The sequence below is a fragment of the Esox lucius genome, chromosome 17 (genome assembly GCF_011004845.1).
Source record: "Esox lucius isolate fEsoLuc1 chromosome 17, fEsoLuc1.pri, whole genome shotgun sequence".
Classification (NCBI taxonomy): domain Eukaryota; kingdom Metazoa; phylum Chordata; class Actinopteri; order Esociformes; family Esocidae; genus Esox; species Esox lucius.
In genome coordinates, this window is record NC_047585.1 from 32337501 (window position 1) to 32398958 (window position 61458).

Genomic DNA, 61458 nt, shown 5'->3' on the forward strand with positions numbered 1-61458 from the left:
CATACAATAAAATGTGAAAAGACCCAAGCGGGATGAATTTCAGATTTGCAGTCATATGAGTTGACTACAAATCTGAACTGAACTCCCTTTGCAAGGACTCAGTAGCCTATTGATTCTTGCACACCATGCACCTGCCAAACAAATATTTAAGGATGATTTTCACAGCTTTCAAAGCCTGCGGTCTGGAATTGAAAGGCAATCTAAGGTTGGTACAAACATGAAATAATGTTGATCTAATGGATGGTCAATCATTGTTTCCACAGATCTGTCTATGAATATGAGAAATGTTAGATTTCTCCAGTCACAGCTCATAGTGGTTTAACAGAAAAAGTACTGCTTTGTTGTTTTTGGAAAACCAGATTCTGCCTTTACACCTTCTGTCTAAGCCTTTCAGACTGAATAACAGTGGTAATAATGACATTTGTGAAGTCCTATAGATATAAATATATTTAAAAAATTGATATATTGTGCTTCGCACTGCATAAAAAAACAGAATTACAAATTGACATTTTGTTCTGTTTGATATTTTATTTTAAATCTCTGACATTCAAAATCAATTATTCAGTGACATTGGTTTTATCTTGGCATTTATTTGCAAGAAAATCTATTTTCTACATAAGTATTTATCCCTCTCACATGAATATATCAATATTTCATTAAATTTCAAGCAGAACAAAATTTAAATGTATCATTTGAAGTTCAGTATGAGAGAGGAGTAATGGAATCGATCAAGAATCACATGACAACTTAAAAAATATGACTCCTAGCTGGATAGCTGGCTTTGAAATATTATTGAAAAGAGACAGTAGGGTAAAGATATTAAAAAACAATTGCTGAAAGAGCTGTGATTTAAACACATGCGGCACCAGTAAACGTGAGAGGCAGCTGTTTAAACTGATGCAGAGATTCCTCAGTATATTCATTGATATGTTAGATATACCCAGAGAGAAAAATAGGCAGCAGCAAACAGTTATCAAAATCCTCCATCGTCTTTTATTAACCAAGTACAGCTAGGTACTTTTATTAACTACCATGACTGATTTGGTCCAGCCTTGCCCAATATAAACCTGAATGTTGCTTACCAAAATATATTGCTGCAGACCTTTAGAAAGATGTTGATGCCTATCTTTCTAGAAAAAAAGCCATTCCCATGATCCCTCAGGCTCCACTGAACCATAGTCTGAGCTATATTCCCGAAATAAAGAACATTTGGAACAATTACAACTTTTATTTTGAAGGGGCATTGGAGAGATCATGAACATATCTTTGCTAAGCCTTGCCAATTCTTGCTGGCAATATATTTGTCACCTGTTATGCCAGCAAATTTAAGGTACATCTAGATTTCACTTCAAAATAATGGTGTGCTTGTAAAAATAGTATATTAAACACAATATTTTTACATAATTAAACCTATTATAGAACATTTACTGAGATGCCTTATGATAGAAAATGTACTGAGATGGAGATGCAGTCAGAGTGTTGGCATACAAAGACCTCTTTAGAGTCGGTCTTCAAAAGTAAATTTTATTTGTGCCGTCAACTTCATTATTTAAAATGTCTGTGTGTTTGTGTTTGAAAGTGTGTGTGCGTGTTTTTGTGATAGTTAGTTCATAAAAACCATAGTCAAAATCCATGTCCTTCTTACTTCAGGTCTCCTAATCTAATAAATCCATCACTAACTACCTTAATTCAGCATTAAATGATTTCAGATGTACTCAAGTGTGTCTGCAATAGTGTCTCATAATACTTTGATGATGCATAACTGTGATGTTTATGTTGTCTTTAACCCTTTCCGAAGTTTTTGGTTAAATACCAAAACTATAGAGAGCATATACTGGTGATGTCAGATGGTTATGATGCAATTATTTCTGCCAGCTGACAAATAAGGCCATCTAACTTCATGTGCGGTTGTCTCTTAGTCTTGGCTGGTTACTTGTTACAGTCTTACAGTCAACAATATTCTCTACAAGTCAAGGCTGTTTCAGAGGAATTTGAATTTGCATGTTCTGGTGTCAACCCATTTGCATTATATAATTAGTTGTCAAAGAAGTAAACAGAGCTTTAATGAGAGTATCTCTGTGATTAACAGTACATCCGAGCCAACTGCGAGGCTAATCAGCTCATCTGTCCACAGTTCTATCAATCACGATCAGCCAGGACGGAGTCAGGTAGAACAAAACATGCACATATATTATGGGGTCTCGATGGGTATCACAACACGGCTTTGTTTAAAATTCAACCTCATTTTCAGGACTTTGAGGAGTGTTTCAAAGCATGGGTGCATAAAATAAACCGTGGCACGCTCTGTATTTTTTTAAATAAACATCCAGTCTGAGTTTACTGTACATAACACGTCCATCTCTTTTACATGTTTCACTAGCAGGAGGTTACCAAATACAAAATCCCATTATATCCCATATATCAGTGCTTCACCTGCAATGGAACGTCTGTGTACTCAGTATCTGTGCTATGTGGTTGTATCAAATAGCTTTTGTACAAGAAGGGCACATCCGCGACTTCCCACATTGCCCGCGTGCCGTTGTTGAGGAGCGCTCCAACGTCAACTGGCGACTCCGCGCTGGATTATGCCCCGTCCCTCCCCCCCTACGAAGCCTCAGGGAGCCTTGGGCCTTTCCACACTGCAGCATGGACCGGATGTTTCCTCTCTTTAAAGTGGCACATTGCAACTGTTTGATAGCAGAGGTAGTCTAGTTAGATGGACGTGGCATCGCGGGAAATACTTACCACGCTCCATCCGAGTGCCAGCGACTGCGCCTCGGTGCTGCGCTGTCAGTCCTTGACGAGCACATCAGTGCAGCCAATTAGGCTGATTGTTCGGTCCGGGGGAGACGGGAGGCTGGAGACCTCTCAGCCCGCCTTTGTTTTCTCGTGTTAATTGTCCCCTGTGAGAAAATCGGGGATCCGTGTCGGTATGTGTGTACGTGCATGTGTGTCCCTGAGATCCATCAGACGCTAATGGCCCTGACGTCTGCTGAGGTCCGGTTGCTCAACAACCATCATCTCAGAACACCTCCTGCTGTTCCAATGTCCCTCATCAACTCACGCCTGAACTCCGGGTGCATTCCCTCTGACGTCAAGAAGTCCAGAGCTGCTCGTCTTTTCACAAAATCTGCAGAAAGCCCTCTTTTATTGTGTTTGTCTGTGTACGAGCAGTGCCGTCGGATTGTGTGTCAGACACATTCGAAATCAGGCCTATTGTGAGATAAACAATGACACGCATTGTGTTGATATAAGGAGGAAACAACCTGTTTATACACATCTGGCATAATAACGGGGGAGGCTGAATCTGAAATATGTGCAATTTGATGAAGCCTCACGTTAAGTGCTGCCTGGGGTGGTTAGTCTGTTTATTCACTTGTGTCCGAGGCCCTCTGCTGGCCAAGACAGGACCATCTCTGTGTTGCACTCAAACTGTCAAGCTCCAGTGCAGAACACTCATCACTACTGGTGCTAGAGGAAGCCCTGATCCAAAGTCAGACTTCACGGTGTGTTCTTTGTTGCCTCGGCTTTGAGGGCAGAACTTACATTTCAAATGGTTGGCTTGCTCCGGGAGGACAATTGATCAGGTTCATCCCCATCCTAAACCTGAACTGTAACATCAACCCATACCTCTACCTCTACCAGCTTCACTGTGACGGCTGTGTGAACTTCCACTCTCATTTTTAAGTCAACAAATTTACTTAATTTGTGACTTCAAGGCAGATCTTCTTCCAGAACAAGATTCATGAGGTAAAACCACTCTCTTTGTAAGAAATGCTATTGACACCCTAATATACATGCATTATATGCAAGCTGCCAATGCATAGTACTCAATATTTTGGGTATATGTATGAAGACATACAAGACCAGTTTATGTTAATCAAAACATTGAGGAAATGTTTTCACCAAAATAACATATTTTCTAATGTATTCCCTGGTCTTCATTTGAAGAGCATAGTTACTTAGTTGTTCATCATAGTCTGAAAGAAAAACGAAATACAAACCCATTTAAAACAAAATTGACAAAAAAGTAAACAATTTCACATTTTCTGTCGATGTATTCTTTGCAAAAAAATCTGGACATTTGGAATTGACTGTCAACTGGAATTGACCTCCACCTTGTGCAGTGATGTGTGGTGATGTGTGCGTACCTCATTGATCCAGTCGTTTTAGTCAGAGACGCGGGCGAACACACTGGGCTTTTTGATGTAGTTGCAGCCATTGCCAGAGACAAAGCCAGCGATACCGTGCAACTCCCATACCCCCGCAGAGTTCTTACAGTTCAGTGGGCCACCGGAGTCACCCTGGAACGGAACACAAAACAAACCTTTCAAACACATCAACTCTGCCCCATAACTTTCATCTCCACTGTTTCAGCTGCATCTCTTGTAGCTGTTCTGCTCTTTTATCAGTTCAAAGCTGTTCTGTGTGAACGCAGACCAACTATGGGGAATTGTCTGCATCCAAAATGTGACCCTATTCCCTTCATATTGCACCTTTCGGGCCAGATCTTAGGAGGAGTGTGTGTGTGTGTGTGTCTGACTCACGTTGCAGCCTCCCCACAACTCTGTCCCCTCCAGCACAGACCATGGAGCTGCGGATAGACACGCCCCACCAGTCGCTCTGGGTGCATGTCTCATGATTCACCACAGGCATCAGGGCCTGCTGCAGGGGTCGAGGGCTCAATGTAATGCCCGCAAACACACACACACACACACGATTTTCACAGATGCAGACACAAACACACACAAACTCACATATATATACACACACACACAAACACACACAACACTGGTGATTCACTTGTCAGTCTTCCCCAGCCAGTGATGTAACAGGGGTAGTGATTGGACAGGATGGTTCTGGGGGCAGGGACACAGGCCAACTGAACCTGATCACTCAAGGTCACAATGTTCGGCCAGCTTGATCATGGCGATGTCATTTCTGGTTGTCAGAGAAACAAGATTATGAATGGATCAGAATACATTAGAAACACATTGATTTTCCTAGTTTATGGCCAATGGGTGCATTTAAGCTCAACATTTGGAATGCAGCTAAATGAAAGGAAAACGTTTTTTTTAACCAGTGTGTTAAAACTGTTTAATTCAGATATATTAAGCTATTTATAAAATAATATAGAAAAGTTTATAAAACTCCTCTTTCCTTATGAATCAAATATTTTGAAGTGTAAATGTAGTGTTAACTGAGTTCCCACAAGTCATTGAAAGCCATTAACCGACAGACAGCAGGACAGGGTTATAGTGTTTGTGTACGATGATTCCTTTTCTGGCCGGGAAGTAGGCTTTGGCGCTGGGCTCAGCCTCCGCCAGGTCGTATTTCCCCACAACAACACGATAATTCAGGTTCAGACTGTGTGGAGGAATAGTGAAAAACTACAGGCTTCCCGATTTCTCACAGTGGTCAAACCCAATGCAGCCTTTTCCCTGAGGGACAATTGTTCAGCGAGTGTTTTGTGCTATTTTATACCACTGGGTGTTGTGCAGGCTCACTCAATGCAGTGGGCAGCAGTCATTACCCAGCTGGTGGCGATGAGGGCTCCACCACAGGTGTGTCTGCAGTCACCATTCCTCCCATACTGCAGAGAGATCTGCAGAGACAGACGAGCCCAGGCATTCATTCACACATACACCTATGAAATTCTAATCTCACAACAGAATGGTTTATAGCCACTTTGCCATGGGGTTAAGACATTTTCTCCTTTTCAAGCATGTTTGCAACTCTACACATTTTGCTATTACCTAACTCCTTTACACGTCATTTCTGTGATCAGGTGAAATCATTTTTGTTTCAATGCAGCAGCAAAGGACACTGCACTGGAGCCCTGGGTAGGAGACTCGACATGCCTGAGAGAGTTGCTAAAGTGCGACTCCAGGAAATCCATGCCAATCAAACGTCCCCCACCCTGGATGACGCTGGCCAAAATGCACCCCCCCCCCGTGGGGCTAAAGGTCACACACTGTCCAGTGACCATCAAGTTTTGAACCTCTACTTGGGTGGACGCCTCAGCGATGTAATGCCTTATATCACTGCACCAGCTTGAATGCCATCCGGGTCTTCACATCCTTACCTGCCAAGGCCAGCTGTTGGGCCGGGCTTCCACTCCGTTGACCACCCGGGGGGTGTCAGGCTCAGTGGGTGGGGCTCCAAACCCATATGCTACAGAAGGGGAGTGACGTCCAGGATTTATATGCAGGTTTGAATGCCATATTTTGGCCTAAATTATCCCTGTTCATTTAGTAGCCTATAACATCCCCAGGCCGAGGCTAATTGCTGTGATGTGTCACTTATCATTGCCTTGCGGTGTGGCCTCGACATGACCAGTCATTGTGTTTTAATCTGATTGTCAAACGGTCACCTCGAGTGAGACACCTAATGGCTACCCGACATAATGAAGACAAAACACCAAACTACTGTCTGACAGTGCAGCAACACTCCCAGGGGGAGGCGTGGATGTGTCAGCCCATGTGTCAGCCCCTGCCATCCTCAGAAGACTTCAACAGCTCTACAACTGACAGGCAACACTGGAACGTTCAAGCCACTAGGCAGCTTCAAGATCAGTATGGACAGGCAACAGATAGCTAAAAATTACCTAAAAAGACTGCGAAAATGATTAAACAAATATGAACATGTACCAGTGATGATGAGAGGAAAGTGTGGAGAAAGGAAATGTGTCTTCCTTTATGATGTAACTGCTGATGCAAGTGGCAGAATGAATGATGAGTTCAGACAGAAATATCCAATATGCTGAAGTACAAGCAAATGCCTCCAAACTCACTGGACAATGCTTCATACCGCAAGACAACAAACTCCAACATACTGCCATAGAGCTAAAATATTTTCTTGGGCCAAAAAGTGGAATGTTCTCGACTGGTCAAGTCAACCTCCAGAATTTGTATCCAATTGAACATGACTTGAATTTGCTTTAGACAAGGCTTTGGGCTCCACTCATGTTTTATTAGAATTTTTATTAGCAACAAATCCTGCAAATATAATAATAAAATAATGCAAACACACCAATTGACATATGGCAGAGGATAAGTGTACATTCAACAATTTAGCCTTCTTTGAATAATTAGTCCAAAACTTTGATATTTAAAGAAATATTTTTATTTGGAATTCCCACCCCACCACTAATGGACACTATTGCTTCTAAGTGTTCTATCAGTGTAGTAGCCAACATTAAATCAAAATGATGTCTGAACCATGACTGAGAAGAGGAGGATTGTTATGGGTCCATTCATCTTTAATGTGGGTATTACCTTGTTGCATGCTAGTTGAGCTTATTGGAAGCAGTTTCATTGAATCTTCTAGGATACGTCCAGGAGGCATCTGTGTGTCTTTTATAGGCCTCTGCCAATTTACCCATTTGTCTTACCCTAAGATTTGCTGAGTTTTGGTTTCGCTATTGATTTATTTTATAAATACAGTGGGGCAAAAAAGTATTTAGTCAGCCACCAATTGTGCAAGTTCTCACACTTAAAAAGATGAGAGAGGCCTGTAATTTTCATCATAGGTACACTTCAACTATGAGAGACAAAATGAGAATTTCTTTCTCCAGAAAATCACATTGTAGGATTTTTTATGAATTTATTGGTAAATTCCTCAGTAAAATAAGTATTTGGTCACCTACAAACAAGCAAGATTTCTGGCTCTCACAGACCTGTAACTTCTTCTTTAAGAGGTTCCTCTGTCCTCCACTCGTTACCTGTATTAATGCCACCTGTTTGAACTTGTTATCAGTATAAATGACACCTGTACACAACCTCAAACAGTCACACTCCAAACTCCATTATGGCCAAGACCAAAGAGCTGTCAAAGAACACCAGAAACAGAATTGTAGACCTGCACCAGGCTGGGAAGACTGAATCTGCAATAGATAAGCAGCTTGGTTTGAAGAAATCAACTGTGGGAGCAATTATAAGAAAATGGAAGACATACAAGACCACTGATAATCCCCCTCGATCCGGAGCTCCACGCAAGATCTCACCCCGTGGGGTCAAAATGATCACAAGAACGGTGAGCAAAATTCCCAGAACCACACGGGGGGACCTGGTGAATGACCTGCAGAGAGCTGGGACCAAAGTAACAAAGGCTACCATCAGTAACAGTAACTATGCCGCCAGGGACTCAAATCCTGCAGTGCCAGACGTGTCCCCCTGCTTAAGCCAGTACATGTCCAGGCCTGTCTGAGGATTGCTAGAGAGCATTTGGATGGTCCAGAAGAGGATTGGGAGAATGTCATATGGTCAGATGAAACCAAAATATAACTTTTTGGTAAAAACTCAAGTCGTCGTGTTTGGAGGAGAAAGAATGCTGAGTTGCATCCAAAGAACACCATACCTACTGTGAAGCATGGGGGTGGAAACATCATGCTTTGGGGCTGAAAGAATGAATGGGGCCATGTATCGTGAGATTTTGAGTGAAAACCACCTTCCATCAGCAAGGGCATTGAAGATGAAACGTGGCTGGGTCTTGCAGCATGACAATGATCCCAAACACACCGACCGGGCAACGAAGAAGTGGCTTCGTAAGAAGCATTTCAAGGTCCTGGAGTGGCCTAGCCAGTCACCAGATCTCAACCCCATAGGAAATCTTTGGAGGGTGTTGCCCAGCGACAGCCCCAAAACATCACTGCTCTAGAGGAGATCTGCATGGAGGAATGGGCCAAAATACCAGCAACAGTGTGTGAAAACCTTGTGAAGACTTACAGAAAACTTCTGTCATTGCCAACAAAGGGTATATAACAAAGTATTGAGATGAACTTTTGTTATTGACCAAATACTTATTTTCCACCATAATTTAACAATAGATTCATTAAAAATCCTACAATGTGATTCTCTGGATATCTTTTCCTCATTTTGTCTCTCATAGTTGAAGAGTACCTATGATGAAAATTACAGGCCTCTCTCATCTTTTTAAGTGGGAGAACTTGCACAATTGGTGGCTGACTAAATACTTTTTTGCCCCACTGTAAGTTGTTTGCCTCTATTAAGTGTAGGTGGCTTTACCCCCTACTCAGAATCTGTTACCGTACCTGTTTATATAATATACCCTTTGGCCCTGTGTGCAGTGTTATTTAGACTTTTTAGTGGGGCTTGGTTTATAAGGAGGATGGGGGATTGTACAGCCCAGATCAGGATGTACAGTATACAGTATACTATATAGTATGTACTGAGTGTGTGTATATTTGAATAATTATTGTACAATTCCATTTTGCAGTTCCATATGTACAATGTCATTGACACTAACACAGCTACATGCATGTTGTTCAACTGCTAAGGTCTGTTTTGTGATGTTACAGGCGGCTCCTTGAAATGTTTGCTGTCCCCCAGGCATTAATTGCCAACTCCTGACACACCTGGGACCATAACTGTTAAATCCCTGGTATAAAACATTTTGAGGTAACATAATGCTAACTTACAGAAATCAATTCATGTTTACTTTGGTAAAAATGCTAAAAAGTCTTACCACTAGTGATGAGGGCTAAGACCAAAATGGTAAAAGTAATGTTGCTGCTGTCACGAGTCCTGGACAAACTCTGCCTTTATCCTGCTTTCTGTTTCTTGTGAGCTTCATCCAATTGGTGAACTGAGAAAATCCGGACCTCCTGTCAGAGCCAAATAGAGCAGAAGTTGTGAGAAACAGTGGTTGTGAGTTTTCTGTCATTATTGTTTTTGGCTGATGATCATGTTGGCCTACTCTGAAATGTTACTTGATCAGGCCAAAGGTGACCAAACGTAGTCTGAGAGTTTTAGAAGAATCTTGTCTTTGAATTGGAATCTTGGTTACAGACTGGACTGTATAAGAATGAATGGTTTTCAGTACAAATGTAAAAACATTTCTGCAGTTATTTTTCCACACAACAGTGATGTACGGTGTAGCTCTGGCCATAAAACATGTATTTACTTTATGCATTTAAAAAAAAAAATATATATATATATATATATATATAAAATAAGAACAATTATTACTTTTAATATAAATAATATTAAGATGTCATTATATTATTAATATACATATAATATAAATAAGTGTTTGATGATTAAGAAATACCTTTAAATGATTCTCTTTGATAAAATAAATTATTCAAATGTGGTAGTAATTGGTCTTACTTTCTGCAATGAATCAGGAATCAGCGTCAAAAGTGTTGGAGAGAAAGCCTGAAAAGTGTAGGAAGATAAAAATATTGAAGGTTAGCTAAATAGAAAATAAAGTAGTTCAGTATGAGAATACGTCTAAATACTTCAGTCGAGTGCTATATAGTTTATCACATTAATTATAAAGAAATACATCTATATACTATAATGTAATGTGACTAAACTTCAGTGGGGACAACCTTCAAGTGTGCTGTAAAACACCTGTCACCGATACAGTGGATTATGGACAGACTGCTAATACATAAAAGGTGCTTTAGATCTGTCATGAAACTATCTATAATTTGCACGTGTTAAGAAGTAGCATTAGCTTTGCTTCCCTGCTGTGCGCTATAATACTCAACGTCTCAAATCTCTTGGTGTTGATGTAGTACATGAGGTATTTAGCATTATTTCAAGCAATAGGTTTTATTATGTTTGAATTGTTTTCACTTGGTCTCCTCACTTAAAAAAATGCATGAACCAAATTATATACTTTAAATGTTTACTTTCGCTTCACTTTCAAAATGTGCACGGCTTATATTTCAAACTACCGTTAATCCTTAATGTCCTTGTACGAACAGTGGAAAAAGACATCCACCCTGCGGTACTCTGTTCTGAAATCACCATGGCCTTGATTCTTAAAGGGTTAACAACACCTGTTTCCTTCCCAGAGTTTGTGTATCCACATTGCAAATAGTTAACCACGGAGCAAAACCAATGAGACACCTGGGGGGAAAAGGAAATCAACACTTTCTAGGTATGAAATTCTAGGTATGTAATTTAAACGTTTTTATAGACATTTAGCATCATATTATCTTGGAGTGGATACGGCATGTCACAGTTCTAAGCACGGAGAGGAGAGCCAAAGTAAGTAATGAAGTCATGGTGGTTCAGTCCAAATTAACCACAACATAGCTCCCTGTCCGTCTGAGTTGCCCCTGGCACAGGAAACACGTCTGTGTATGGAGCAGCAGAACCATCTCAGGTTTCCCTGTTTACTGCCAGTTTCACATCACACCCAGGAGTTCAAAAGGAACATCAATCACACAAACTCATCTAAAAACAGTTTTTGTTTGGAGTGTCTGAGGTGTGTCCCTTTGTGATGTGGTGTTTAGCAGGAAGTAGGTTCAAGTTCCTTTCAAGCACTGAGCTCTGGGATATAGATTCTCTATCCTTAGGGGTTTAGACGGGGGTGACACTCGGAAGTAGGGGCGGGGTGGGGAGGGGAACTGTTCACCCGTGTGGAATTGTTTTGCCCCTTTTGATGTACATAAATATTTCATTTTAACCACTTATTAGAACAATGTGTTACCTGTCCAAAAGCATGTACATCTTCTAGCAACTTCTTTGACAGCACATTTTTGTTGCTGTTGTAATGAGGGTTAAACATATCAGCATGTCTGGGTAGATTTCTCTCTGTATTTCAGTGGATAGTAAAGCTACAGTGTCAAGAGCTTAACATTGTGAAGAGCTTTCTCTCTAGAGCTAAACATTCTGAGATCGAGTGTACGGTATCGGACTACAGTACAGATTGTATTATTTTATTTGAGTGTATTTTCATACATATCTTTTTACCGTTAAGAAATGTAAGCTTTAATTATTTTGGAACTATTTTATTACACACTAATTTATTACTTACAGTTTCTTGGTGTTGAGCTCAATGAAAGTCCCTTTTCCACAAATAAAAAAAAATCAAACATGCAACGGAAATTCTTCAGGCTGCAAGGTGGACCGCCAAAATGCAAATGAGGGATGTCTGATGCGTCCAGATTTCACTGGGATGAACCGCCCTACTTTCTACCGTTATCCTCAGTCTGGGTATTTTAATATTAGAAAGGGTGTCCCACAGGGGTTGATTTTAGGGCCTGTGCTATTTACTCTCCATATATTTGATATTATAAACTGTCTGCTTCCATTCCCGAATGCCGGTTAGCGAATAGCCACAATATATGAGACTGTATACCAAGCCCATGATATCACATTACTTTTCACCACTCTTATTGCTTTGGAAACCGGCACAGCTCTTAGCCATGGTACATTGGCCTTATACCACATTCTGTCATGCCTTATTGCTTAATTATACTTTAAACAAAATGCAGGGTTTTTTTGGAGCTTCAGTCAAACTTTATTGCTTTCCGGATAGTATTTGTTGAGCTAACCGTGCTTGTTCTGAATACAGCTAAAACCAAGTGTATGCTGTTTTCTCAAACACGTAAAGATATTGTTAATGATTTACACAGTGTTTTTCTCAAAGGAATAATTAATAACTTGTTTATTAGCAGGTAATTCCAGTGTAGAAGTTAGGCTCCTTCACGTTTATATACATGTAGCACTGGATAGTAGCTGTGTATGGGAAGTGTGTGTGTGTATTTATGTGTTTGTGTCATTGGTATGTGCATGTTTGTGTTATCTAGAGAGAGAGGTAGTGTGTGTGTGTGTGTGTGTTCGTGTGCCACTGAATCATTTACATTTTATTTGCCAATATGAACACCAAGAATATTGAAATCTTCGACCCTGTCCAGTTCAGCCTTGTCAGTGTGGATGGGGGCATTGTAACACCTCCCCTTTTTCTGTAAACCACCGTCCGCGCCTTGGTTTTTCTGACGTCAAAGGAGAGGTTGTTGTCCCGACTCCAATTTGACAGGTCCCACAGTGAACAGGCTTTACTGCTGTCGTCAGCAAACTTGATTATGGTGTTGGTGTCAAATGTGGTTGCACTGTACAGGAGGAGACAAACACGCATCCCTGAGAAGTCCCTGTGTGGAGCCCGGTGGCCTGGGTTGTTGCCTACCCACACCACCTGTGAGCGGCTGGTAAGGAAGTTCAGAATCCATCTGTGGAGGGAGGTATTTAGCTCCAGGGCCCTCAGCTTAGTGATGAGCTTGGAGGCTATTATATTGTTGACTTATTTCTACACAGCAGGAAAACAAGAAGCCATGGAGGGCCACACTTTTATTCCTTGAACTTTCTGAGATAAATTTTTTAAGTGTAGTGTTAATGCAATTGTTTTATTATTATTGTTAAATTGAATAGAAATGATTTGGAAAACTATCCTTGGGGAAATCATATTATTACAAGTGGAATAAAATACTTTTTTAACAGAATTTGAATTCTTTTTATTTCCGTTTGTTATGTTTTTTCTGCACTGGTGTAAGTGACAAATGTTCCCACAGATGATGTTCTGGTTTCTTAACAGGCAGTAACTGAGTCAGCTCTTGTTGCCATGTGACCTGCACTGAGCAGAACAGCAGGCTAGTGTGTCATACAGCCCAACACCAGCACACTGGGCAATCTGTCCCTATATTTAGCCAGCGATGGGTGATACTGTTACATATCAGACTACAGGATCCCTCCGACTCGGCAGATTGCAGCTAGGTGTAAGTGGACTGGTGGAGAGCCGTGGTTAATGGGAGTGGGAACAGAGAAAGCCCTCTGCGTTCAACCACAGCAGTCCACGACTAAATTGCAAACACTTCCCCGTGGCTGTGCCCATAAGCAAACATAAACCAGTTTTAATCATTTAAAAACAAATCTTTGTTGTGTTGCCATTCCGTGTCCTTGTTTTAAAAAGAACGCGGTCCTTCCTACATATTTGACAGACGTTAAGCAGAAAGCCAGAAGACCTCTATGGCAGCAAACACTCGGCTGATAGGCTACATGGTTGACATAACAGACATCAGAAGTGGCGGCATCCCCCCCCCCCTCCCCCCCAGCCCACACAGTGAGGACAGAAGCCTCTTTGGAGGGAGTTATGGCAGGTACTTGTGAGCATGGTGATGTGTGAGGTTTGTGTTGTAGGCATCATAGGAACCAAAGGCCAGTGTTTCACATGGAGCCGTTGGTATGGAGGGGTGTGCCACATGACAGAGGTGGGAGAGGTGATGTCCCTTTCTTCAGGGAGAACTATTGCCAAGTCTGGAGCCCCAGAAACCTCTTCATTGTCCATTCAGGAAGGTGTCCACAGGCCATGTCACTGATCATGATATTTCCTTGATTTTACTTTCTCCAGACTTTCTCCAGTTCTGCTGAAAATGTTTAAAAAAAAATTGAGGAATAAAACAACACTGAAGACACATACCCACATCTACATAACAGTTAATGCAAATTATATATATATTTGGTTGAATGCGTGTTTGAGAGTTTCTTTGTTAAATATTTCTATTTATGTGTACGAGTGGTTCAGTTTTAGCTCCCTCTTAAGTATTTTGAGTTCTAGTTGGAGCTCGGCAGGAATGACAGATGGGGTGGTTTTGGGAATGCCTGTCCAAGTCGATCATGTCATACCTCATGGGAGGGGATGCTTCATTACTGTGGTGATGTGAACGATGACCAATATGCCAATGATCACGAGGCCAATGAGGATGGAGGCCATGGCCACATGCAGTGCTTTCCGACCCAGCCGCTGTGAGCCATCATAGTCCCCCAGCTCATAACTCTTCCTGGACTGCATGAAGACAAGAACAAAACATCAATAAGGGTTCCTTAGTCAGGCACAGACGGTCCCTAAAAGCCGTTGCTTAACCATGACCAGTTCAAATATATTCATGAATCATACCCACCTCATACTGAAAAACAGCATTTACAAAAACGAGATCATATTTACATGTGATATTTAGATATGAATAAAGCCGACAGCAAATAGGAAAATGTGTGCGCTCACTATTTTAAGTCTCTCAGCAAATGAAGAAAAAACATATTTAACATCTGAGTCTAAATTTTATATATTTTCTTTCAGATAAATTAGATAAAGTGTTTGATTGTATTGCACTAGGCAAGCTCAGACCAACGCTGCTAACAATTTTTATATGAACCCAGGTCTGCAGAATATTTCTATGATTCTATGTTTCTGTGGGAGAGGAGGGAGGTGGAAGAGAGAGTATCCTTTGTCTAAGTAATGTGTTTGTGACTAGGTCATCGCTTTTGGACAGATTTGTCTGTGGGAATCTGTCAAGGCCCATAAAGAATTATTACAAGCAGCAGAAGTTCCTGGTTTGGGATTTTCATCTTTGATTATTTAGTTGTATTTTAATTGATAAAAAGGTGTGTTTTAAAGGAAGTTGTGAGTTTGGAATCCACTAGATTCCAACAACACGTACAAGTACAAATCTCAAATAAACTTTTTTGTGAAATAAGCAGTAACAATGGAATATAAAAAGATTTGCCTGGTAGTTTCCATTTGCGAAGGAGGAGGTAATGTGTCACTGCAATGACTCAACAGATTTGGGAGAGTTCTTTATTTATTTTTGGTTTTTCTCCATACTGCTACTTCAACCAGAAAGTCACCTGGTTCAGGCCACGTGAGGGCACGGTCACTAACCAAACAACCAAACATCTAGCTTGTGCAGGCACCCAATCCACCTAAGGGATTTGCTAAAGAGCGTTGTGAGCAGGAAAACCCAGCCAATGCCTCCAGCATCCCTCAAACACTGGGTGTCCCAGGCCACTCGTCAGCTAGAACGCCCAACGCTACATGGTGGTGTTCAGCTTGGTGCTAAAAGAAGAGATCGCTGGACCACCTTTACACAATGGTAGTATGCAAACATTTGTGGGACATTCCTACTTTCTAGGTAGCTGAGACCAGTGGGATCAACTGAGATAGTGTTTTGCAATGTTAATATGGGGGGAGTATGTTAGAGGGATATCTGTTCCTCTCATCAATGGGTGGCTTTTTTCCCCCAAATCACTGAGACACAGTGCATATAAACATACAGCCAAAACAAACACACACTCTATTACCATAAGACTCATTCCCATATTAGTAACAGAATAACTCTTAATTGATCACACACAAACATGTGCAAGCAACACGTGCACACACAGACACGTACACACAAACACACACACACCCACCATTTCATGAGAAAGTTCTGGTCCAGAGGTCCTTGCATGATAAGCAGGGTCTCATTACTCTATTTCATAACTTGTTTTACTGGAAACCCATAGAAAATAATAGAATCAACATATTCTATTATTTTCAACATAATCACGTATATATTTCTTATTCAGTATGTCATGAACATCGCTTTGAAAAAATATGCCTGCGCTTTCACAACTGATCGGATTGTCGAAAATACCCAAGTCAAGTTTCCCTGTGTAAATGCACCAATATTTGTCAGGGAGCAAAACATTTCCAATATGCCTGGGATGTCCCATACTCACCAGTATTGAGAAGACTAGGGCTACAATGTTGACAGGGTATGCTGGGCAAAAGCAGGTCAGGATAGTTAGCCACAGGTAATTCTGAAGGGGAGGTGGAGAAGGCTGTTCCCCCACATAACTCAGTCTGTCAAAGTCTGCGCTCCCATTGAGGGCACTCTTAACTCCCAGCCGTCCTTTTACCAGCTCCGTGGCCAGAGGATGGGCCATCGTATGAGGAACGGAAGATGTCAGGGGAGAGAGAAAAGAGCTAAGAGCAAGAAAGAACTGCTACAAAACATCCACTGAGGAAAACGGAAAGGACCAGAAATGATAAAGAAATCCAAGCAATTAAAAAATAATGGCCAAATGAGAGGTTCAACCAATTGTGGGATGGCCCATATTACTGGAAACAACACGCCAAAAGACAAAAAAAGGAGGGAAAGTCAGATTTGGGCAAAGGAAGGCAGGAGCAGAGTTGAGCAAGCTATGCAGGACTGTCCCAAACTGTCTGAAAGTCTGAGAAGGGGAGGTAGGAGGGATGAAGGCGTGACAACTGCAAGGAAACATTACCAACCCTCCACAGGCCAAAGAAAAAGGAGGAGAAGAGAGATCACAACTTGACCTCATTTTCTGTAGCTAACATTAATCTTCCCGTTACACACGCACGCATGCTCACACTCAGACACACTGACACACATATACACACATGCATATATATATATATATATATATATATATATATTTACCACTCAGAAGTTTGGGGTCACTTAGACATTCCCTTGTTTTCCATGAAAACATACATGAAATGAGTGTGAATAGGAAATATAGCAAACTGAATAGGAAGTACAGTCATTGACAAGGCACGAAATAATGATTAAGACAGTAAGTGTGTCTTTCAGACACTGCTTTAGTCAGTGGATCCTCCATTTGCAGCACTTCCAGACCTCTTGGGCACTTCAAATGTACCATACGGCCAAGCTGCACCCACAACAGCTTAACAGGGTTGAGATCCGGTGACTCTGCTGGCCACTCCCTAATAGACAGAATACCAGCTGACTGTTTCTTCTCTTAATAGTTCCTGCATAGTTTGGAGCTGTGATTTGGGTCATTGTCCTGTTGTAGGAGGAAATTGGCTCCAATCAAGCAGCGTCCACAGGGTATGGCATGGCGTTGAAAGATGGGGTGATAGACTTCCTTTTTCAAAATCTCTTTTACCCTGTACAAATCTCCCACTTCACCACCATAGCATCCCCAGACCATTAGATTGCCTCCACCATGCTTGACAGAAGACATTGCAATGTATTTGTTCTCTTCTTCAGTTGTGCACCGGGGCCTCCCACTCCACTTTTCTATTCTTGTTAGAGACAGTTTGTGTCCTATGAAAGAAGTAGTACACAGAGTTGTATGAGATCTTCAGTTTTATGGCCATTTCTTGCTTGGAATAGCCTTAATTTCCCAGAACAAGAAAAGAGTGGCGAGTTTTGGAAGAAAGTTATTTGTTTCTGGCCAATTTTGAGCCTATAATCAAACCCACAGTTGCTGATACTCCAGGTACTCAACAATTCTAAAGAAGTCCAGTTTTATTGCTTCTTAAATCAGCACAAACGTTTTCAACTGAGCTAACATAATAACAAAAGGGTTTTATAATGTTCAATTAGCCTTTTAAAATGAAACAATATGTGCCATTGGAACACAGGACTGATGGTTGCTGATAATGGGCCTCTGTGCACCCATTTGGACATGACACCATAAAAATCTACAACAGTCATTTACAACTAACAATGTCTACACTCTATTTCTGATCCATTTCATGTTATTTTAATGGACAATTTTTTTTTTCAGTTTTCTTTCAAAAACAAGGACATTAGTAAGTGACCCCAAACATTTAAACAGTTGTGTACAGTATATACACACAGTATGATCCACACTAGCAACATACATCTCACACTGCCATTTGTAAAACCCTCTATAAACCAGACTATGAAACGTACAGCTACTCATCCTGCTTTTATGAATCAACAGCTCAGGAGATAATACACAACACTACTGCCTCTGCTGCAGCCCTTGTTGTTCATGTTCATAATGTAGAAAATGGAACAGATGGACTGTACCTAGTCAAATAAAGGTTAGATGTTTTTATATTTCACTGAATTAATTTAGCAGACTCTTAGCCAGACTGACTGATAGTAGCAAGTGCTTAGATATTTTCATATATTTTGTGCTGGCCCCCTGTGGGAATCGAACCCACAACCCTGGCACTAAAGTGTGATTTTTTACCAACATACCTTATGACACAGTCAAGGTCAGGAGCAGTACTGGGTAAATATACAAGTCTTCCCACATATTTCTACAGAATGTAACTAAGCACATGTTCACATGTCTTAGCATCAGGAATGAAGAAACTTTCCTGGTCAACACTCAAAACATCCAAGAACAACAGAGCCAACACTGTGACTGGACAATGCATTAACTGTAGGCCATGCACATACCCAACAAAAATATAAACACAACAAATCTCTTAGACAAACTAACATAAACACAATCTCAGTGGAATGCTTTAAAATAATTTATTAGGAATTTTTAAATTGAAATTTCCAGAGGAGAAAAAAAAGAAATACAATATTATAAAGCAAATGGAGAACAGTCCAAATGAAAGTTGTTACAGTGATTGTCAAGACCTTGGAATTAAACCTTTAACATCCAAGGCCTTGCCCCTTTCCTGACCCTGAAGAAAGCATCAACACAAGTAAAAAAAAATCACCAGCGTCTTAAAAATCACTGAATAATTTTTATACATTGGGAACGAAGAAGGTCAAGAGAAAAATATAGTTAATTTTTTTGTTCTGAAAATAAGTCTTAATGGAATTATCATTAGCCTACTCCTATTGCCATTAAGAGCATCATTATTTCTAAGATAAAAAATAACATATTGCTTTTTGTAAGTTAAAAAGTTACAGTGTTGGTGTCCAGCAGTAGTTTTGTGAAGTGCCCCAGTCAGTAGGAGAAGGGCAGCACTAACCAGACTCTTGTTCATTTAGTGGAAGACATTTTGGAACATATACAAAATTAATGTGAATTTGACTGTAATATTCTGGGAAGAAAATGAACATTTCCAGTATTTTTTCTCCTACCTTCCAGCTACTGGCCTGTGTATACCTCTTTTCTGTACTGACTGGGACAGAGGCCCTATTCCATTTTGGATAACCTGATCCCTAGGTCTAAAAGAACAAATAGAGTACAGGATTTAAGACCAAAATGGAACCACGCAAACATTTCAGTACAAAAATGGCAGTCCAAAAATGCATCTCAACTATCGAATGTAGCTAGTGTTCACCTCACTATTGCACACACACATACACTCAGACATAAACACACGCTCACACATAATGATACACGCACCTTCAAAAGTCAGCAGAGGACAAATACAACCATCATGTAAGAGTATTTTAAGAGTCAATTGCTTCGTTAATATGTCCTTCATTTGTTTCTACGGTCCATATGACCGTACACAGATCAGCAAGAAACTAGAAACAGAACGTAACAAAGGAAAAACAGCACAAAAATATATACGATTCTCCCCGGCAAAAGCTATATTAAATGTAGGCTCAGCTAAATGACATAGCTCCAGACAATAAACAGGTCCTCAATATCTAAGAGTGTTGAAGCACAATGTTCAACTACTCTGCTGTCTTGGTCTGGTGGCTGTCGTGTTGGAACAACTCAAACAAACCTGTGTAAACGTCTGCATGTTCTACGTGTGACTGTATGAGCAAAGTCTTGCGTCTTGTCTAAATATCAGTGAGGATTCCAGTGGCAAAGTCATTTTGCTGAGTCTACCTTTAAAACCAACCCAATCCCCTTTAACTCAGACAATGAACCCTCACCAGTGCCAGTTAAAACCCCCAGACGCTCACTTTCCAGTGATCTGTTCCAACCCAGGTTCCTTTGAGGGATACATGGGTCAAAGTTTGTTTAGTGTGAGATATGAAAAACTGAACACACATGCCGTTCTTCTTTTATCCAGACGGGGCTAATTTCGGTTTGTTTAGTACCTTCGTCCCACAGACAGGGTACCCCAGAAACAGACATTGCTTGGGAAAACATGGAAATGTGTTTTTAAACAATCTTTGCGAGTGGTATGTCTCTCTCTGGGCAACCCCCTCTGTGAGGAGATAAAATAATTGTGGTGTCTTGATAAAAAAAAAGAATGGTGGTGAATGTATCAGTTCCTGGACTGTCTCTGACATGGCTGTAATGTTCAGATAAATATAATTACTACAACGGGTATACCTGTTCAAGTCATTTTATTTCTATGTTAACGTCACTTGGTAAGACTGTGCTTTTAAGAGTTTCAATTCAATAGAAACCAGTTACTGGCACAAAATGTTCTTGCACTGTATGATGAAATGCAGATTTGGAATTCACACAGAATCGTTAATCACTGTTTACAGTAAGACACGGAATGAAAGTCAACTGCCTGCAAATTCAAGCTTGGTCTCCTGTGGTTACTTTTGACTCATCTCAGAAACCAATTTCTAATATACAGGGTCTTATCATCCGTCTTATTTACAAACATGATCCATTCTTCAACCCTGCTTATGCATGTCGTTGGTCTAAACACAAAACAAATGCAGAGAGGATAGCCACTAGAAAATTGAAAATCACCTCCCACAGTGTAGTAGTTAAACAGACTTCCAGTTAAAATGGCACCTGAATGGTTACCAGTAACACCGCCTGCCAGTCAAAGTTCAACAAGTTTCACCCACCCACCCACCCACCCCACTTCCCAACAACACCCTTCCCCTGAAATACTATTTACAATATTTTACAGGAAGAAAATAAAACATTCCTTTGAAAACAAATTACGGAAGAAAATATCTTACCGATTATGCTCATTATTATTATCATGTTCAGTATTAATAACAATATTACAAATGTTTTGATTTAAAAACCATCAAAATATACATTTTAGTTTTCTTTTCATTTTACCTGTGACAAGTTTGTAAAAAAACGAAATGACAATTTCTTTGTTCTTCCTCTCTGTTTAAGTGGTCTAGGTACCCCTTTTGAAAAGGAGACACCATCCCAAATACCAATTCATCTCTCTCTACCCCTCATCTCGTCCTCATCACCATTTCACTTCAGTAACACATTAAAGGGAGCTCAACAGAACAGACAACACGTAAACAACATTGTGATTAAATAAAAATTACTCAAATGTAAAGCAAAAACAAATCTGAAAGAATCTGAAGGTTTGCTAGGAACGCAACCCGCAACATGCTCTTCTCACTTATTTTTCTGAGTGATATTTAAAAAGGAAAACAGCACTGAAACAAACCTTTGTAAAGATAAAGGATAAACAAGGAACTGAGAAGAGGGAGTGATATTAGTACAGGAAATACAGACATTTAAAATAAAAAAATATCTTCTTCAGTCGGTGGGTGGAGTCAAGGGGAGCCAGGGGTGGGATTTGGCCTGTGGCCGCCAATCGTATTGTGCTATAGGTAGCACACAGCAGTTTGATTGGCTCATCAGCAGAAGTGACCTCCTCCTTTGTATGGTGATTGGCTGAGTCTGATCAGTGGTAGCCATTGGTGAAGGCAGTAGCAATCAGAGGACCCTGAGAAGAGACACAGACCTTTACAGACAGAGCAGCCGGTAGATGGGAGTGGATTCCCTAGTAATTGACACGTCACCAAGCAGAGTTATTTAGCAGACTCTTACAAAGTCAAAGTCTTTCATTTATCAAATGCACTGAATAACATAGCGTCAATCTGAACAATGACATTTGTGTGACAAGGCACACGACATCTACGCAGTAAGAATTAAAAACTAACAGCAATTCCAAAGAGTGAAGAATCAGGGTATATGGAAATTATGGATAGAAAATATTAAATATTTTAAATATAAGTGTAATATGCTTATGAATGGTACATTAAAATATGCTAGTCTATGTTGAATGTACCCAGAAATGTTCATGTGATCAATGTGTTAATAGACCAGTGTTGCTGATTGAGAAGCCTTACAGATACCTATTCACAATATTCCAACACTTGGATGTATTCATTAGGCACCAAAAAGAAGAAACTAAATTAGTAGGCAGTGACAACCTGAAATCGTATTTTTTTTGCATTGCGAAATAGCTTTCAACAATGTGCCCTAATGAAGACAACATCTCTGCTCTGCATCAGTGACCTACCCCAAGACCATGGCTGAATCCTGAGTTGGGGCCGGGACTGGCTGCACTGATGTAGCTGCTGACTGCTGAGTCCTGACTGGCTGCCGCGTACAGGTCAGCCATTGGCCCAGGGCTGCTGGTGCCCAGGAAGCCTCCGTTACGTGAATGGGTGGAGCCTGAGACAGAGAAACAGTGTCAGTGACAGACAGACAAAATGATGAAGAAATATTAGACGTGACCGATCTTTACCTCTCATAGCAGCAGCTGCTACCGCTGCCATTGGTCCGTAGGCTGTCAGTGGAATGGCTGTGGGACAGAGGGGAGGCACACATTCAGATAAGTCTGCTGTTACCTCAACCAATACATCACTAATTATATCCTTTGGCACCTCCAACAATATCTCACTATTTATGTCTTCCGTTACCTCAAACACTAGGTCACCATTTATGTCTTCTGTTACCTAAAACACTAAGTCACCATTTATGTCTTCTATTACCTCAAATATTATGTAACCATTTACGTCTTCTTTTACCTCAAACACTAAGTCACCATTTATGTCTTCTGTTACCTAAAACACTAAGTCACCATTTATGTCTTCTGTTACCTCAAAACGTATGTCACCAATTACATCTTCTATTACCTCAAATATTATGTAAACATTTACGTCTCCTGTTACCTCAAAGACTATGTCAACATTTAAGTCTCCTGTTACCTCAAAGACTATGTCAACATTTAAGTCTCCTTTTACCTCAAAGACTATGTCAACATTTAAGTCTCCTGTTACCTCAAAGACTATGTCAACATTTAAGTCTCCTGTTACCTCAAAGACTAAGTCTCCTGTTACCTCAAAGACTATGTCAACATTTAAGTCTCCTGTTACCTCAAAGACTATGTCAACATTTAAGTCTCCTGTTACCTCAAGAATACGTCACCATGTGTTTGACAGTGTGAAATTAGTTGACAGTATCCTCATCTAATTAGTTAGATGAGGATAAATAATTATAAACATTGGGGTAAATTCCACGATTCATTAACATAGCATGTTGTTGCAAAAGTTATGCTCATGAGAAGGTCACGATGGAACATGTCCTGACTGGACAAAAAAGAGAGCTGCTTGTAGATCTTAGAGGAACTGACCTGTGAGTTCAGAGGGGTGGGATGGTGTCAGAAGGGGGGTCCTCTCTAAATGGAATTCTAGAACAGAAATGTCAAGAGAGCGCTTTTTAATACAAACACCATCCATATGCAAATCAACTTCAACACACACACCAACGCACACAAGCAAGCAGTTTACAAAGGGAAAGAGAGACTACAGGAAGAAGGTTGTGAAGGTGTTGAGAAGTGAGGGAAAGTAGTGAGAAGGCAGGTTAAGGAAAAGGAAGACAGGTGAGGAGGAGGAACAGTGAGAAGTGGGGAGGAGTGGTGAGGAGGAAGAGTAGTGAGGAGAAGTGGTGAGGAGGGGTAGAAAAGAAGAAGACTGGTAAGGAGGAGTAGGACTGTTGAGGAGGAGCGATGAAGAGGAAGAATGGTCAAGATGTGAAGTGGTGAAGAGGGGGAGTGGTGAGGAAAGAGTCTGGGGATAGAGGGGGATGAGAGTGGAGGACTGGGTATAGAGGGGGGATGAGAGTTGAGGACTGGGGATAGAGGGGGGATGAGAGTTGAGGACTGGGTATAGAGGGGGGATGAGAGTTGAGGACTGGGTATAGAGGGGGATGAGAGTTGAGGACTGGGGATAGAGGGGGATGAGAGTTGAGGACTGGGGATAGAGGGGGGATGAGAGTTGAGGACTGGGGATAGAGGGGGGATGAGAGTTGAGGACTGGGGATAGAGGGGGATGAGAGTTGAGGACTGGGTATTGAGGGGGGATGAGAGTTGAGGACTGGGGATAGAGGGGGATGAGAGTTGAGGACTGGGTATTGAGGGGGGATGAGAGTTGAGGACTGGGGATAGAGGGGGGAAGACACAATCCAAAATACAACTCTCTGAAATCTACAAGCAGCCAGAGCCTCTGCCTTCCGTGTTTCTACATGGAGTCAAAAGTCATGGGATGGGTCTGTTTGGCACTAACATCAACATGTATACAAAGTTTCTGTTGTCAATCCTAGAAAATTATTTGGAGGGACTGAATTTGTCTGTTGGTTCATAACTCCAACTCCCCTTTAAAGTGTGTGTGATAGAGGCTGGTGCTCATACCAGGGAACTGATAGGTGTATCCAGGGGTGATTCCTGGGTAACCACGACTAGCGTATGTAGCTGCTTGGAAGCCGGGGTAGCCTGAGGAGAGAGAGATCATCAGGCTGAGCACAGTGGACAGAGACAATTCATATTCTTCTGTAGCAGAACTCAGCACCAAACGGTTGCCATTACTGGCCTGTAGGTGGAGCTAGACACTATGACTTCACTGTGGACCACTAGTCCGACAACAGTTTCTCCCTATATCTCTCCTCTGCCTGCCCTTCCAAAGTGTCTGGGAGTAGGAGACAGGAACAGGTCTTCTCTATTATACTGTACATTGTATTCATTAGGAATTAAAACCAGATCATCCTTTGTCAATACGTATGTAGCTAAATTACAGTATTATTGAGGTTGTGCTCTCATTACCTAGCATGCCGATCCCCAGCATGAATGCATCCATGCCGTAGGGCATCACCCTGGCACGCCCTCGAGCCGTACCCGTTGGCGACATCACTTCCTTGGGCTGGGCTTTCTTGCACTCCACCTGGAGAGGGAAACAACCTCGGTGAGATATTCTGTTATTTGTATGGAGACACTCTTGCCATCAACACAGATGGCACTTTGCCATACATACCATTTTGTTGTTGATTTCGTGGAAGTGGATCTCACACACTTTCTCCACCATGTCTTCATTCTCAAAGGTCACAAAGCCAAAACCTGAGGTGAACAGGAACACAGAGAGACTGCTAGAACGTTCCACTGTGGTTACTTGTTTGGATTGTCTATCAAACTGAATGCAATGGTGATGTGGCGTGACCAGTTCCTCCTGGTTAGGAGTCATCAAACACACAATGCCCTCTTTCCTGTCCATATAAACCTATTTTGGGGTTACTTTGTAGTTTCTACATTTTATCAAATTCAAACAACAAATTTGAATAGAATCATAGGAAATGGGACATAAATACAATTCTAATCTTAAAACTATGTTTCTCTTTGATGGGACAAATGCGATTTTTTCTCTTCCATACTGCAGTGTATCATAATGTCTACTAATATTTAAAACATTAAGAGAATTATGAGTTATCCCAGAGAGCCCACAAAAATCTAATGTTTCAGCATTATTGGTAACTATTCATGATGTCAACACAAAAATGTGGCTATACTGATTAATAATTACAATAATTAAAAGGCAATTGAATTAAACCCATGTTCAAAATTGACCCCAGACCTGAATTATAAACAGGCGTCCGCTCTCCATCTCCAATCATGTGATGTTTTAGTTTTAATCACCTATCTAACTTCTATCAGATGATAGCATGTCCATGTAGCCAAGACTGCGTCAAAGTACTGAGTCTCACTCCCCCCTCCCCCCCTTACCCCATTACCTGTCCCTTATCCTTTCCCTCCCCCACACCTCAGGAGGCTAGCAGGGGATTTAGCCTGGGTTGTGTCCCCTAACGGTGAATCTGTTGTGGTGACGAGGGGGGTGGGGTGGCGTATTAGGTAAGGTTTTAGCCTGAGCCCTGATTAAACTAGCTGGCCAATTAACCCAGATCCTCCATTCTCCCCTTCATTATTCACCTTATCTTACTCGAGAGGCCGTGCTCATAGGACTGTCCTAGCCTAACTGTCCTAGCCTAACTGTCCTAGCCTAACTGTCCTAGCCTAACTGTCCTAGCCTAACTGTCCTAGCCCAAACCTTCTCATCTCGCTAGAGGTCTACCTAATAGAAAAGGGCTGACCCTAACTGTCCAGGCTAGGCTGTTATTTTTATGGTCCTTCCAATACTGCCAAGTACATTAGATGTGTATCACCATGACTGTCTAATCATCTACATTGTGTGACAATCTGATAACTAGACATGAAATCAATGGATGCAAAGCGGTCATCCTGAACCAGGGTTCAGACTCTTTAATACCGTCTCAATTCAAGAGGTTTACTGTTGCATCAACCAAGACGCTAGTAAGAGAGAACAATATCACATGTACATTTACGTGTGAGTGTGTGTGTGTGAATGTGTTTGTGTGTGTGTGTGCATGGCATTCTCGTTTCATGGCAATACCTCTGTGTCTGTTGGTGGTTTTGTCAAACATGAGCATTGCATCATCAACCTGAAAGAAAGACAGAGAGAGATGAGCTTGGACACACACACACACACACACACACACACACACACAGGCCATTACACAGCATGGGGCTTCATTGTCCCTTCTTCAGGGCCTGTCCTTTGGAGCAAGAGAGGAGGGGGGGCCAACAGATGGAGAAAGAGGACGGGAGAGAGGGGGATGACAGGTGACAGAGGAGAAGGAGAGAAAGCTGGGGGGGACAGCCAGGGAACATAATGTGGGGAGATGAACAGAAAACACTGAAAGATAGGAACAGACAGTATGTTCATTGTAAAGTTAAACACCGTCTCACTTCCCAAGATGTTGGAGAGGCTATTCTCTCTCTGTGTCTGCTAAGGGCTTATCCGTGTCCACCTCTCTCTGCCTTTCAATTCTCCCTCTTTTTGCTTTCGTTATTTCTTTCCCTCTCCTACTTTCTTCTTTCTTTCCCTTGTTCTTCCCTCCAAAGTTTACTATTCCCATGGAGACTCTGTAAAGAATTTCAATTAGGAGAACTTCCCGTCTTCCCACCATGAATAGAACTACAGAGGGAGAGGTGTGTGTGTGTGTGTGTGGGGGGGGGGGGGGGGGGGGGGGGGTGAAGAAAGTTGGGGGAGAAAGAGAAGGAAAGTTGGATGGACAAAAAGACAGAGGGACAAACAGAAGAGAAAAAGAGAGAGACAGGAGAAAGATACAGGAGAGAGACAAAAGAGAGACACAGGAGGAGAGAGAGACAGGAGGAGAGACAGAGACAGACCAAATGAGAGAGAGAGGGCGAGAGAAGAACAAAGAGGAACAGGGCTTTGTCAACACGCACCCCTTTCATTCTTCCTCTCCCTGTGCTTTTCTTTTTTCTCTCTCCCACTCTCCTCTCCTGCAGCTTTATTCATGCTGACCAGCCCCTCCCCTTTCCCTCGTTCCCTCCCTCCACGCTCTCCTTTGCTGGGAAGAAGGTTAGCACAAACTCTGCTCTAGAAGAGAAGCTGTGAAACTACTCCAAGTTTTGTATGTGCGTCATTATCAGAAGTGCTGTATTCTAACACACGAACATGCACACAAACACACACACAGCATGACTTCATTGCTATTTTCATTACTTTTCAGTAATGTCTAATGAGGCTGTAGCATAGTGACATGAGTGCTGTAGATGTTGATTATGTCACAGGGCCTTAATGAAAGCAGTGTTTAACTAGTTGAGGTTATTAGAATAATCGGACAAAAGATGTGATTGTGTACGAAAGTTGGGATTGTGTACAAATGCTGGGATTGTGTACGAAAACTGGGAATGTGTACAAAAGCTAAGATTATGTATTTGTAGGGTGTCCCACCACTACCAAAGGGAGGAAAACCTGCTTTTGTAATTAAAAGTAACAGCCATAGGTTACTATTTTACTTTTGCCAAGACACATTTTCCAAATTGTTCATTGGGGTGTTTCTTTAATACAATTATAAACATTATATTTAAAAATGTATAGACTATATCCAATTATAAGCACAAAGCTATTTTGACAGAGAAGTGCAGTTTTATCACAGCAATTTCTTTTTAAATACCTATGTTGATTTTGTGATCATAGTCGCTGTTTCCACAGGTCACAAAAAGCTGAATAATGTAAACGTTAAAAGAAATACCATACTCTTTGTGAAAAAAAGTTTTAAAAAGTACAAAGAAAATACTATACTCTTTATACTCACATAACATTTTACAGTGAAATGTTTGTTTTGTTGAGAAGGAATTCCAAATGAATATAAAAAGCTCCCACTAAAATAAAATACAAAAAACATTGTCATGTCTTAAAATGGATATCTATCAAAGACCTATTTTGTTGTATTTACTGTGAATTTTAGTAGAAACAGGATGGGTGCCAGTCTGTACAGCTATAGGCCTTCAGTCTAGCTGAAACAACAGTCGTTCTGTCAAAAGTTGCATTTTTCATTTTTACATTTGTTATATCAGGTACGTTCAGGTACAAACTCTGATTTGCAGCAACAACCTGGGGTTACAGGGGGAGGAGGAACATTTAGGGTTAACTGTCTAACTCGGGGAAAGAACGACAAAAGCTTTCACCTTGGCGGTTTGGGGATTAGAACCAGGGACTGTAAAACATTATATCAATGTTCTCCCATAACTGTAATACATTATAAATCAATAATTAAGACACTGATCAAAACGTTAAACATAATTTTCATGGTATGTATTACAAGTAGTCTGCAAATGACATCTTTAGGATGCGATCTTTCCTGATTTTCAACCAGTTTTCTTCCTGGCAGACCCTGCGTCTAGCCATCCTCCAAGGGAACACAGTCACTATAACCTTTCAACGGATTATGACAGACATTAAGTTTGGACCACTGGTTTTCTTAGAGGATTAGCTAAGTAAAATGATTTACCCACTGGTCAAAAGATGCCTCTGCAACGAGACATCCTTGTAGGTGTCTGTCGGATCTGCCTCAGAAATAGGAGAAAGATTTTGTGTGCTTGTGTGTGTGTGAAAGAGTCTGTGTATCTGTGTGTGCGCATGGAATATGGAAAAGGTCAGTTGGAGACTAGTTAGTCCAACAGAGCTATGACCCAGTATCTCGCTCGCCTTTTCTCTCTGTTAACTCCCCCAGTTTACTGTGCTCTATTCACTCCTCCCCTCTCTCCCCCTTCACCTCTACGGTACGCCAAACCCAATGACACAGCAAAGTCGGGTCGGGGACAGTGAGTGGACAGCTGCAGCTCCAGAGACTTGTTATGATAAGTGTTCTGTTACACGGTCAAGTAGGCAAGTAGCCTCCTGTTCTCAATACTGCAACTCTCCATGCTAACCATTCAATACTGCTAATCTCCATGCTAACCATTCAATACTGCTACTCTCCATGCTATCCATTCAATAACGCTACTCTCCATGCTAACCATTCAATACCGCTACCCTCCATGCTAATCATTCAATACTGCTGTTCTCCATGCTAACCATTCAATACTGCTGTTCTCCATGCTAACTATTCAATACTGCTGCTCTCCATGCTGACCATTCGTTAGCATTAAGCCAACATATGTGGCGTGAACACAAAATAGCAACCTTTATCAGTATTATCGGGTCTGAGGGTGGTTAGTGGTGAGACACTATAATATCAGTTTGATAACACTTTATATATTAGCAGTTATACTCATTTACTAGCTAGATAGCATTGTATATATGAATAGATACAGTAATTAACTAGCTAGATAACGTCTTATATAGTGATACAAATGTATTAGCTAGACTATATTTCTTTAGTGCCCAAAACAAAACAGAGTGTTAGTCCTACCTCTACAACGTCACAAGGATATTACGAAGAGCTACCTTTGTGTCTGACTGGAAAGTTAGCCCTGCAGCCAAAATCAATAGAAAAACATGTTGTCCACTGTGTCCAGAGCAGTGTAACACTATCTGACTTCATTATAGTGTCTTGTATTTACCTCAGCTCTGCTCACTCATTGCCCAGCGGAGTATGTTCCGTAACAGCATGTAACATTACGTTCCTTTTAGGTTACATTTAAAAGCTTTTCAGGAACATTCTCTGAACATTTTCAGTCACACTATTCATATCGTACCGGAAAAGGTTTTGTGGACCTGCTAAAAATGTACAGTCCCTCCTTCCCATACAGAATGGTCAGTAAATCTAAATAATGTTCTTTTACCGAAACCTTTAAAGAAATTAGACCAATGAAATACTATTTTGCCGCCTTTTGGAAACTGATAAAGGTTAGGTATGGGACAACACCTATTCGCTAACAGCCTATGAGTTTCAATCCCTCAGGTCAAACACCTGAACTAAGTTATTGTCTGATCACCTTGACAGTCTTCCTCTCTCACCTTTGTTTCATTTCTCCCTCGTCTCCCACCTCCTCTCTCTCCCACCTCCTCTCTCCACCCTTCTCTCCAAACAGACCTGCAGACAAAGTGCCCAGTGAAGCCCTCTAATCACCATCTCACATGGCTGACTGGAGCCCAACTTTTCCCTGTCTGTCCACCCCTACAGTATCCCACTCTCTCTCTCTCTCTCTCTCTCTCTCTCCACCCCTCCCCCACCCCTCTCTCGTCCATTTTGGAAGGATGGAGTTAGGCCTCCAGTTTGTTGACTCTTCCAAGTGAGCAACACTGCAGTATTCTTTCACATTTCTTTGATGCAGAGTGTTATCCAAAGATATTTCAGTGCCTTTTGGGATTGCAGTGCCGGGAATGGGATAAAGCCGGGATATAATGCCTGGGAGCAGAGCTGATCACCGGCCGGGCAAGGCAGGAGTGTAAAACGAGAAGTGTTTTTATGGGATTCTGACCTGATTCCAGTGGTGGGTTTGGCTTGGTTGAGAACACATGTAGTTACTTCCGGTTGGTGAATCAGATCAAAGGAAAAAAGGCCATGACAGTGACCCCTCTTCTAGTCCCAAATACCCACAAAATGTCAAACTGATTTGGAAGAGCGTAGAAGTGCCAAACAGATTTTGAAGAGCGCAGTGTGTGTGTGCGTGTAAGTATAGCAAATTAGAAATGGCACTATGCAGCTTGCACACGTTTCTTGAGCCAGCGTGGCACATCCATAGCCCGCTTAATAGCCAAGGGAAAATGGCCCAAAGCAGGTCACCATGGAAACAAGCAGAGAGGGGTACAGGGGGTAAGAGTGTGTTGTAGGATTGTTTATGAGTATGTGTGTGTGTGTGTTTGTGTGTGTGTGTGCGTGTGGGGGGGGGTGGGTATCTTGTGGCAAGAGCAGCTGTTTGCATCAGATTAGTTCAGATTTGAAGACCCCCCCCCATACATTTTGCCGCTGTCCTCACTAACTAACTAGGACTTTCTCTAGGTCAAAAGTCTTTACCTTCACACTCTCACAAACACCTCTACTTCAGACGCCCCCTCACCTCACCATGTCCAATTCCCACCAATACAAGACAACATGTGTCAACTTTTCGGGAGGGTGAGTTAAGCTCTTTCATATGTTTGTCATTTGGCAGAAGTTCTGATCCAAAGTGACATACAGAAGCAATTATGTGCCTTCAGAAGTTCCCTCGCTCACATTTCCACCTTTAGCAGTTCCATGAGTCAGTTCCACTCATACATGTCTTGATTCCTCTTCTCTCCTGCAGTTTGAAAACACTTCCCTTCTGAGTAACTCTGCCCTCTCTCCAGGCGGTGCCTCTTCACCCCTCTGTCCCTGGCTTCCATCTTTCTCATTCCAGACACTCTTCTGTCATCACAGCATGAGTTTGCCGTTCATCGCAAGTCTTTCAAATCAGCTTAGGGCCTATTCAGACTACAACAATTGTTGTGACAACAATTTAATTTAAATAAAATTTACATAATATGTAAATATCTTTTTCTATTTACACTTGCAATGAGAATGTCACCCTCACAAAGCTAGGCGAAGCAAATATGCTCACACAGCACCTTGTCCTGTCAAAATATCTGTTGCTTTAAGGCAACAGGGCTTGCTTGTTTAGTTTGTCATATATTCAGTTATTTTCAGGAATTGAAGATGGAACTCATTAGAACAATAGGTGACTATAGTCCCATAGATTCAAATCAACCATAGGAATGAATAGTAAGAATATCAAAAGGATAACGTGAGTTATCCCACCTATAACGGCAGACAACATTCTATAACCAATTGGTAAAAATTTTGACATATAAAATAGTGTTATTAATCAAAGCCTCAGGATCAATGGGCAGAATTTCTTACGTTTGACAGTGCTAAGCCACGTCTTGGAATGTAGCATGCTAACAATGTAGCTAAGACAGCCAGTCCAACATCAAATTAAATGAAAGGGATAGGATTGGGTATACCAGAGCAGCACACATTGAATATGATCCAGTGCAGCAAATTACATTGAATATGTTACACAAAAAGCTAGCTAGTTAACTAGGTCTTTCTGAGTTAGCTAACAAAATGAAACTGATTGTTTCCATAGTTAATTTAATTATGCCAAAGCAGGAATACTAATATGCCAAACTACATAAGGAGACATGTATTGCACAATGTCTGCAAAAGTAAGAATACTAACACAAATACCATCTCCTTATGGTAGTCAGATGGAACAGTGTCCATCCTACAAGACTGCTTTGACAACACAGACTGGAAAATGTTCAGAGATTCATGCACCCATGATGCCATCCACGATGCCACCAACATTAACATTAAGTGGTTCTAAAAGGTATTCATCCACCTTGGAATTTTCCACATTTATTGTGTTACAACATAACATTTATATGGATTTAATTTGGAGTTTTTGCCAGCTACCGTAAGAAGTCCATAATGCCATAGTGAAAAATAACCTCTACAAATTTTTCTAAATTTATGAGGAATACAAAACAGAAAATAATTGATCGCATAAGTATTCTCCCCCTCTAGTCAATATTTGGTGAAAGCAACTTTGGCAGCAAATACAGACATGAGTCTCCACTTGCTTTGCACATGTGGACATAGTCAGTTTTGCCCATTCTTATTAGCAAAATTGTTCAAGCTCCATCAAATTGGATTGGGATCTGGTAAACAGTGATCTTTACATATGTTCACATATTCTCAATTGGATTGAGGTCCAGGCTTGAACTAAGTCACTCAATGACCTTGGTGTTTTAAAAGGCAAAACTAGCCGCATGGTGCCTACTGATGCATTCATACTAGACGAGCACAACACATTCTGCACTTGGCTCTACAAGGCTTACAACACAGAGCCAACCAGGAAAGCTCTTTCATACCCACATAATAGGCAGTCTGCCAGGATCACTGGGTCGGGACACCACCCTGTGCAACTGGATACCAAACTTTTTGACAGGAAGAGTTACGACTTTGAGGATTGGAAATAACATCTCATTCTCTTAGCACGGTGCCCCCCAGGGGTGTGTCCTAAACCCTCTTTCCTGCCAGTTCACCCATAACTGTGTGGCACTGCAAGACCCCATCGTAAACTTTGCAGACAATTATACCTCCAACAGAACAAAACAATAAGAATGATTGGAAGATGTTAAATAAAAAACTAGGGCACTGGAGACACTTTGACAGATGTTCATCTCGACAAATTCTAGTACAATACATTTTACTAGCAGCAAAAGCATGCCAACATTATTTTTTAAGACAACACATAAGATTTACCTTTCCAAACTGGTCAAAGTATTGCTTAACATCCTCGATGGTCGTGTTTACTGAGAGGCCTCCCACAAAGATCTTCTTTGTCCTAGTCACCAACTAAAACAAAAAGGAACAAGATATACTTTCATCAACACACAGAAAAATTTAAATGCTTAATTTTTCAGGGGCTCTGCCAACCAAAAACATTATTCTTATTAGTTAAATACTAAAAACGATTAGTCTTTTTACAAGCATTTGTATTCATTTGTATTGCGGTATTAATTTTATGTTTCATATAAATTGTTTAACGCGCCTGTTCCAAATGCCTGGCAACCCCCTCCCTATATACCACTACCCCCTTAAATCCTGTCAAAATCAAAATTAGTGGTTTTCATCATAAATATTGTTCGGGAAGAACCTTAGTCCGAAAGGTATAATTGATTTAATTGGTTGTCTCAATGCTTACATCCCAACCCAGATGTCAATCCCATTAAATTAGGTACGTTAAAACTTTATTTTGAGAGTACCAATATCCATCTCTAGATCCTGCGGAGAAAGTCATACTATCCACAAACTGTTCTGTTGAAAATTAACTGCTTGTTAAGGTTACAGCTACAGGGGTTAGCTTTTGATTAGGGGTTATCGTTAGCTTTAAGGTTAGTACATATATATTCAAATGCTACTGAAAATCTGTAGAGAATTGACACCTGAAATATAGTCACTCACCTTACAGCACTATAATGGACACTTTCTGCCATTTCGGTCAGGGAGTTTGTTACAGTGGGGAGAACAAGTATTTGATTCACTGACAATTTTGCAGGTTTTCCTACTTACAAAGCATGTAGAGGTCTGTAATTTTTATCATAGGTACACTTCAACTGTGAGAGACAGAATCTACATTGTATGATTTTTAAATAATTAATTTGCATTTTATGGCATGACATAAGTATTTGATCACCTACCAACCAGTAAGAATTCTGGCTCTCACAGACCTGTTAGTTTTTCTTTAAGAAGCTCTTTTGTTCTTCACTCATTACCTGTATTAACTGCACCTGTTTGAACTCGTTACCTGTATAAAAGACACCTGTCCACACACTCAATCAAACAGACTTCAAACTCTCCACAATGGCCAAGACCAAAAAGCTGTGTAAGGACATCAGGGAAAAAATTGTAGACCTGCACAAGGCTGGGATGGGCTACAGGACAATAGGCAAGCAGCTTGGTGAGAAGGCAACAACTGTTGGCGTAATTATTAGAAAATGGAAGAAGTTCAAGATGACGGTCAATCTCCCTCGGTCTGGGGCTCCATGCAAGATCTCAACTAGTGGGGCATCAATGATCATGAGGAAGGTGAGGGATCAGCCCAGAACTACATGGCAGGACCTGGTCACTGACCTGAAGAGAGCTGGGATCACAGTCTCGAAGAAAACCATTAGTAACACACTATGCAGTCAGGGATTAAAATCCTGCAGGGCACGCAAGGTCCCCCTGCTCAAGCCAGCGCATGTCCAGGCCCGTCTGAAGTTTGCCAATGACCATGTGGATGATTCAGAGGAGGAATGGGAGAAGGTTATGTGGTCTGATGAGATTTTTTTTTAGCTTTTTGGTCTAAACTCCACTCGCTGTGTTTGGAGGAAGAAGAAGGATGAGCACAACCCCAAGAACCCCATCCCAACCGTGAAGCATGGAGGTGGAAACATCATTCTTTGGGAATGCTTTTTTTTGCAAAGGGGACAGTATGATTGCTCCGTATTGAGGAGAGGATGGATGGGGTCATGTATCGCAAGATCTTGGCCAACAACCTCCTTCTCTCAGTAAGAGCATTGAAGATGGGTCGTGGCTGGGTCTTCCAGCATGACAACGACCCGAAACACACAGCCAGGGCAACTAAGGAGTGGCTCTGTAAGAAGCACCTCAGGGTCCTGGAGTGGCCTAGCCAGACCTGAACCCAATAGAAAATCTTTGGAGGGAACTGAAAGTCTGTATTGCCCAGTGACAGCCCTGAAACCTGAAGGATCTGGAGAAGGTCTGTATGGAGGAGTGGGACAAAATCCCTACAGCAGTTTGTGCAAACCTGGTCCAGAACTACAGGAAACGTATGATCTCTGTAATTGCAAACAAAGGTTTCTGTACCAAATATTAAATTCTGCTTTTCTGATGTATCAAATACTTATGTCATGTAATAAAATGCAAATTAAGTACTTAAAAATCATACAATGTGATTTTATGGATTTTTGTTTTAGATTCCGTCACTCACAGTTGAAGTGTACCTATAATAAAAATGACAGACCTCTACATGCTTTGTAAGTAGGAAAACCTGCAAAATCGGCAGTGTATCAAATACTTGTTCTCCCCACTGTATATGTGGACACCACGTTTACAGTGTTGCGGTAACAGTACAGTTCAACAGTGCGGTAATAGTTAAGTTATGCCAGACGTACGGCAATACATAAGTGAGACTAAAAAGAGTAGCATGGTGGATGTGAAAATGTTGTCACTGACTCCTCATTCTAAAAACAATAGAGTTAACCGTGGTTTTCCCAGGCCATGAAAGATATTGGATAAAAGCAAAGAATTTGAAGGTGATTGGCAAAACCTGTATATGCAGTATGTATAGGTTTTTGTTGATATCGGAGTGCGCGTGGTCTTTCAGTAGGGGTGAGGGAGAGAAAGCATGCAGCAACAACGTGTGCAGTACCGTAACCTACCGGAGTGGAAAGATTCATTTCCAGCACAATTAACGTTTCACCCCAAAATCTCCTGAAGCCTGCGTTTCTGTTTATTTCATTGTTTTGCTCACAAGCGTGGTGGTTTTCATTGTTTTGCTCACAAGCGTGGTGGTTTTCATTGTTTTGCTCACAAGCGTGGTGGTTTTCATTGTTTTACTCACAAGCATGGTGGTTTTCATTGCTGTTTTAAGTTTAAACTGCAATCTGTAATATTCTGGCTTAGAGGAGACTCTGCTGAGGTAAGATTCTTTGTAAATTCAATAGCAATATACCACGTTACTGGACATACTTATTCATTTTTCAGATCATTACACAGCATACTCATTTGTTTTGTGGTGTATAGGGATGGGGAATGGCTGCCAAAATGCTGGCTACCAAAATTTGCTGGTAAACCCAAAAGCTAACTTGAATTCCTGCCTAGAAGAATGACGGCTTTTAAGGCTGCAACCTATTTCAAAGCACTTAACGATATTCAGAAACACAGCTAATTTAAACAAATATATAATCGTAGCAAATTAAATTAATCCTTATTTACTACATTTATATCCATCTATATCCAGCATTGTCTATTTATCATATCATTTACACATTTTCCATTAATTATCAGATTTATTTTGGAGTATGTTTTTATGAAATTTGTATGATTGAATATGCATTTGTAGCATCATAAGATTTTTTTTTAAAATTATATTTATACTATGGAAATGACACAATCAGCCATGGAAATGACAAAACATCGGTATTTCCATCGGCTGATTGTGGTATATGAATATCGGCCAATAGTTTTTTCCGGAGCATCCCTAATTAAAAGCGATAACGTCAATAATATGAATAGCTGGCAACAAATTCCATTATTATTTATTTGAATGTACATGACACACAGCAAAAAAAAAGGCTTTGCGGCACAATCTTGTGTTCTGTATTACTTAGGCATCATCCCATGTTGCATGTATCTTCTTGAATGTGATGTTTTCAGTAGCACCACTAACCCCGTGACTACATTTGCACACAGTTTGTTTACAGTCCCGCAGCACACCCTTGCTAAAATAAAACACGTGCATTTAATCCTAGATTTTTCGGGGATAAATCAAAATAATAATAATCGACAGATTAAACAATTATCAAAATAATTGTTAGTTGCAGTCTTGCATTCATTTTAATTAGACAGATTTCAAATTCTCTCTGACCACAATGGGTGCCACTTCATCCAACTCTGGATGAAGTTGAATAGCGTTCAATTTGCAGTGGTCTCTAAATTTTAACCCTTCCGTTCCTCACTTAAAACCTTCCTTTCCAACTTTTTTGGAATGACGGGCCGTGAAAAAGGTGCAGTGGTCTCTTACATGTTTTCCAGAGCTGTATATATAGCACTCTAAAAATACAATAGGATCTCTGTGACCAACCAAAATGTAAGAAGGTTACGGTTAAGGTAAGACCCTGGTCAAATGTCCTCAGGACACACAGCCCATCTGAAATGTATGTAATCCGTCATATTGGGGCAACCAGCCACATATTTTCTGGGTTTGGGGCAGAGCTGCCTCCATAACAACACACATAACTGATGGTAACCTGCATTTCATATAGCCGTCAGGTGAAGGAAAGGTGGGGTCAAGAGGAGATCGCTGGCCCGTCATCACGTTAAGAAACATAGGGACATAATCTGCTGAGGCAGACAGGCCACCTCTGATGGGCTGTTACGTCACATTGGGCTCCAAGAGAGCTCACACTGGCATTCAGGAGTTAACCCTATCAGAGATGAGAACTCACCTTGGGCTGGGCTCTACGAGGAAACGCCACCTTGGGATCAATCTGGAGAGGGAGAGAGAGAGAGATTGCGCTATTAACAATTAACAGGTTATTTGGAGACCACTGTTAATGTTGACTCGAAGGTAAAGACAACGGACCACAAACATCAATGATACACACTTGTGATATAAAGCTTTTTTGGTATTCGAAAAGTATTATATTCCAATTCTATGACAACCTGTGATACACTGTATTCGTAACACCGCATGCCACTAGGCTGGTCCCAGATCTGTTTTGTTCTGCAACTATTGTGGTCACAACATGTGATTTAGCAGGAAAGCATCAGCAGATCTAAGACCAGGCAAGCACACCACTTACTCCTGTACAACTGCAACACAACAACCCTTTAGGTTCAGACCGAGTACCAATGACCAGACTCAGGTCGATGTTCACAGGCACAATCATTCCGAAAAAAGAAAAAAGCTTGTGTGCAAATCAGAGCATTGTTAGCCACGGAGGATTTGCATAAAGGCTTAGGTTTCCCACGTGTCATTCAAGTCAAATCAGGGCATGTGGTCTTGTGAGGCTCAGTCTCAAACAACACCAGGATGGTGGGCTAAAATAAAAGGAGTCAGTGTACTGTAAGTTACTTCAGACGAAGCGTCTACATAAATGCCATGTATTATTAATTGTATAATGGGGTGACTGGCTGAGAAGCAGTAATGGCCGATGTTTGAGAGATCAGATGGAGGGGGGGGGGACTGTCATTTCCAGCTGGCCTCACACTGAAAGACAGGGCCGTGGATGTAGGAGGGGAACCGCAGAGCACGGCTACCACTGGCAGGTGTGGCCCAACCACTCTGGTCCATTGTTAAGAATAAGGCGCCTTTACAGTTCTGTTCCTTGTGTGCTCCAGATGTAAGGGAAAAAATATGAATTAAACTGATGATCTCTCACTTGTTGCTAGACATGTCTGAATTGGCCCTTGTGGGAGAGTTAATGCAACAGGATGCAAAGAAAATTATTTTTTGGGAGTCAGACAATAGCCTGGTCATTCCAATAGTGTAGCAGCATTTTATTTCAAGACATTCCTGACCTGCATGTTCATGTTCCCTCCAGTGCCCAGATAACAATAAATTAAAGCACGTTTGCCACAAAGAGCTGACAAAGTAACAAAGAACTTTGACTACAGATGCAGAGCGCGGCTGGCTTCATTACTCCACAATATATATATTATTTTCTTTCAAAAGAAATAAGAGGTATAGATCCACAAGAACAGTAATATGAATAAGAGCCAGGTATAGAGTATAGTTTATAAAGTAGAATGAATGTGTAATATGAATAAGAGCCAGGTATAGACTTTAGTTTATAAAGTAGAATGAATGTGTAATATGAATAAGAGCCAGGTATAGAGTATAGTTTATAAAGTAGAATGAATGTGTAATATGAATAAGAGCCAGGTATAGAGTATAGTTTATAAAGCAGAATGAATGTGTAATATGAATAAGAGCCAGGTATAGAGTATAGTTTATAAAGCAGAATGAATGTGTAACTAGCCTACGACTACTACGCCCACCAACCGGGAACAACAAGCCAGTTGACATTCATAGAAATTTTGAAACAACTTAAGTGTGTCTCAATCATCATTGATTTAATAAAATATTTTATGTTATAAAGCAGAAAATGCACTGTCCACATGTGTCCTACCCATCAAACGTTAGCCGGCTGACTACATCTTCTATGGTGTTATTGTGCTGGAGCTGTGTGAATTCAGCATCTTCACTCACTGCTTCATTTATGTAAGTCAACATCTGACTAGTCACCTCAACCTTTCAGAACCATCCAGCAATGTCAACAACTTAGTTAAGCATGCATTACCATTAGTAATCAGCACACTACTGCCAACGCATGGAATAGAAAAGAACAGCAGTGTTGGAGCTGGTGAAAGACATTATTATCTCATTGCACTATTGCTATTCTTGTTTCATTTTCATTTTGAGTTTTTTGCAGGAAAAATATACAGCAAGAAAACACCAATAAACAAATAACGTTGTTTTTTTTAAGTGAACGAAAGTGAGATGAAGAGCAGAAGAAGAAGAGCAGTAAGGACTGAGAGAGGTTAGCACAGACATTAACTGTACGCTGTTACTGCAAATAGAGTTGTTGTTCATGCAACAACCCCCCCACCTTCAGAAAAGTATTTCTCAAAGCTAAGGATCCAGACCATGTCCAGTGCATGTGGTACTTTAGGCTCTGGCTAGAAATCTGTCTATTCTCTGACCTTTAGAAAAAAGTATCATGTTCACTGAACACCCAGAAGCTTCTGTGCATGGATTTATTTTCTATGCACTCTTTATGTACAGCTGGCTAGTTGCATCTTGTTTTCTCTTAACTTTTCTTATCTGCTGCTGAACTATACAGCCCATGGCCTATGTTTTGATGGATCATTTCTAATGTAGGCACAATTTGTTTATTTAAACAGTACATGATTGAAATATACTGAAGTTCTACATGCACAGAAGCTTCTGGTTCATTAGTGAAGGAGATCCAGTATTTATTCTCGAAAGGTCATAGAGAAGACAGACCACTCAGTGTTATTCTTTATGTAGCTGTTGTTCACACCCTGTTTCTCTCTTTATTCACCCTGTTCTGAACCATGCTGATGTAGCCTAGTCTATGTCGGCCTCACCATTATTCTTTTTTTTTTTTGAAAGGCTGAAAAAAAACCTGCAGCAATTTCAACAAACATTCCAAGAAATATATGAAAGCTACAATCTTCCAGGTCGATTGTACCGGATATTACAGTTGTACAAGGAAGACACTGTCCCAACACATTGCATTGGTCTTTCAGCAAAAGTGAAAAAAGAACCAGCCAATGCAATGGCGATAATATGTTTTTATATCGCTACTTTGACTGCTCGTGTTTTCATTGAGTAATCAAGCTCCAAAGAACATGTCTATTTGTGTCATGCTAATGTTAACAACACGGTTTCCACAGACAACAAAGGGTTTATAACATGTATATAATGCAGCAGTGGACGTGGCTGTTACCTTAGTCCACTCTGGAAAAAAGAACATAGTAACGGCCTTATGCTTGACCAACTGATGCATGGAGTGTAATAACTCAAACACAGGCCATGTATTTTCTGTAGGCCTAGATCACAACATGAGTAGGCTACACCTGACCAGACAAAAGCCTTCAAGGAGGAGAGAAGCCAGCGAGCAGCAAAACAGTAGAGTGGCCTCAGCCAAGTAAAGAGATTGGTCAGAAGCGGTGGCCGTATTGGAGCGAGGAGCAGAAATCTCTGTACCAGGAGCTACGGCAAATCAGGTTAGTAAGAATCCGGACACACAGCCACTCCATTCATTTTAAACAAAAACTCCACATGAGAAAGTGGGCCGGCCAGTTTGTGAGCAGGCAGCCCCTCTGATTTCATTAATTAACAGGACAAAAGGGGGACAAAACAGATGGACCCGCAGAGAAACAGGGTCCCCCCATAACACAATCACACACATACTCATTGTGCAGTATAACACATAAACCACACACAGACATACAACAAGCTCCACCAAATTAGCTTTTATAAACATTATCTCATTTAAAAAACATTCTGAAATGGAAACACAAAACTGTGCAATCTTTGCCTTTTATCTCATAGTTGTACTTATATAAAAGCAATTGGTACAAAAGTAGCGGAAGGTGGCCAGGCTAGAGTCACTAGTTGGACAGCGAGTAGATATGTGTCCAGGCCATCAGGGTCAATATGTACAACTGAACAATGGCAGAGTAATTAGTTAACAAAGTCCACTAATGAGCCCCCCTACTATTAAATTCCAGCTAGGACAACTTGTGTGTGTGTGTGTGTGTGCGAAAGAGATGATGAGGGTTAACACACACAGGATGAGGGTTAACTTCAATCCAGTTTGTTTCTTTCAATCCGATTAGTTGCCTTTTGAGATCCATACTAATTACAGACCTAGGTGGGACCTCTCTCTTCCTCTCTATCTCATTCTCCATCCCCCTCTTGTCTTCTCTGCCTCTGTCAGCACCAGAGAGCTAATCTCCGCAGAGCAATGACCTGGGACAGTGCTAAAAGCTAATGCTAACATGGATCTCCCATATGGAGGCTCATACCCCATTATCCAGAGAGTGAAAACACTCACAAAGAAATCCAATGGTCAGATTTGATGCACTGAAACCTCTCTAGGCTTCTTTTAAATTCCATAATGATTTCACCCGCTGGGATAAAAAAAGAATGTAACAGCCTTTTTCTCAGGTTCTCAAAACTCTGGACTGTGACATAAACATTGGCTTCTGCTCTGGAATTGCAAAGCAAATTACTAACCGTCAGTGAGCTTGGTAAATATGTACATAAAGTATATCATTTTACAGCCACATTAACATACCTAATCAACTGATTGACTGAATGGTCGTTGTTTGACTAGAACAAAATATATTTCTCCATCATTTGTGTGGGCTTTCGTAAGGCGACTACTGTGGATATAGGAAACTCCAATCACATTGTACGAGTGATGCTGATTTTACCTGACAAAGTGTAATACTGATAGACAATATTTGTTTTGTCGTCAAAATTGGTCCAGCAGCGGAAGAAAACTGACTGAAACAAGAAGGAACGACCTGAACTATTCCAATGAGTTCTGGTACAAAATGTTTTCCATGAGGTGCTTAGATGAACACACCCCTGGATAGTCACCCTAATCCAGACCAAGCACAGACACTCTGTTTTGTTTCTATGCACTACTTGACTCTAGCGCCCATTGGCAGAGTCCTCTGAAGCAGCACAAGTGTAACTTCGTCTTCATGCACAAAACATCCCCCATCTTGTATAAAAAACAATTCCATTGGTGAACTGTCATCAACAACGACATTAATAGATGTTGGCTTCTGTGTGGCTGAGTAACTTGAATTTTCATGCCAATCCTCCCTTGAACCCACTGCATGGTTTAAACGATGTTCCAGCAACCTCCTAACATCTAGCCCATAAACATACTGCTCTATATTCGAAAATCAAAAACCCCAATACTTACTTAATAACCCTGTACACTGGTGGGCTCTAATAGATCTGTTCTTTTTCCACCCCCTTCGTCTTTACAGTGGCAGGAGTTTTGTCCCACACTGCTTTTCAGAGTACTTCCACTTGCCAAACACTCTTCATTCACCTTGCCCTTTCTCTCCCTCTCTCCGTCTCCCCCTCACCCGCCAAGGGGTGAGCACAGGAAAAAAAACGGTCAAATAAAAGCAGGGAACATTCTTTCTTATTCCAGAAAGGAATTTCACTTTCTTTCTCATCTCGTCTCATGCTGGTGAAACAACAAGTGACCCACCGGGAAGCAAGGGAGACTACTGGAGAAGTAAACACGCACAGGGAACGCAGAAGACACGCACAGGGAACGCACAGGGAACGCAGAAGACACGCACAGGGAACGCAGAAGACACGCACAGGGAACGCAGAAGACACGCACAGGGAACGCACAGGGAACGCAGAAGACACGCACAGGGAACGCAGAAGACATGCACAGGAAACGCACAGGGAACGCAGAGGAAACGCACAGGGAACACACAGGGAACACAGAGGACACGCACAGGGAACACAGGACAAAAGACTGAACCGGGTAACTAGACTGAAACAAAGTTAAGAGTGATTGAGGAATTAAACCAAATATGAGAATTGAGAGGTTGAAAAACAAAATAGGAAAAAGCATCAGGCATCACACGCACAAGAGACAAGGGAAGAGCAGGCGTTTTGCAACAACAGCCAAGAAACACACCAGCTCTCTATTTTAAACCAGTTCTGAAGTGTACAACACCAACAGGCAGACACAATAACACATTACAAACTGAATTAGGTAGTCAAAATGATTGGGTATTCATTACATGACCTGTTTATAGGACAGTTAACATTGGGCAGTTTTATGCAGGCATGTACGTTAGTACATTTCCTTAGTTATTTGGGGAACATTCCAATATGATTCAAGACAGGAATTGTAATTGGAAAATGCATTTGCTCAGTGAAACAGTAACTAAGAACCTTAAACAACTTACTAAACAACCAGTTCCGTGTCACAGTGGCTATTGTTCTCATGTAGATTTAGCATTGTTGGTTTCAGTGCATGCTACATTCATGTTCAAATGCTTAAAGTGGGTTGTTATGGAGACTTAATTCCCACTAGGTCATGAAGTCATCATAATGTCCCCTGTGACAGATTTCACCCAGGGCAACAGAAGTGCTTCATGTAACCAAACATACTGTCAAGCCTTTCCCTCTGTCACCTTTAACTGTTCACCATTATTCCTTTCTGAAAATGACCAACACGCAGTCACATATTCACACCTTGTGTATTAGCGGCACTCATCTATGTGTCGGTCTTCAACAACAGGCAAGTGTTTGAACACTGGAGATCTCTTGGCATGTAAGCTACCTTGGTGTTTCATATATTTATGTGTGTGTCTGGTCACGTAATTCGTCCTAAGATTTCATTGTAGCCTTGTAGTTATTGTCTTGTTCGTTTTTGGGTTGATGACACACACACAAACTGATTCAACCATGATGTCACAGAGGCATCACTTCACAATCCAAACTCCATAATATGCTTCACAGCCTCAACTTTTTCACATCTGAACTCTTCTGTCTATTTGGTGTGAGAGAAAACTACAGCCTCCTCCTCCTTGAGGTCCCCAGGTAACCATGGCGATGAACAGCAAGAAAGAACGCTTTCATGCCGTGCGCCCTAAACCAGCATTTGGTGGGAGGGGAGGGAGGCTCCCATAAACTCTCCCAAACATTCTTACCAGGGCATACTGTGTCCTGTATCACATGGTTATGCCATAACATGTCATAAGGAATAAACTGACCAGGATCAATTCCATCCAGAAATAAAATAACAAGAATAACACAATCATATTAGCTCAGAAAATCCATGCCCAAGCTCTATCATATTACATTGTTTCAGACTGAGCTGGGTTGTCATGATTGGCCGTGCAATTTGCAGTGAACAACATTAAGTCCCTCTCAGTTAATACTTCGAATAAAGTCTGAAAATACATGACCTGCAGACCTTCCATGGGGTAGTGAAATGCAGACTTAGGCGGTTATATTCAATTAAGTTGTAGGGTTGTACAGGTGTTTTCAGTATATATATATATATTTTTTTTTTTAATATTGACTGGTTACTCTGTTATTGCCAGAAAATCTGTCATATAAGAGATAATTGATTTGATTTACTCTATATCACATGTTTAGAATATCATATCTACGATGTAGTCCTATATTAAAGCATATAGGCAAGTGACCAATTTCCCATAAAAAATAAAATCAGAAGAAATGAATAATAGCTTTAGCAGTGTGATAAAAATGAAACTATATATAAGGACGTAAACGTAAACTTACAGTTTTAGAATCCAGTTCATGTCTGTTTTGCGCCAAAACTTTATCCACACCAGCTTGGTCTATGTATGTCACAAAACCGAACCCCCTGAAGAGGAAAAAACAATTCCCTGAATTATAACAACACGCTGACACAAAAAAATAAAACATGCCGCCCGCGGCCATAAAAACACTTTTTTCTTAAGCTTTAAGAAAATAAGCCTATGAGCCGGCTCCTATGATAGGACGGTGAGGTGCGTACGCCTCCTTACCTCGATCTTTTCGTAACTGGATCTCTCATCACCATACACTCCTTCACCTCTCCGAATTTACAGAAGTATTCATTCAGACCCTCTGTAAAAAATTTAAATATGGTCAAAAAGTTTTCCAAATACAAACTGTCTTTTAAACAGTATAGAGACAATAGTAGCCTAATTTATTTAGAAAAACCACTACACACAACGCAACTGAGCAAGACCACGTTGTTATTTGTCTGTCGCGACGTCATTCATTGAAAACAGGATACGGGTAGATTCACCTCAAGGGCTTTCTATGTTGATAGCACATGTTATAATTTCATACGACAATATCCCTATTTATTTAACGATTGTAATACCATATGGCAGTCTTTAGAAATAAGATTAATGTGGCCTTTCGACCTACAGGCAGTTTACAATGAGTTTTAGGCTAACGCTATCTACGTTGTAGAATTAATGGCCTCAATAACACTCACACGCGCAACAATGCGATAAAAACACCTTCTGCACTGCAAAGCCTTAAGTTCACAACGACTAAACATAGATTCGTCGACTGCTTCTTTCCTAAAAGATCAAAATAGCAAAAAGTATTCCGTATGGTGACAAACCCCTAAATTACATCACATAATTTCTAAATTTTTATACCGATTTAAAACGTTAATCCCAAAGCCTATCGTGTCTGATCTATTTCAGCCGGCAGCAGTCTAAATAGTGCTTAACACTGATACTCATTGAATGAAAGCTTTGATTTCGTCAGCATAAAAAACTATAAACGGTCTTTTTTATGTACTTCAGAGAGTATTACATTTTAAATATTTGTGATAGTTTAATGCATTCCTATCACATAAATATATAATAACACTACACGTTTATTTAGACATTATATTAGCATCTAGACTTTGAAAAGTCGCTCGCGGGACCGCTCACCTTGTGTTGTCTGCCAACTGAGACCCCCGATGAACATTTTGCTGAATGGGAGAAATAGAGGCGAGAGTAAGTGGTGGTAGACTCGAACAACATATGGCCATAAAACAAAACTCAGAGACTTAGTCCAATTGAAATGTATGTTTACAAACAATATAAATGAAGTAATTTTGGGGGAAAATCGGCCATGTTGTTAAAGCACGAGTGGCCAAGTCGGTTATAATTCCTACGAGAAAGCACTTTAACCAAGTGATTTCAAAATAGAATGAAGAAACTTATTACAATTGTAGCCATCTCCCCGCTCAAAGAAAAATGACCGAAATAAAAAAGCGATAGGGTCCGGAGCGGTTGAGCGGACCACATTGGAGAGCACAGCACATCAGAACAAGCATGCTTGTCTTTTGTCTCCGCGCTCCGTTGGGCTCGCTTTACACAAACAAAACTCCACGGTTGTCTTTAGAAGCACCCAAGACCGAGAAGCAGGTGAGACGGCGCGGGAGGTTTACCATGGGTCGTGGGGGGAGTTGTCCACGGAGGACAGGCTGCTTTGGCTCCCTTCCGTATCCATTCTGTTCCTCTGTTCCCGAGTCCCGACTGTGAGGTGAGGAAAGGCAGTGAGTTGCAGACTCAGGGGCGGGTGGCTGAGGGGGGTGGGGGTGGTTTGTCTAGAGGAGGGACGAGCGAGCACGGTGCGCGGACATCACACGAAAACACACACACAACAAACACGAACACACGCGCACACAAAAGCAGGCTCCGCCTCTCCCTCGCTTTTCCCCTCACCACGCCGCCTTGTAGGCACTCGGCAGAGTGGCGCTCGGTTGCAGTGTTTCCCCGCCGAAGGACGCCGATGTGCATAGTTAGTGGAAGTTAGTGGAAGTCTGTTCTAGAAGAAAAGTATTAGTAGATTACACACGGACTAAAGGCCTAGTGAAATACGCTCTCAGTCTGTCAAGCAGCATTCATTCAAGGCCTACATTTGAGAGTGGTGGGGGGAGTTGAAAGGCATCTCCTGACCATCAGGGGGGTTCCAACCTTTTTTCAACAAGGACCATTTTTCACATTGAAGAATGTGTCTCAAGGGCCCACCCTTTTTGTTACAGAAATTCTATTTAATTTGATGGACCTAGGAGCATTTTACTGTTTTGAAACACATTTCCTGCAATTCTCTGTGATTTCACAACACTTGTGATATTAGATGGGCTATTTAATACTACTGCTAATAATAATAAACCTAAAATCCAAAATTTTAACCGACTCTGTTTTATGATCATTTGTATGAAGCTTGATATAATTTTAGATTTATTTTTACAGGAAGTTATCTTCTAGCAACAGTCCCACATTGTATACAATTACTTCCCAAGTCACATTTTTTTTTGACTCTCACAGCACAGCTTCTGAATGTCATTACTAAATATATTCCCCTTGTGCATCAGCACTGTATCTTACTCTGCCATTTTATATTTCACTTGTAGTCTAATTCATCTGAGATTTATGCCATTATAGATCAGAATTACAAAAAAAAAACACTACGATTACACCTAACATTGAAGTTATTTTGCAGAAGCAAATACGTTACATTAGTGAGTGCATACATTTTAATTACTGGTCCCCGATGGGAATCGAACCTCCAACCCTTGCATCGCAAGTGAGATGCTTTACCAAAACCAAAACAAATATGGGCATGATGCATGAGAGAGAGGGAGTGATGTCATAGAGTTCATGTGGAGAAACCAATAAACACCAATAAACCATCTCACTATTTTATCTCCACCATTTATTTTTGGCACAGATTCTTTTCACCTCACAATTCCTGCATCTTACGGATGCACAACCAGGCCGGCAAAGTACAGCTCGGACCGTGTTTCCCGCTGAGCTAAACTATGGCAGGCATTTGCTCCAGGAACCTTTGTGCTCGGGGGGTGCCGTCTGCACAGCACCCGGCCTCTGCTCGGTTCCAGCGGTGTCAACCAAATGCCTGCTCTCAGTTGCAGCAGCAGCAGGCTACTATGGCTGGCTCCCCTTGCAAATAGCTGGGGTTTTAAGTCTCTCTGGACATGTGCCAAATGGTGCCCTCTATTAGGTAGAGCTCCAATCCCTGTTGGGCTCTGGTGAAATGTAGCCTGCAGAGAAGGCAATAGGGTGCCATTGGGGAAATCCAGCCTGCTTAGCCCTTCTCTCCATCGGCCCTAGTCCCGTCCGTGCCCCCCACACTGCACGGCCATGCATGTGACTGCCTTAACCAACTGTGGCAGATTACCAGCTTTTCCCATAAGTAGGCTACTCTCTTGGCTGGGCCAAGATGGTCACCTGAGGGCTTTAAACACATTGGTTGGACGGCTCATATGGTACAGTATGAGGTGGACTTTAAGCATGTTCCACCCTAACGGTTAGGTGTAAATTAGTTGAACAGCAGAGGTGTATTGGTTTTCGAGGCTGTTTGTTTCCTGCTACTTGTTTATCAGTAACACCTAGGTGAAAACAGTTTACAGATTACATTTGTATAAACTGTACAAGGCAGCAGAGTGTGTAAGTAATGCATATAATAATGAAATAAGTTGCACATTGAGCTGTAGACTTCCTACTGTATATGTGCATTACAGAGACATGTAATGGCAAGCAACATTTGGCCTTTGAAATAGGCAACGTCTAATGCATCAAAACACTAAGAAACAGAGACAAAGAGAGAAGACAGCAAAAGAGCTCCAGCAACTACAGACTCCAGGCCAGACTCTCTCCGTTTCCACAAATAAACATTGGTGTTTACAATACCCCTAATGTGTCCAACTGGACAGAGAGCACAAACACACACATACAATAATGAGTGGTGGCTGTTTGTGTGCGGGCTTACAGGATGTACTGTCGCTGGGCCGTATGTGTGTCAAACGGTTGTCGAAGAGGACTGAGTGGTGGGCAGGGGGTGGTGGTGGGGGGGTGTGGAGTGGTGGAGCGTGGCGAGAGAACAGTATGTAGGACAGGGCCCAGCCAGTGGCCTATCCTGACTGACTGGAGCAATGGGCGTGCTGAATTTCTGCATGCATGATCAATGGGGCTGAATAGAATAGAAATAGAAAGACAGACAGACAGACAGGCTGAGGGACAGAGAGGAAGCTGTTGGGGGAGGGGCAGGGATGAGTATTAAAAGTGATATGGAAAAAGATTCAAAAGTGAAAGGTAGGAACATAAAGGGAAATAAAGGGGATTGGTGTCAGAAATGGTGAATAATAGGCTCTTGGAAAGTATAAATGTATGAATGATTGAATGAGCAACAATGTGTGGAGAAGTCTGGACAGGCCCAACCTGAATAACCTATCAGATATTACTTCAAATCTTCATATAGCTGTTTTTTAAATTATTGAATAAACATTGTGCAATTGCCTTCCAAAATCAAACAAGTCCTCCCAACTGAACCTTCTCAGTGAGACAGAACAAGACTGTGAGTTGTCAATGTTACTCTTTTTATTAGAAATTCAACCTCTTGCTCAGAATGTCCAATCCAACGTAGCAATATGTGGTTACAATAGTATGGACTCCTCAAATGAAATGTATCTATGCAAGGATCACATTCTCCCTGATGTGACGAACTTTCAAGCCAGTAGCCCATGAACAACTGTGTTGTCCTACAGTCTGGACATAGAGAAATCCAGCTATACAAAGCATTGCAATGTGTCAGTGCACCCCCTACAGATGGTAAAGGTAATGTCGGAGGAAGAGCTGGAGACCTAAGGATGCCTGACAGACTGGCAATTTAGTTTATACCACATCCATACCTGTTCAGTCAAGTCCAGACACTGATACAATTCAAGGTCGTACGACCAAATAACACCTAGATGAGTTGGAAGACTTAAAAGGGTTTCCAGGCACATTCATGTTACTGAACATTCTAAACAGCCCCCACTGTAACATCATCAGCTCTAACACTGTTCACAACTCCATGGTAATGTACTCCTACTACTACAGCTCCTAATACTACCACTACTAGTGCTCCTCCTCCCACTACTCCTCCTACTCATACTACTACTGCTACTACTACTACTAGTCCTGTTACTTCCTCCACTACAGTACTATTACTGCTTCTACTGCTACTATTCCTGTTACTACCACCACTACAGTACTACTACTGGTTATACTGCTACTATTCCTGTTACTACCACCATTACAGTACTACTACTGCTCCTACTATTCCTGTTACTACAACCACTACAGTACTACTACTGTTTCTACTACTACTATTCCTATTACTACCACCACTACAGTACTACTACTACTCCTACCACTACTGCTGCTTCTACTTATATTACTGACCCTACTCCTAGTACTACTACTACTACCATCAGTACAACAACTGCTTCTACTATTACTACTATTCCTATTACTACCACCACAATAGTACTACTACTGCTCCTACCACTACTGCTGCTTCTACTTATATTACTGACCCTACTCCTAGTACTACTACTACTACCATCAATAAAACAGCTGCTTCTACTACTACTATTCCTATTACTACTATCACTACTACTACTACTCCTACTCCTACAACCACTACTACCATCAGTACTACTACTACTCCTACTACTACTACTGCTTCTACTACTATTCCTATTACTACCACCACTACAGTACTACTGCTGTTCCTACCACTACTGCTGCTTCTAGTTAAACTACTGAAAAAACTCCTAGTACTACTACTACTACTACTACTACTTCTACTACCATCAGTACTACAACGGCTTCAACTACTACTACTATTCCTATTACTACTATCACTACTACTAGTACTACTCCTCCTACTGCTGCTCCTACTAATACTACTACTACTACGTTTTAATATTTCTTGTACTTTTAAACTTTTAGACTAATTTTAATACTTCTCAGAATTGTAACACTTGTAACAGCTCTAACACTGTTCACAATGAAATGTACTCCTACTGTTAATTCTTCTGCTCGTCCTGCTTATCTTGGTAGGGCCTGTCTTCTCAGAATGATGTGTGGTGTTAGCCTTGCGCCAAACCAACCACTGTATGCACATTTACTCCCTGCTCAGCCAATCGAAGACTTTAATTCATTAGTGTTCCCGTAGGCCTCTTGGTGGCCTCCCTGACTAAGGCCCTTCTTCCTGGGACACCCATGTGAATGGGTCTCGGAGTGTTTTCCTGCTCGAGACCCATTCACATTTCAGCAATCTTCTCTCCATTACTTAATAATGGACTTTACTGTGCTCTGGGTGATATTCAGTGCCGTATGAATGTTTTTGTATCCTATCCCTGATTGGAGCTTTTGAACAACCTTATTCAGAATTTGCATAGAATCTTCCATTGTCTTCATCACATAGTTGTTGATAGGAATTGTACAAAGCATCTGTGGGACCTCTCAGACACAGTTGTATTTAGCATGAAATCATGTGAATCACCTTAACTGCACAAAGATGGACTCCATTCAACTAATTAGGATTTCTAAAGACAACTGGTTGCGTGACAGTTCAGTCAGGCATGTCATAGCAAAAGGAGTGAATACTTATGCAATTCATTATATATAATTTAAAATATTTGTAATAAATGTAGAAACATTTACAGTTTTTATTTTTCATGGACGTTTTTGTGTAGATCTGTAGCAAAATCTGTGTTGTAACACAATAAAATGTGGAGAAGTCCAATGGGAATGAATACTTTTGAGAGGCTTTACCTCAGCCATAATATTTCAAGTTTGAAAGTAAGTGGTTTTGATGAAACGGGGCACAAATTGGCACATACATGACAGTACAGAATTTTTGGGGACCCTTTTTAGTTTGACAGCGCCACTTCTATTAAAAAAATCACAGAATCCATCTGTATTGTTGCATCTATGTGAAAGAAAGCTAGATCATGGTTGAAGCATGTTGGGAGTGCACTTGTAGAAATCCTCCAGGTATTCCTGTCTGGTCTGGTTGGTTCAAACTACAATGACAAAAGAAAATTGTAGGCCAATCACTCTATATAATGTTTGGTACTAAACAGGTATGCCTTTTTTCTGTCTTTGTGACCATTTGATCTGAAAGAATCAAACTTTATTAAACCATTTAGGGCGATCAAATCACTAATCCAGAAATGATTCAAATGTTCTGCCCAACAGTCCTCCATTTGATGAGTTATATAGTTGGACTATTGGGTCAGGGCTTTATGAAAAGTTTGTTCTGGGACTACTGGAAAGTAATTTGATGTTGTCAGCTAGGTATACATTTGCTTTCACTCAGTCTACACCCCTCAAAGACATAGTTGCATAGGATTTTCCAGGATGGCTTTGCCCTGTGTGACAAATGGAAACCTTTGGAAAGCACATTGCTCCACAGCTTTGCTTTTACTCCTAATCTGCATGACAACTGATCTGGAATGTTTTAGATCCTCTAGGATATGCTTGGGGTCCCAAAAGACCCAGACCTACTAATGATTATTTTGGGACCCTGGAAGCGCTGTGGAGAAGACCTTACAAAGACATACAGCGTCTTGCAAAACATATTCAAACCAATTCTCACATTTTACTGAATTATACATAGAAGTTTTGTTCTGTTTGATATTTTGTTTTAAAACGCTGACAGACAAAATACAATATTGTAAGGTGACATTGTGTCAGGATATATTTGCAAGAAAACTATAAAAAGAAATATAAAAATAAAGGATTCAACCCTACATGTTATTGGTAGGGCCACCTTTCGCGGCAATAACAGCTTTAAGTATGAACTAGCTTTGCACAGTGTTGGTGTGATTTAGACTGGGCCAATATAAAAAAAAAATCACAGTGATTTTCACAGGCCTCTGGATTTTGACGGAGCCACCTTTTTGCTCTTGAGCCACTCCAACGTTCCCATGGCCTTGTGCTGTGTATCATTTTCTTTTTGAAAGGTGAATTTCCTCCCATGGAAAGATTTTCTGTTGACTGAAACAGGCTCTCTTTCAGTATTTCCCTGTATTTTGCTCCATCCATTTTTCCTTCAAAGAAGCATACGCCCAGCGTGACGCTGCTGATCACTATACTTCACTGTAGGGAGGGTGTTTGTTAAGGCAACGGCGGTGTTGGGGACCCGCCCAACAGAACACTTTGTGTTACGTCCAAAAAGCTCTATCTAGGTCTCATCTGACCACAAAACCTTTCCCCACATTTGCAGCTGGGTCACTCTCATGTTTTCAGATGTTACTTTTTGAATAATGGCTTCTTTATTGCCACCCTCCAATATAGGCAAGTGTTATGCAGCGCTGCTGATATGGTTGACCCACAAACCATAGACTGAAATAGTGGACGCATCATTAAAACCCCATAAAACCTAGTCTCAAAATGTAATATTGTTTCAGTTTGCCTTTTACCATTCACATATCCCATAAGGATTTTTTAGAATCGCTTCAAATAAGGTCTGGGTTTCGGGTGGGCATTCCCCTCAGCTTTTTGAACTTTTTTGTCAATGTTTTCTAACCTCTGTAGAATGCTCTTTGGTCTTAATTTTCCTTCACATTCCCATCATGACCAATGATCCTTGGAGGCCAGGGTTAACAGTGTCCTTCTTATGGCATTTTTTTTCATCTGCAGAAACAGGGAGCTTCCACAACACAGGGGTTCAATACTTATGCAAGCCACATATTTCATACCGATTACATTTTCTTTCTTAGAAATATTCTCCAACATAAAACCAGTATCACATTACATAATTTAGTTTGAGTGTCACTGTTTTAAAATAAAATGTCCAACTTTTGTAATTCAGTAAGGGTTTCAATACATTTGCAAGGCACTGTATCTCATGTAGTCAAACTCCTTTAGACAAACAACCTTTTTTGGACATTACCGAAGAATATAGAGGCATTTTGGACTAAATAAAGGCATAGCAAATTGCCCGAAATCCTACATTTTGATTAATCTTAAATAATAAATTATCTGCATATGAACATGAAATACTTTCATCAAAATGTGTATAATTTATAAATGTCTGCTTTTATTATTCACATAATTGGTCTGGGTGGGTGAGGGAAGGAGATGCGGTGTGTTGGGTGGGGTTGGAGGCATGCGGAGGTTGACTGGGGGAAGTTGAAAGTGGATTTGCTTCTGAATAAAACACATTTGAAACAAAAGATAGAAAGAGATTAAGACTTATTGTTTGCAAGTTATGCCATGTTCAACCTTTGTACCCTTACATTGAAGCTATTCAACAACACATGAATGAATAAGAGACAACAGAGAGGAGCCATGGGTATTATGGGTCATATTTGAGGGATACCTCCATAACAAACATTGACAGTTTTTTCCTGTTATTTGACCAATATTATTTTCATTTTTAATGTAGGCTTACTTTTCTATTCTTAGGAACTTGTGACAAGCAAAATGTGTGTTTGATTCAATCCTTTGATTCAGTAATTTGGAGACACTCTTCTACTGTCACTCCACCAACTCCAAACACAGGGATAGTTTGTTCAATCAGACTCTTCTGTTTCTTTGTTTCCTTGACCACAACGGACTCTGAGAGGGAAGCCTATTATTCCTCTCTGACCTTTGAATGTTCAGGTCCTGGGACCTGCTCAGAGAGACCCTGAAGGGAGTTTGGGTTTTTTGCTGTGGTGGCAAATTTAGGCAAGTGGAATAATGTCCGCACAATGCTTAATCATCATTGTATAATTTTTTCAGAGATGTTCCAGATATCTTCTGTGGTTGCAAAGATCTGATATTCGGTACAAAACTTGGTAGACTTATTTAAACCTCTGCCATGTTAACAAACAGGGAATGCAAATGGAAATAGTTGATTGACCAATTCTTCAGAAAAATAACATTTCAGATTTAGCAAATGTATTCCATTTATGGATTTACATTTTGAGAGTTTCCTATCTAATAAAAAACAAAAAGGTTTCCTTTAATGCTTTTGGTGCTGGTGCAATTTTGTTTAATTTTTTTGTGCAAGAAAAACAGACTCTTAATCAAAAAGTATATAATATAACTGTTTGTAGGTGGAGGCCAGGGTTAACAGTGTCCTTCTAATGGCCTTTTTTTCTCATCCATAGAAACAGGGAGCTTCCACAACACAGGGGTTAGGGGGTGACACACACTACTTTTGCTAAAGATCCAGAACCTTCTACAGATCATGTTGTATTGATGTATTTATTCTCTACACGGAATATAAATACACTAGGCAATTGCCTGAGTTAAAGGCCACTATGTAAAACTGCCTGGCTGCCTCTTTGGGCCATATAACGTTTAGATAGCTGCATGATTTTTATTGTAGTTTTTAAATTTCAGGTGCCAAAAGAGCCTGTATACGTAATAAATACATGTGCAAAACGCACATTTACAAACGTGGATCTGCACCCATTCCTTTAATGGAAGCCTCTCTAATGCAGTTGAGTGTGGTGTACCGCAGGGCAGCTGACTTCGGCCATTTCTCTTTTTTTCTCTTTTTACCTTGCTCCTGCAGCAACGCTTGTCACAGAATAAAGGATTGTCTGGCGTGAAAGAGGGGCAGAGCACCGAGTGTTATGCAGCGATGAGTCAATGCAACTCGGTCCGTAATTACCCCCACCGACCTCATGAGGTTCTGAGCCAGTTTGCACCGTCCGTTTCAGGATTGCCCGTGGTGAGTATTAGATCCCTCATCACCATGATGCAGCTGAACTGTGAGACAGTGACCACTGCACCATCCAGGAGACCCAGGTATGGCCCAGCCTCCTGGATGGTAGGGAATAATATTTTACTTGTGGCCTACCAGTTGAAGGAAACAGGTATAGTCAGAAAAAATTATTACGACATTCAAGAGAGCACCAGGTTTACATTTGGCATGACTCTCAAGCCATTAATTCAGGTTCAGCATGTCGTAACTCAATGGAATAAATAAGCCTACCTTTAATGTTAATTTGTTTTTCAGGTTCTTACCAGACTGGTGATTAACCAGAAGATATTTTCCCTCTTGGACACCAACAGGTTTGCTTGATCTAATTCATGTTATCCTAATGCAGGAAATTGGTACAGTTATAAGGGTACTTATCTTAAGTTCGTTACCAAGTGGGACGTTAGAATGTATCACCACAGTGCGAGATAGAGGACTCTAGATGGGTAGAACTGTTTTCACCTCCCACTTGATTAGTGGCACAGTATTAGAATAAGTCTGGCCAGGTATGGATGCATTCAACTGCTTTGAACTGATAGAGAAACACATGAGGGGCAAATGGTTAACAAGCTGTATCAATCAACATAAAGCAGTACAGCAGTCAGGATTGTTGACAAATTATCAGGTAAATTCTTTTTTTTTATAAAATTAGACTTAATGTTCCAAAGTTGCAGTTAAGTGTAAAAAAAGACAAGCTTTTATCAACGTCATTTCCCTAACAGGTGATGTCACGGTTACCATGAGATCAATGTGTGGGAGAAGTCGGAGCTTTCCACAAGTAATTACCACTTGGACAACTGTTTCAATAAATCCTGCCCGGTCGTATGTGGAGATATATTTACACACAATATGTCCCATTATGGGCTCTGTGAGTGCCAAATCTTCAGTTTGAAGTGGTACCCTGTATTCTTGACTCCACTATGATTTGGCAAATGAACTGAAAAGGTATTCATACTGTCATCTAGACTGTGTTGTTTGAACAAGTAAAACCCACAGTTGGTTGTGAACACAGCATAAGTCAAGGTCTGAATACATGTCTACAAACACACCTCTGTATTACCTTAATTTCTATAATCTCCACTCCTGACTTATTGCTGGATGACACATGGCATCATGGTCAAACATTCAAGTTCAGAATATGAGAAAGAAATGTGCATCAAATATATAAAAAGTTAAATGTACATTTGCATAACTTTAGTCTGAATTCCCTCTTTGCCTATAGCCACTGTATTACATGTTCATGGGATCTCAGAATGCCTATTATTGGTTGCCAGATAAACCAATAGGACACCAAGTGTAAAGAAGCAATTGGGTGTGTTCCCTTAGTAAGCCTAATAAAGCTGACAGCAGACAAAAGCCGGCAGCCAAAAGCAGGAACTCACAGTGTAACAATCTATGGTGGTCTTTCGCAGCACCAATCTGACAATCACAATCTAGGTTCAATTCTTGACTGTGATGCTAGCTGACAAGTGCCGGGAAGCCTAAAAGGAAGGATCGCAGCAATCTTCAACTCTCCTAAATCCGTTGAGAGTAACTGCGATGAGACAGAGAAATATATACAATTGGATATGATGATGTTGGGGAAGGGAGATATTTTATTTTCCATTGTTTGTCCATAGAAAATGAACCCACAACCCTGAATTAGCAAGCACCATACTTTAAATGGGTGAATTAGATGATTACTTCTGAGATTACTTTTACATTCAGAAAGGATGCTTGCATAAAATGTAATATAATAACATGATTACACCTTATCCATCTTTCTCCCATTCTCTGTTTTGTGAAAACCTATTAGAAATTATCGTCTTACTTTTTCACAGCAACACGCAATGATTTTGGAAGAATCAAACATGAATTTGTGTCCTCCGATGAACATGTTGAAAAGCCAATCTGCTTTGTATCTCAATGCGTGCCTAATTAGGAAGTATTTTCTAGAAGTGATGAACATAGAGGAGAGTGCATTATCCTGCCAACAACCACAGCTGAGCTTACAGGAGTCACTAAAAGGGCGAAAAGGCATGAATTAATTTAAATTAATTTAATTACAGTTACACAAAGGAACCTACCCAACCATCGAAGAAGCTGCAGTGACTTCATCATACAACTGCATGACCTTTGACCACATTAAAATTTCATGCAATCCACATGCAGCCAAGTTGGCAGGCTGGTATCACAAATGCAACACACTTTGAAATGGATCAACACACACCAACTGATTAACGTTTTCACCATAGTGATCTGCTCAAATGCACACGGAAACTTTGCGCTGAGTATTTTTTCACCTGGCAGGAGGCAAAAAGGAGGAAGAGAAGGCTTAAGGAAAAGAGTGGAAAAAACAAGCACACCTGTGCTGCCAGCGCTGAGCTCCACCTCCACTGGCCCGCTGACACAATCCTTCCATCCCCAGGGGAAGGTGTGGCGAGGGAACCAGACAAAGAGAAAACAGAAAGAGAGAGGAAGGGGGAGATTTAGCTTCAGAGGTTTACCTGTTTTCTTTTATTCATTTTGAAACATCTTTAATCTCACAAGTACATAAACTTGATTGATAGCATATTCGAAGCAACAGATCCAAAGGCGAGTGAGATGGACAGGTTGTAATTACACTCTGGCGACTGGATGTACAAAATTATTACATTATTTAAAAAGTGGAGACTGGGAGTGACACACACTATTTTAACACACTCAGTCACGACAAAGGCTTCCACTTCTAATGCAGCTGGGGCCTAACATTTACAGACAGCTTGTCAATACATAGTTACCACAAAGACAATGGCTACAGGAAACAAGGTGTCATTACGGGAACTTTATATCCATCGCTGTCTTGCTTACTGCATGAAAGTCTCTCTCCAACAACTCTACACTTTGACCAAGCCCCTTTGGCACTATTAGATGTCATTTGATCATTTTGCGCTTGAGCTATGTAATCTTTCTGCTTACTTGGGGAAATGATATTGTTCTTGTTGAAAAAACATTTGATGAACCTGTAGTTTTAAGGGTGGTTAATGCTTTCTGCCTGGGCCGTGAACCCCTTTTTAAGCAAGACGTAGTAACATGCTTTTACTAATGTTTCACATTTCACTTTGGTTTAGTGTTGCAGAGCAGAAAAGGTCAATTTTTTCAAAATCATACTAACCATGTACACACCCATTCGCAATGAGTGTGGTTAATGTCAAGTCTAGTAACTTAGACCATTGCAGTGTATTGATGTTGAACAACAGAAGTGAAAGATTAACCCTAAAACTACATTAATAGTCCATCAGATCAGGAACGTCATCCAGAAGGACCATTGGGGAAAGACTGCCTAGTGGTGATTTCCACACACGTGTATATATACAAACACTCTTACACACACACACACTCACAGACATGCACAAGTGAAGTCAGAATATGGCCCAGTATCTCTTTTAATCCTTTTTCCACTCCCCCCCTCCCTGTTTCATCATCAGGGCCTATCAACGCCATTCCTCCCTGCTATTAATAGGAGACGACTGTCCCCTTGTCTGCTCCCCCCTGTGAAAGCACAGACATAGGGGTGCTTCTCAATAATCAACGGTGGCTTCCTCTCCTCATCTGCCCCTTCCTCCCAACCACGAGTAACAAGGATGAAAGCAATGGCTGAGCCAATAGGGAACCATATTAAACAACCACATAGTGGTTAATGGTTTATAGGGCCAAATTGAGCTATCTGATTCAGAATCCTAGTTTGAACATGTCCTGCATTGCTACTATATTTGATTTGGTAATATTGTGTGAATACAGTAATTATGTGCACCAGAGACAATTTTCTGTTCAGTTGTGAACTCTTTTAATTCCATTTCAATGATTGAATTTGAATGGAACAAACCATAAAGGAAGCAGATTTAAATTTAAATTCCATTAACACATTCCACCTTGGTTTATAAATACTTGAGGAAAATCTAGTAGATACTTAATTGTAGAATAGAGTTGTCAAACCCAGCTATCATAGAATGAAAGCTCTAATTATTGGTCCCAGTGGATAAGAGACTCTGCTACATGATTAAACGTGGTACAGTATATGATAACACACCAAAGTCTTTTTTGTGGCCTCACCAGTAAGGAAATATCAGATGAAAAAATCAGCAGGAGCAGATACTGTCTGACAATCAAACTCTTCAGCGGTGTAGATTTTGCTCACTCATTCAGTAACATTCAATATGCCTCTATTTCTGTAACATGTTTCAGGATGAGCAGGTCAGGTGGAGGGGCCTTCATGTGGGCCAAATCGGGAAGTGCAACATTAAAGTCAATGATTATCTGACAATCAAAACACAATATATATACAGGAAGTCGGAGTAAAAAAGAAAGATGAGAGAGAGATTGAGAGGTAGAAGAAAACAGCAGAAGAGAGCAGCAGGAGATAGAGAGCAGTAGAAGAAAGAAAGGTAGAAGATAGAAAGAGCGTCAGAAGAGAGGTAGAAGATAGAAAGAGCGTCAGAAGCGAGGTAGAAGACAGAAAGAGTGTCAGAAGAGAGGTAGAAGACAGAAAGAGCGTCAGAAGAGAGGTAGAAGACAGAAAGAGCGTCAGAAGAGAGGTAGAAGACAGAAAGAGCGTCAGAAGAGAGGTAGAAGACAGAAAGAGCGGCAGGAGGGAGTGGACGGACTGAGGTAAGACACAGGGAGTTACAGTGCTGCCGAGTCTCCGTTGTGGCTCTTTTGTGAGGCTCAGATTGTAGTCCTCTCTGGGAAAGTGGAAATTCAACACTCCTCTCCGGAGGTCTGGTTACCAGGTGAGAGAGGAAGAAAGAAAGGAAAAACAGGGCCAGTGAGAGAGAAGAGGTGGGACAAGGGGCGGTGAGGTGTGGAGAGAGGAATTGGAGATGAGGGAAGAGAATGAGATTTGGACATGAATTGAGAGAGAAATGGAAAGAGAGTGGGGAAACCGAGAACGGGTTGTAGAGCTGTACATACAGATAAGAAAATAGAAGGAGGTTTTGTTTAAAACCCCAC

At 41.0% G+C, this 61458-nt stretch overlaps 2 protein-coding genes and 1 pseudogene across 4 annotated transcripts; all 3 read right to left on the bottom strand.

Annotated features, from left to right (window-relative positions):
* Positions 1-3962: 3962 nt before the first annotated feature.
* On the bottom strand, positions 3963-6405 carry LOC105017103 (annotated as a pseudogene).
* Positions 6406-12152: 5747 nt separating this feature from the next.
* On the bottom strand, positions 12153-16861 carry LOC105017062 (transmembrane protein 233). 2 transcript variants are annotated; one of them, XM_029114183.2, is made up of 3 exons: positions 16314-16861; positions 14439-14598; positions 12153-14179 (listed from the first exon to the last, which is right to left on the bottom strand). In XM_029114183.2, exons 1-2 carry the CDS (start codon positions 16518-16520, stop codon positions 14440-14442), a joined length of 366 nt encoding a protein of 121 aa, XP_028970016.1. In that variant the 5' UTR covers positions 16521-16861; the 3' UTR covers positions 12153-14179; position 14439. The 2 variants fall into 2 exon arrangements, with proteins under 2 accessions (XP_028970016.1, XP_028970017.1); XM_029114184.1 differs by having other exon boundaries at positions 14160-14176.
* A 4211-nt stretch (positions 16862-21072) lies between these two features.
* On the bottom strand, positions 21073-47523 carry LOC105017060 (RNA-binding protein Musashi homolog 1). 2 transcript variants are annotated; one of them, XM_029114297.2, is made up of 14 exons: positions 47384-47518; positions 46881-46921; positions 45969-46050; positions 45721-45805; positions 38333-38374; positions 33861-33953; positions 26708-26756; positions 25280-25362; positions 25072-25189; positions 24664-24744; positions 23608-23664; positions 22720-22776; positions 22492-22646; positions 21073-21912 (listed from the first exon to the last, which is right to left on the bottom strand). In XM_029114297.2, the coding sequence occupies exons 1-14, from the start codon at positions 47443-47445 to the stop codon at positions 21871-21873; spliced, it is 1047 nt and encodes a 348-aa protein (XP_028970130.1). In that variant the 5' UTR covers positions 47446-47518; the 3' UTR covers positions 21073-21870. The 2 variants fall into 2 exon arrangements, with proteins under 2 accessions (XP_028970130.1, XP_010879668.1); XM_010881366.4 differs by lacking the exon at positions 23608-23664 and having other exon boundaries at positions 47384-47523.
* Positions 47524-61458: the final 13935 nt, after the last annotated feature.

Bases quoted from the DNA above. Each gene is read 5' to 3' on its own strand.
- LOC105017060 (XM_029114297.2), bottom strand. From the start codon at position 47,445: ATGGATACGGAAGGGAGCCAAAGCAGCCTGTCCTCCGTGGACAACTCC. The intron at 33,954-38,332 runs GTGAGTTCTCAT...TTTTTGTTTTAG, and splicing joins CTCGTAGAGCCCAGCCCAAG to TTGGTGACTAGGACAAAGAA. The intron at 24,745-25,071 runs GTAATGAGAGCA...CTCTCTCCTCAG, and splicing joins GCTGGGGATCGGCATGCTAG to GCTACCCCGGCTTCCAAGCA.
- LOC105017062 (XM_029114183.2), bottom strand. From the start codon at position 16,520: ATGGCCCATCCTCTGGCCACGGAGCTGGTAAAAGGACGGCTGGGAGTT. The intron at 14,599-16,313 runs GTGAGTATGGGA...GTCTTCATGCAG, and splicing joins CCCTAGTCTTCTCAATACTG to TCCAGGAAGAGTTATGAGCT.